Below are 70,878 nucleotides of genomic sequence, written 5' to 3' on the forward strand. Positions count from 1 at the left end.
AGATTCCGAGACAGACTCCAAGACGGCAAGAGGAGATACAGACACACACACACACACACACACACACACACACTTGAGTGTGGTCTTTGGAAATACTTGTGTTCGTAGTTGCTGGGTTGAGCCCAACTTTAATACAACCCATGGACTGCGGCCCATCAGGCTCCTCTGTCCGTGGCATTTCCCAGGCGAGGATACTGGGAGTGGGTTGCCATTTCCTTCTCCGGCGGGATCTTCCCGACCCAGGGATCAAACCCCAGTCTCCTGCGCGCGGATGCCTTGCCATCTGAACCAGGACATTGCTAATTCCCTAGGCAAAATACAAAGAATAGAGCTCGTGTTCTACTAAATGGAAAGATGATTTCAAAAACAGAAGCTGTCCTTTGTTGGTATCTTTGAATCTTTATGTAGTTTTCGTTGATTTTTACTGTTAAGGCTAACTGAACAAGGCAAGAGAGAAACCCCAGAATTGAAAAGCAATGGACGTTTTTGAAAGAAACATGTGCAGGTGAAGCTCTCTTCCTTTTTGAGAGATGGTTAAATGCAAAATCTTGATTCAACACATATGACTTTTGTGCACTTTCTTTCAAATCTCCATGACGAAGCCCTAAGGTGTCCAGGAAGAAAGGAGTAGAGGGGCAGACAAAAAGAGCAACCTTTCCCCTTGGTGCCATCTCAACCAGCTGCTTAGTTCCTTCATCTCAAGGACTATCATCTGGGCTTCTCTGGTTTGTCTGATTCTTGTTTCGGGGACCGTTTCTAGTCACAAGGCTGTCAACAGTGGGGGTGGGGGTGTGTGTGTGGGGGGGGAAGCCCTTCTTTCCATTCCACATGAGACCCAGTGGACAATCCAGGCCCTGCCCACTGCATTGAGTGTGCAGCAACAATATCAACGGTAATGCGGGTGAACAACACGTATTCCTGGAATCCACTCCGTTGGCTACTGACTGTGTGTGGTGGTGGTCTGGAACCTAGACCTGGAAGCTTTCTGGATGATTGCAAATGACACCAAAGTCTGAGGACGATGGAAGATCTTCACATTTCTGCAAGAGCCACACACCTCCAGAAGGAACCACAAGACTTGCCTGAAATGGTCAAGGTATAAGTAATGGACTCAACGTTGGAAGGTCTCCACCTTTGCTATGGAAGTCAAACGATCGTTCTTTGAAATGAAAATGGAGCATAATGAACGTTCTCATGCTTCTAGAGCCTTTGAAAAGCCCTAACTTGTAGAAATCTGCTGTACGAGTTCCTTGAAAGCAAGAACCTCTATGTATGGATATGTCTTCATGCCTTAGATTGTGCCTCGAATATAGTGTACACATCAACCCAGGAAAGGAAAGAATTGAATCGCCAAACATACAAAGAGATCAAAAGTGCCGAGCCAAGTGACCCCTTGAGGCTTCCAAGAGCTTTTCTGTCTTTCACACACTAAGTAAATACTGAGCACCTACGATGAGCTAGGAGGCATATAATAAGTTTCAGGGAATAGAAGGCGGAGAGAAGAAGACACAGAGTTCCTGCTTTCACTGAGACGACTCTAATGATACATCACAGGCAGATCCTTTGAGAACCTACAGAGGGGCCTCTTCCCTCACCACAAAACCTGGGTGTCAGGGAAGGCTTTCCAGAGGCACCATTTCGTTGAGGTCCATAGGTTGAACCTAGGTAAACCAGGGTTGAGATGCAGGAAGAATTTCAGGCCGGGAAAATAGCATCTTGGAAGGCTATGTGACCAGGGAAACTTAGGACATTCAAGAAACGAAAAATGCCCTATGGGATGGAAGCCAAAGAGTGCAGAGGGCATTCCAGGCAAAAGACATCAGAGAAGAACGTGAGGAGCAAGCCTGAAGGGAAGTGGTCGTATCTTCAATATGCTGGGAAAATACGAGAGCCGTTGGAGCAGGGAGGTGACAGCATTGCATCTGCATTTCCAAAAGGTCATCTTGCTCCACATCACTAATGATTGGAGAGGCTCAACTCCAAACTCCAAGGAGGGACCACTTCACATGAGTCCGATTGGGCCTCACTGCAATGTCTGTCAATAACCAGTGCTGGAGAAGATGTGGAGCAAAGGGAACTCTCCTCCACGGGGAGTAGGAATGGGCGTGGGTAGAGCCGGTATGGAAAAGAATATGGAGGTTCCCGAAGGAACTAAAAGTGGAAGTAGCGTATGGTTCAGCAGTCCGACTCCCAGGCATGGACACACCCACGGTATAAGTGAACAAGATAGATGCCCCGTTTGGGCACATCTATCTGTGCGTGCGTGCGCACATGCGCATGCGCGATGGCCTGCGAGGCAGGGGGTGGGGCGGGGGCTGGGGCTCTGGCGGGAGTCCGTGCAAGCCCCGGGATTGCCTGAGGCAAGCCAAAGGAGCCCCAGATGGAGACGGGACTGCCGGTCGTCGGGTGTCCTGGAAGCCGAATGCGAATGCGGAGGGGCTCGCGGGCCGCGCGGAGGCAACCCAGGTCTGCAGCGGGAGTCGGGGCCCCGGCCAGCCGCTCCCCGCGGCCCGGGAGGGGCTGGGGCTGCGGGGGGGGATCCAAGAATCGGGATGCGCGGCGGGGGCTAAAGGACCTCTTCTGGTAGGCAAAAAGCCTCGAGCACCCGGGATTCCCAGGTGGTCTCCCATCCAAGATCCTAACCGGGCCCGACCCTGCTTAGCTTCCGAGATCAGACGAGATCGGGCGCCTTCAGGCTGATACGGCCTGAGACAGTGGCGCTTGGCTCGGGGCGCCCTAAGAGCCTTGCGCTTCGCCTCCCTTTCGCTCTGCCCTGCAGGTCGGGCCAACGGGCCGCACCTCTCGTCGCGGGGCGTGCTGTACTTGAGCCGCACGACCCGCGACCGGACTCCAGCCTGCTGACGCCGGCCCGCCCCCCGGAACACCGCCAACACCAGAGCAGCAAGCGCCTGGCCGGGCCCGGGGGCCCGAGGGGCTTCCAGGACCCCCCATTGACCGGGAGGGCGTGCGTGCATGCGTGCGCGCGGGGCCTGGGGGCTGGGCTGAGGGGTGCGGAGGTCTCGGCGCCCTCCCACCCGCGGCAACTCCAGACCCGGCCGCGCTGGCTGAGCGGGGCCTCCCCCGGATCCCATTCGCTGCTCAGGCCCGCGCGGCCCCAGATGTGTCGGTCTTCGGCGCCCGCCGCCTCCCAACCCCAGCGGCCCAGGGGCCTCTGAACCTCCTGCGGGCCTAGGCGCAGCGAAACTTGAGCGCCCAACTTGCCCGGCACCTGTCCGGTGCCCAAACCCAGCAGAAGCCAGGGAGGCGCGGTCGAGCGGAGCGCCTCAGCCCCTCCCCTTCGCACTACCGAGGCCCCCCCTTTGCCCCCACGCCAAGCCTTCGACCTTCCTGAGAGAGCAGACGAGCCACAGGCAGGCACACAGACAGACACACAGACACTCGCACGCACCCACGCCAAGGGAGACAGCTGGCCTGCGCAAGCTCCTCAGCCAGAGCCAGAGCGCCTGGGAGAGGCGGGGGCAAGACGAACGGGCCGGCGGCTGGCTGTCAGGAGATACAGAGGCAGAAATACATGAAGATTCCGAGACAGACTCCAAGACGGCAAGAGGAGATACAGACACACACACACACACACACACACACACACACACACACACACTTGAGTGTGGTCTTTGGAAATACTTGTGTTCGTAGTTGCTGGGTTGAGCCCAACTTTAATACAACCCATGGACTGCGGCCCATCAGGCTCCTCTGTCCGTGGCATTTCCCAGGCGAGGATACTGGGAGTGGGTTGCCATTTCCTTCTCCGGCGGGATCTTCCCGACCCAGGGATCAAACCCCAGTCTCCTGCGCGCGGATGCCTTGCCATCTGAACCAGGACATTGCTAATTCCCTAGGCAAAATACAAAGAATAGAGCTCGTGTTCTACTAAATGGAAAGATGATTTCAAAAACAGAAGCTGTCCTTTGTTGGTATCTTTGAATCTTTATGTAGTTTTCGTTGATTTTTACTGTTAAGGCTAACTGAACAAGGCAAGAGAGAAACCCCAGAATTGAAAAGCAATGGACGTTTTTGAAAGAAACATGTGCAGGTGAAGCTCTCTTCCTTTTTGAGAGATGGTTAAATGCAAAATCTTGATTCAACACATATGACTTTTGTGCACTTTCTTTCAAATCTCCATGACGAAGCCCTAAGGTGTCCAGGAAGAAAGGAGTAGAGGGGCAGACAAAAAGAGCAACCTTTCCCCTTGGTGCCATCTCAACCAGCTGCTTAGTTCCTTCATCTCAAGGACTATCATCTGGGCTTCTCTGGTTTGTCTGATTCTTGTTTCGGGGACCGTTTCTAGTCACAAGGCTGTCAACAGTGGGGGTGGGGGTGTGTGTGTGTGGGGGGAAGCCCTTCTTTCCATTCCACATGAGACCCAGTGGACAATCCAGGCCCTGCCCACTGCATTGAGTGTGCAGCAACAATATCAACGGTAATGCGGGTGAACAACAGGTATTCCTGGAATCCACTCCGTTGGCTACTGACTGTGTGTGGTGGTGGTCTGGAACCTAGACCTGGAAGCTTTCTGGATGATTGCAAATGACACCAAAGTCTGAGGACGATGGAAGATCTTCACATTTCTGCAAGAGCCACACACGTCCAGAAGGAACCACAAGACTTGCCTGAAATGGTCAAGGTATAAGTAATGGACTCAACGTTGGAAGGTCTCCACCTTTGCTATGGAAGTCAAACGATCGTTCTTTGAAATGAAAATGGAGCATACTGAACGTTCACATGCTTCTAGAGCATTTGAAAAGCCCTAACTTGTAGAAATCTGCTGTACGAGTTCCTTGAAAGCAAGAACCTCTATGTATGGATATGTCTTCATGCCTTAGATTGTGCCTCGAATATAGTGTACACATCAACCCAGGAAAGGAAAGAATTGACTCGCCAAATATACAAAGAGATCAAAAGTGCCGAGCCAAGTGACCCCTTGAGGCTTCCAAGAGCTTTTCTGTCTTTCACACACTAAGTAAATACTGAGCACCTACGATGAGCTAGGAGGCATGTAATAAGTTTCAGGGAATAGAAGGTGGAGAGAAGAAGACACAGAGTTCCTGCTTTCACTGAGACGACTCTAATGATACATCACAGGCAGATCCTTTGAGAACCTATAGAGGGGCCTCTTCCCTCACCACAAAACCTGGGTGTCAGGGAAGGCTTTCCAGAGGCACCATTTCGTTGAGGTCCATAGGTTGAACCTAGGTAAACCAGGGTTGAGTTGCAGGAAGAATTTCAGGCAGGGAAAATAGCATCTTGGAAGGCTATGTGACCAGGGAAACTTAGGACATTCAAGAAACGAAAAATGCCCTATGGGATGGAAGCCAAAGAGTGCAGAGGGCATTCCAGGCAAAAGACATCAGAGAAGAACGTGAGGAGCAAGCCTGAAGGGAAGTGGTCGTATCTTCAATATGCTGGGAAAATACGAGAGCCGTTGGAGCAGGGAGGTGACAGCATTGCATCTGCATTTCCAAAAGGTCATCTTGCTCCACATCACTAATGATTGGAGAGGCTCAACTCCAAACTCCAAGGAGGGACCACTTCACATGAGTCCGATTGGGCCTCACTGCAATGTCTGTCAATAACCAGTGCTGGAGAAGATGTGGAGCAAAGGGAACTCTCCTCCACGGGGAGTAGGAATGGGCGTGGGTAGAGCCGGTATGGAAAAGAATATGGAGGTTCCCGAAGGAACTAAAAGTGGAAGTAGCGTATGGTTCAGCAGTCCGACTCCCAGGCATGGACACACCCACGGTATAAGTGAACAAGATAGATGCCCCGTTTGGGCACATCTATCTGTGCGTGCGTGCGCACATGCGCATGCGCGATGGCCTGCGAGGCAGGGGGTGGGGCGGGGGCTGGGGCTCTGGCGGGAGTCCGTGCAAGCCCCGGGATTGCCTGAGGCAAGCCAAAGGAGCCCCAGATGGAGACGGGACTGCCGGTCGTCGGGTGTCCTGGAAGCCGAATGCGAATGCGGAGGGGCTCGCGGGCCGCGCGGAGGCAACCCAGGTCTGCAGCGGGAGTCGGGGCCCCGGCCAGCCGCTCCCCGCGGCCCGGGAGGGGCTGGGGCTGCGGGGGGGGATCCAAGAATCGGGACGCGCGGCGGGGGCTAAAGGACCTCTTCTGGTAGGCAAAAAGCCTCGAGCACCCGGGATTCCCAGGTGGTCTCCCATCCAAGATCCTAACCGGGCCCGACCCTGCTTAGCTTCCGAGATCAGACGAGATCGGGCGCCTTCAGGCTGATACGGCCTGAGACAGTGGCGCTTGGCTCGGGGCGCCCTAAGAGCCTTGCGCTTCGCCTCCCTTTCGCTCTGCCCTGCAGGTCGGGCCAACGGGCCGCACCTCTCGTCGCGGGGCGTGCTGTACTTGAGCCGCACGACCCGCGACCGGACTCCAGCCTGCTGACGCCGGCCCGCCCCCCGGAACACCGCCAACACCAGAGCAGCAAGCGCCTGGCCGGGCCCGGGGGCCCGAGGGGCTTCCAGGACCCCCCATTGACCGGGAGGGCGTGCGTGCATGCGTGCGCGCGGGGCCTGGGGGCTGGGCTGAGGGGTGCGGAGGTCTCGGCGCCCTCCCACCCGCGGCAACTCCAGACCCGGCCGCGCTGGCTGAGCGGGGCCTCCCCCGGATCCCATTCGCTGCTCAGGCCCGCGCGGCCCCAGATGTGTCGGTCTTCGGCGCCCGCCGCCTCCCAACCCCAGCGGCCCAGGGGCCTCTGAACCTCCTGCGGGCCTAGGCGCAGCGAAACTTGAGCGCCCAACTTGCCCGGCACCTGTCCGGTGCCCAAACCCAGCAGAAGCCAGGGAGGCGCGGTCGAGCGGAGCGCCTCAGCCCCTCCCCTTCGCACTACCGAGGCCCCCCCTTTGCCCCCACGCCAAGCCTTCGACCTTCCTGAGAGAGCAGACGAGCCACAGGCAGGCACACAGACAGACACACAGACACTCGCACGCACCCACGCCAAGGGAGACAGCTGGCCTGCGCAAGCTCCTCAGCCAGAGCCAGAGCGCCTGGGAGAGGCGGGGGCAAGACGAACGGGCCGGCGGCTGGCTGTCAGGAGATACAGAGGCAGAAATACATGAAGATTCCGAGACAGACTCCAAGACGGCAAGAGGAGATACAGACACACACACACACACACACACACACACACACACACACACACACACTTGAGTGTGGTCTTTGGAAATACTTGTGTTCGTAGTTGCTGGGTTGAGCCCAACTTTAATACAACCCATGGACTGCGGCCCATCAGGCTCCTCTGTCCGTGGCATTTCCCAGGCGAGGATACTGGGAGTGGGTTGCCATTTCCTTCTCCGGCGGGATCTTCCCGACCCAGGGATCAAACCCCAGTCTCCTGCGCGCGGATGCCTTGCCATCTGAACCAGGACATTGCTAATTCCCTAGGCAAAATACAAAGAATAGAGCTCGTGTTCTACTAAATGGAAAGATGATTTCAAAAACAGAAGCTGTCCTTTGTTGGTATCTTTGAATCTTTATGTAGTTTTCGTTGATTTTTACTGTTAAGGCTAACTGAACAAGGCAAGAGAGAAACCCCAGAATTGAAAAGCAATTGACGGTTTTGAAAGAAACATGTGCAGGTGAAGCTCTCTTCCTTTTTGAGAGATGGTTAAATGCAAAATCTTGATTCAACACATATGACTTTTGTGCACTTTCTTTCAAATCTCCATGACAAAACCCTAAGGCGTCCAGGAAGAAAGGAGTAGAGGGGCAGACAAAAAGAGCAACCTTTCCCCTTGGTGCCATGGCAACCAGCTGCTTAGTTCCTTCATCTCAAGGACTATCATCTGGGCTTCTCTGGTTTGTCTGATTCTTGTTTCGGGGACCGTTTCTCGTCACAAGGCTGTCAACAGTGGGGGTGGGTGTGTGTGTGTGTGGGGGGGAGCCCTTCTTTCCATTCCACATGAGACCCAGTGGACAATCCAGGCCCTGCCCACTGCATTGAGTGTGCAGCAACAATATCAACGGTAATGCCGGTGAACAACGCGTATTCCTGGAATCCACTCCGTTGGCTACTGACTGTGTGTGGTGGTGGTCTGGAACCTAGACCTGGAAGCTTTCTGGATGATTGCAAATGACACCAAAGTCTGAGGACGATGGAAGATCTTCACATTTCTGCAAGAGCCACACACGTCCAGAAGCAACCACAAGACTTGCCTGAAATGGTCAAGGTATAAGTCTTGGACTCAACGTTGGAAGGTCTCCACCTTTGCTGTGGAAGTCAAACGATCTTTCTTTGAAATGAAAATGGAGCATACTGAACGTTCACATGCTTCTAGAGCATTTGAAAAGCCCTAACTTGTAGAAATCTGCTGTACGAGTTCCTTGAAAGCAAGAACCTCTATGTATGGATATGTCTTCATGCCTTAGATTGTGCCTCGAATATAGTGTACACATCAACCCAGGAAAGGAAAGAATTGACTCGCCAAATATACAAAGAGATCAAAAGTGCCGAGCCAAGTGACCCCTTGAGGCTTCCAAGAGCTTTTCTGTCTTTCACACACTAAGTAAATACTGAGCACCTACGATGAGCTAGGAGGCATGTAATAAGTTTCAGGGAATAGAAGGCGGAGAGAAGAAGACACAGAGTTCCTGCTTTCACTGAGACGACTCTAATGATACATCACAGGCAGATCCTTTGAGAACCTATAGAGGGGCCTCTTCCCTCACCACAAAACCTGGGTGTCAGGGAAGGCTTTCCAGAGGCACCATTTCGTTGAGGTCCATAGGTTGAACCTAGGTAAACCAGGGTTGAGTTGCAGGAAGAATTTCAGGCAGGGAAAATAGCATCTTGGAAGGCTATGTGACCAGGGAAACTTAGGACATTCAAGAAACGAAAAATGCCCTATGGGATGGAAGCCAAAGAGTGCAGAGGGCATTCCAGGCAAAAGACATCAGAGAAGAACGTGAGGAGCAAGCCTGAAGGGAAGTGGTCGTATCTTCAATATGCTGGGAAAATACGAGAGCCGTTGGAGCAGGGAGGTGACAGCATTGCATCTGCATTTCCAAAAGGTCATCTTGCTCCACATCACTAATGATTGGAGAGGCTCAACTCCAAACTCCAAGGAGGGACCACTTCACATGAGTCCGATTGGGCCTCACTGCAATGTCTGTCAATAACCAGTGCTGGAGAAGATGTGGAGCAAAGGGAACTCTCCTCCACGGTGAGTAGGAATGGGCGTGGGTAGAGCCGGTATGGAAAAGAATATGGAGGTTCCCGAAGGAACTAAAAGTGGAAGTAGCGTATGGTTCAGCAGTCCGACTCCCAGGCATGGACACACCCACGGTATAAGTGAACAAGATAGATGCCCCGTTTGGGCACATCTATCTGTGCGTGCGTGCGCACATGCGCATGCGCGATGGCCTGCGAGGCAGGGGGTGGGGCGGGGGCTGGGGCTCTGGCTGGAGTCCGAGCAAGCCCCGGGATTGCCTGAGGCAAGCCAAAGGAGCCCCAGATGGAGACGGGACTGCCGGTCGTCGGGTGTCCTGGAAGCCGAATGCGAATGCGGAGGGGCTCGCGGGCCGCGCGGAGGCAACCCAGGTCTGCAGCGGGAGTCGGGGCCCCGGCCAGCCGCTCCCCGCGGCCCGGGAGGGGCTCGGCTGCGGGGGGGTATCCAAGAATCGGGACGCGCGGCGGGGGCTAAAGGACCTCTTCTGGTAGGCAAAAAGCCTCGAGCACCCGGGATTCCCAGGTGGTCTCCCATCCAAGATCCTAACCAGGCCCGACCCTGCTTAGCTTCCGAGATCAGACGAGATCGGGCGCCTTCAGGCTGATAGGGCCGGAGCCGGAGGCGGTTGGCGCCGTGCGCTCTAAGAGCCTTGCGCTTCGCCTCCCTTTCGCTCTGCCCTGCAGGTCGGGCCAACGGGCCGCACCTCTCGTCGGGGGGCGTGCTGTACTTGAGCCGCAAGACCCGCGACCGGACTCCAGCCTGCTGACGCCGGCCCGCCCCCCGAACACCGCCAACACCAGAGCAGCAAGCGCCTGGCCGGACCCGGGGGCCCGAGGGGCTTCCAGGACCCCCCATTGACCGGGAGGGCGTGGGTGCGTGCGTGCGCGCGGGGCCTGGGGGCTGGGCTGAGGGGTGCGGAGGTCTTGGCGCCCTCCCACCCCCGGCCACTCCAGACCCGGCCGCGCTGGCTGAGCGGGGCCTCCCCCGGATCCCATTCGCTGATCAGGCCCGCGCGGCCCCGGAGGTGTCGGTCTTCGGCGCCCGCCGCCTCCCAACCCCCGCGGCCCAGGGGCCTCTGAACCTCCTGCGGGCCTAGGCGCAGCGAAACTTGAGCGCCCAACTGCCCGGCACCTGTCCGGTGCCCAAACCCAGCAGGAGCCAGGGAGGCGCGGTCGACCGGAGCGCCTCAGCCCCTCCCCTTCGCACTACCGAGGCCCCCCCTTTGCCCCCACGCCAAGCCCTCGACCTTCCTGAGAGAGCAGACGAGCCACAGGCAGGCACACAGACAGACACACAGACACTCGCACGCACCCACGCCAAGGGAGACAGCTGGCCTGCGCAAGCTCCTCAGCCAGAGCCAGAGCACCTGGGGGAGGTGGGGGGCAAGACGAACGGGCCGGCGGCTGGCTGTCAGGAGATACAGAGGCAGAAATACATGAAGATTCCGAGACAGACTCCAAGACGGCAAGAGGAGATACAGACACACACACACACACACACACACACACACACACACACACTTGAGTGTGGTCTTTGGAAATACTTGTGTTCGTAGTTGCTGGGTTGAGCCCAACTTTAATACAACCCATGGACTGCGGCCCATCAGGCTCCTCTGTCCGTGGCATTTCCCAGGCGAGGATACTGGGAGTGGGTTGCCATTTCCTTCTCCGGCGGGATCTTCCCGACCCAGGGATCAAACCCCAGTCTCCTGCGCGCGGATGCCTTGCCATCTGAACCAGGACATTGCTAATTCCCTAGGCAAAATACAAAGAATAGAGCTCGTGTTCTACTAAATGGAAAGATGATTTCAAAAACAGAAGCTGTCCTTTGTTGGTATCTGTGAATCTTTATGTTGTTTTCGTTGATTTTTACTGTTAAGGCTAACTGAACAAGGCAAGAGAGAAACCCCAGAATTGAAAAGCAATTGACGGTTTTGAAAGAAACATGTGCAGGTGAAGCTCTCTTCCTTTTTGAGAGATGGTTAAATGCAAAATCTTGATTCAACACATATGACTTTTGTGCACTTTCTTTCAAATCTCCATGACAAAACCCTAAGGCGTCCAGGAAGAAAGGAGTAGAGGGGCAGACAAAAAGAGCAACCTTTCCCCTTGGTGCCATCGCAACCAGCTGCTTAGTTCCTTCATCTCAAGGACTATCATCTGGGCTTCTCTGGTTTGTCTGATTCTTGTTTCGGGGACCGTTTCTCGTCACAAGGCTGTCAACAGTGGGGGTGGGGGTGTGTGTGTGTGTGGGGGGGGGAGCCCTTCTTTCCATTCCACATGAGACCCAGTGGACAATCCAGGCCCTGCCCACTGCATTGAGTGTGCAGCAACAATATCAACGGTAATGCCGGTGAACAATGCGTATTCCTGGACTCCACTCCGTTGGCTACTGACTGTGTGTGGTGGTGGTCTGGAACCTAGACCTGGAAGCTTTCTGGATGATTGCAAATGACACCAAAGTCTGAGGACGATGGAAGATTGCCGGGGTCCTGCCCCCGGCTGATCCAGGGTATTCGAAGCGGGGACGGCGTCGGCGACCTATTTATTTATTTAAATATTTTATCAAAGATATAAAGAGTAATAGGATGAGGATAGCTCAGTAGGAAAATTCAGTGGAGAAAAGAGGCTGAGTGGCTTGGTTTACGCGGGAGACCAATAAAACTTCAAGACAAGAAGTTTGCACCACTTACGTAGGCCGCAGGCATCCTTCCGTTCTCCCGAAGGAGAGGAGACACTGAGGCCTCCCCGGTCGGATCTTAGAAGCCCAGGCATAATTAGTAAGCATGGTGGGTTCCGCGCTCCAGATGGAGACTCAACCAGAGTGAGAGAGAGAGCGACATGGGGAGACCAGTATTTTGAGAAACTGATCCCAATTCTTTATTTTCCATGGTCTACTTTTATACACTGAGATGTTATGCAAAAGTCACATGGAGACAGCAGTCCTGACTTTTATTAAAGTCAGGTGCTTCACACAAATGTATACAGAGGTCTTAGGGGTGTTACATCATCTTCTGGCCAGGGGGCCCTGCTGACAATTTACGACCCTCTCCTTGTGACAGCGGTCAGTCAGTCAGGACACTTATTTCTCCAGGGCTGATTATTCTCAAAACAGACGCCACCCAAATAAAGTTACATTCCTACAGGGTGAGGGTGTAGTGGGTTTTAGTTAAGGAAAGAATTTACTTAGCCTAAGGTCTAACGTGATTAATATCAAAGGTTAATTCTGTATATTCATTAATGTGTGTAAGGGCAGGGGATATGGAGACTTAGCAACAAACATTGGCTCAACAAATGAAAAACCCTTCACCAACACAATTTCTAATTAGCCCATTATACTTATACTAATAGTTTTCTAACTTTTCTAAGGAACCTGTTTTTAGAAGGTTTAAAGCATCTTGTGCCTCTCACGGTTGGGAGGCTGTGAGCGATCACATGTGGCCGGACAAGCCTGTCAGGCAGGCCAGAGAACCTTCAGAGGAGTTTGTAGGTTAAAACACTCTTATCACGCCCAGGAATTATTATAAACTGGAGCTCTAAGTTAACTCCTTCTCCAAAAGAGGTGGTGGGGAACAGCCCCCTGTAAAGTCAGAGGTGTAGGTGAGCACAAAGTAGTAAAGTAGGCAGGCTCTGGTTATGGGGGTAGATGCTCAAGGATTTCCAGGGGGACTCCTGAGGCTCGATCCCGCCTTTGCGTATGTCGAGCCTCCTTCCTCATGACCTTTGCCATGGGCGGAGTACCTCACTCTGGCCCCCAACAGAAGATCTTCACATTTCTGCAAGAGCCACACACCTCCAGAAGGAACCACAAGACTTGCCTGAAATGGTCAAGGTATAAGTCTTGGACTCAACGTTGGAAGGTCTCCACCTTTGCTATGGAAGTCAAACGATCTTTCTTTGAAATGAAAATGGAGCATACTGAACGTTCACATACTGCTAGAGCATTTGAAAAGCCCTAACTTGTAGAAATCTGCTGTACGAGTTCCTTGAAAGCAAGAACCTCTATGTATGGATATGTCTTCATGCCTTAGACTGTGCCTCGAATATAGTGTACACATCAACCCAGGAAAGGAAAGAATTGACTCGCCAAATATACAAAGAGATCAAAAGTGCCGAGCCAAGTGACCCCTTGAGGCTTCCAAGAGCTTTTCTGTCTTTCACACACTAAGTAAATACTGAGCACCTACGATGAGCTAGGAGGCATGTAATAAGTTTCAGGGAATAGAAGGCGGAGAGAAGAAGACACAGAGTTCCTGCTTTCACTGAGACGACTCTAATGATACATCACAGGCAGATCCTTTGAGAACCTATAGAGGGGCCTCTTCCCTCACCACAAAACCTGGGTGTCAGGGAAGGCTTTCCAGAGGCACCATTTCGTTGAGGTCCATAGGTTGAACCTAGGTAAACCAGGGTTGAGATGCAGGAAGAATTTCAGGCCGGGAAAATAGCATCTTGGAAGGCTATGTGACCAGGGAAACTTAGGACATTCAAGAAACGAAAAATGCCCTATGGGATGGAAGCCAAAGAGTGCAGAGGGCATTCCAGGCAAAAGACATCAGAGAAGAACGTGAGGAGCAAGCCTGAAGGGAAGTGGTCGTATCTTCAATATGCTGGGAAAATACGAGAGCCGTTGGAGCAGGGAGGTGACAGCATTGCATCTGCATTTCCAAAAGGTCATCTTGCTCCACATCACTAATGATTGGAGAGGCTCAACTCCAAACTCCAAGGAGGGACCACTTCACATGAGTCCGATTGGGCCTCACTGCAATGTCTGTCAATAACCAGTGCTGGAGAAGATGTGGAGCAAAGGGAACTCTCCTCCACGGGGAGTAGGAATGGGCGTGGGTAGAGCCGGTATGGAAAAGAATATGGAGGTTCCCGAAGGAACTAAAAGTGGAAGTAGCGTATGGTTCAGCAGTCCGACTCCCAGGCATGGACACACCCACGGTATAAGTGAACAAGATAGATGCCCCGTTTGGGCACATCTATCTGTGCGTGCGTGCGCACATGCGCATGCGCGATGGTCTGCGAGGCAGGGGGTGGGGCGGGGGCTGGGGCTCTGGCGGGAGTCCGTGCAAGCCCCGGGATTGCCTGAGGCAAGCCAAAGGAGCCCCAGATGGAGACGGGACTGCCGGTCGTCGGGTGTCCTGGAAGCCGAATGCGAATGCGGAGGGGCTCGCGGGCCGCGCGGAGGCAACCCAGGTCTGCAGCGGGAGTCGGGGCCCCGGCCAGCCGCTCCCCGCGGCCCGGGAGGGGCTGGGGCTGCGGGGGGGGATCCAAGAATCGGGACGCGCGGCGGGGGCTAAAGGACCTCTTCTGGTAGGCAAAAAGCCTCGAGCACCCGGGATTCCCAGGTGGTCTCCCATCCAAGATCCTAACCAGGCCCGACCCTGCTTAGCTTCCGAGATCAGACGAGATCGGGCGCCTTCAGGCTGATAGGGCCGGAGCCGGAGGCTGTTGGCGCGGAGCGCCCTAAGAGCCTTGCGCTTCGCCTCCCTTTCGCTCTGCCCTGCAGGTCGGGCCCACGGGCCGCACCTCTCGTCGGGGGGCGTGCTGTACTTGAGCCGCAAGACCCGCGACCGGACTCCAGCCTGCTGACGCCGGCCCGCCCCCCGAACACCGCCAATACCAGAGCAGCAAGCGCCTGGCCGGGCCCGGGGGCCCGAGGGGCTTCCAGGACCCCCCATTGACCGGGAGGGCGTGCGTGCGTGCGTGCGTGCGCGCGGGGCCTGGGGGCTGGGCTGAGGGGTGCGGAGGTCTCGGCGCCCTCCCATTCCCGCCCACTCCAGACCCGCCGCGCTCGCTGAGTGGGGCCTCCCACCCACCCCGCTCCCATTCGCTGCTCAGGCCCACGCGGCCCCGGAGGTGTCGGTCTTCGGGGCCGCCGCCTCCCAACCCCCGCGGCCCAGCGGCCTCTGAACCTCCTGCCGGCCTAGGAGCAGTGAAATTTAGCACCCAACTTGCCTGGCACCTGTCTGGTGCCCAAACCTACCGGAAGCCAGGGAGGCGTGGTCGACCGGAGCGCCTCAGCCCCGCCCCCTTCGCACTACCGAGGCCCCCCTTTGCCCCCACGCCCAGGCCTCGACCTTCCTGAGAGAGCAGACCAGCCACAGGCAGGCACACAGACAGACACACAGACACTGGCACGAACCCACGCAAAGGGAGACAAGCTGGCCTCTGCAAGCTCCTCAGCTAGAGCCAGAGCACCTGGGAGAGGCTGGGGCCAGATGAACGGGCCGGCGTCCGGCTGTCAGGAGATACAGAGGCAGAAATACATGAAGATTCCGAGACAGACTCCAAGACGGCAAGAGGAGATACACACACACACACACACACGCACACACACACTTGAGTGTGGTCTTTGGAAATACTTGTGTTCGTAGTTGCTGGGTTGAGCCCAACTTTGATACGACCCATGGACTGCGGCCCATCAGGCTCCTCTGTCCGTGGCATTTCCCAGGCGAGGATACTGGAGTGGGTTGCCATTTCCTTCTCCGGCGGGATCTTCCCGACCCAGGGATCAAACCCCAGTCTCCTGCGGGCGGTTACCTTGCCATCTGAACCAGGACATTGCTAATTCCCTAGGCAAAATACAAAGAATAGATCTCGTGTTCTACTAAATGGAAAAATGATTTCAGAAACAGAAGCTGTCCTTTGTTGGTATCTGTGAATCTTTATGTAGTTTTCGTTGATTTTTACTATTAAGGCTACTTGAACAAGGCAAGAGAGAAACCCCGGAATTGAAAAGCAGTTGACGTTTTTGAAAGAAACATGTGCAGGTGAAGCTCTCTTCCTTTTTGAGAGATGGTTAAATGCAAAATCTTGATTCAACACATATGACTTTTGTGCAGTTTATTTCACATCTCCATGACGAACCCCTAAGGCGTCCAGGAAAAAAGGAGTAGAGTGGCAGACAAAAAGAGCAACCTTTCCCCTTGGTACCATCTCAACCAGCTGCTTAGTTCCTTCATCTCAAGGCCTACCATCTGGGCTTCTCTGGTTTGTCTGATTCTTGTTTTGGGGACCGTTTATATTCACAAGGCTGTGAACAGCGGGTGGTGTTGGGGGGCTGTATGGGGGTGGGGGAATCCCTTCTTTCCTTTCCATATGAGACCCAGTGGACAATCCAGGCCCTGCCCACTGCATTGAGTGTACAGCAACAGTATCAACGGTGATGCTGGTTAACAACTCATATTCCTGGAATCCACTCCGTTCGCTACTGACTGTGTGTGCTGGGAGACCTGGAAGATTTCTTGATGATTTAAAATGACAGCAAAGCTGAGCACATTGGAAAATCTTCACATTTCTGCAAGTGCCACACACCTCCAGAAGGAACCACAAGTCTTGCCTGAAATGGTCAAGGTATAAGTAATGGACTCAACGTTGGAAGGTCTCCACCTTTGCTATGGAAGTCAAACGATTTTTCTTTGTAGTGAAAATGAATCATACTGAACGTTCACATACTTCTAGAGCATTTGAAAAGCCCTAACTTGTAGAAATCTGCTGTACGAGTTCCTTGAAAGCAAGAACCTGTATTTATGGATACGTATTAATGCCTTATATTTTGCCTTGATTATAGTGTACACATCAACCCAGGAAAGAAAGAATTCAATCGCCAAATATACAAAGAGATCAAAAGTGCCGAGCCAAGTGACACCTTCAGGCCTCCAAGAGCTTTTCTGTCTTTCACACACTAAGTAAATACTGAGCACCTACGATGAGCTAAGAGGCGTGTAATAAATTTCTGGAAATAGAATGCGGAGAGAAGAAGACACAGAGTTCCTGCTTTCACTGAGAGGAATTTAATGATACATCACAGCCAGATCCTTTGAAAACTTATTGTGGGACCTGTTCCCTCACCAAAACCTGGGTGTCAGCAAAGGCTTTTCAGAGTAACAATTCATTTGTGATCCATAGGTTGAACCTACGTAAACCAGGGTTAAGATGCAGGAAGAATTTCACGCAGGGAAAATAGCATCTTGGAAGGCTATGTGACCAGGGAAACTTAGGGCATTCTAGAAATGAAAAATGCCCTATGGGATGGAAGCCAAAGCGTGCAGAGGGCATTCCAGTGAAAATACATCAGAGACAAACCTCGGGAAGAAGCAATGAAGGGATGTGATCATATATTCAATATGATGGGAAAATCCAAAAGCAGTTGTGGCAGGGAGGTAATAGAATTACATCTGCATTTCCAAAAGTTCATCTTGCTCCATAACACTAATGATTGGAGCGACTCAACTGCAAATTACAAGGAGGGACCACTTCCTCGAATCCGAATGGTCCTCATTGCAAAGTCTATCAATAACAAATGCTAGAGAAGATGTGGACCAAAGGGAACTCTACTCCACATGCAGACTGTGTGGGTGAATTCTCTAAGAAATTACGGGAAGAAGTGCTCCATCTTGTTTATTGCATTGTGTTTAGGGGAACTAATTTGGAATTAGTGGAGCCCATTTCTCAGTATATTATTTCCAAACTAGGCAACTATAATTACAGTCTGATAAGATGGAACTCAAATAACTTCTGAATGTTAATTTATTTTGAAAGAGGAAATAATCTTGCAAGAGAAATATAGACAAACAGGAAAAGCATAGTTGTCAATATATTAACCTAGAGATGCTTCAAATATTGTTTAAGAAATATGAAAGTTTCATGGAGTATTTCACATGAAGGAATTATTTCCTCTTAAAAGTCAAAAGGGCTTCCCTGGTGGTCAGAGGCTAAAGCATCTGCCTGCAATGCAGAAGACCTGGGTTTGATCCCTGAGTCAGAAAGATCCCCTGGAGAAGGAAATGGCAACCCACTCCAGTATTCTTGCCCGGAGAATCCCATGGATGGAGGAGCCTGGTGGTCTACAGTCCACGGGGTCGCAAAGAATCAGATACTACTGAGCAACTTAACTAACTTAAAAGTCAAAAAGGATTATGAGTCCACTCATAAAAATGATTTGTTCTTCAGTTTTATCATGAATTACCTGACTAAAGGATGATTATTTATTGTATTATTCCTTCAAAATTATAGCACATTGTTCACTTTCCAGATTTTTATTTAATTGATATTTATTTAACATTGACTCTGTGCCAGCACTGCAAAACCCACCCACACACCCTACACCAATTTTGTGATTTCATTAGAAACCACTTAATCAAGCAAATTCTATAGTTACCTCTATTTTACATCCTAAATTGGCACATTATATGTCACCCTACTTAACACCATTAAGATTATCTCTTTTTTTAAAATTCTTGATAAATATAATTCCTTGCTTCCTCACAAAATAATTTAAATTATATAAAAACTGGAACTTTGTCTAATTTATCACTGTATTCTTAGCTCATAGAAGAATATTAGTACTAGATAGTCAAAGACTCGTATTAAATGAAAATGATTTCAGTGGGTCTCAAAATAACTTGTCTTTAAAAGGCATTGGTGCCATTTAAAGTAGATATTAGGTTTCCATTTTCTCATCAATGATTCGTTTCATTGGTTTTGTCATTTCAGATCACTTTCTTGAACATCAGATCATGGAAGATAGAAATAATGTTACTGAATTTATCCTCTTAGAACTTTCTATGGACAAGAAAGTCCAGATCCTCTGCTTTTTATTTTTCTTATTCTGTTACCTGGCTATTTGGTTGGGGAATTTGATCATTGTGATTTCTATTACATGCAGTCAGCTAATCACCCAGCCCATGTACTTCTTCCTTAACTGCCTTGCACTCTCAGACCTCTTCTACACCTCCACTGTGACACCCAAACTCCTGACTGACTTACTGATGGAGAAAAAGGCCATTTCCTATAAAAACTGCATGACACAGCTTTTCACCACCCACTTCTTTGAGGGGGGATTGAGGTCTTCACCCTCACAGGGATGGCCTGTGACTGCTATGTGGCCGTCAGCAAACCTCTCCACGACGCCATCACCATGAACAGGCAAAAACGTCACTCAATTCTCATAGCGTCGTGTGCAGGGGGACTTCTTCATTCTCTTGGTCTCTTTCTTCTTGCGATTGTTTGACCTTTCTGTGGCCCCAGTGAAATAGATCACTATTTCCGTGATGCATATCTTTTTTTGAAACTAGCCTGCACTGATACACACAAAATTGGCTTTTTTGTCATTGCCAGTTCTGGCTTGATGGGACTGGTGCTCTTTGTGGTTTTGATGGCCTCCTACACTTTGATTCTGTGTAATGTGTGCACATATTCTGCAGAAAGCCACCATAAAGCACTTTCCACCTGTAGTTCCCACATCACAGTCCGTGATCCTCTTTTTCACACCTGTCATCTTTGTTTACATTAGACCTGCCACAACATTACCAGAAGATAAAGTGTTTACACTCTTCTACACAATTATTGTCCCCATGCTCAACCCGCTTATCTACACACTTAGAAACATGGAGATGAAAAATTCCATAAGAAGAGTTTGGTGCAATAAAAGGATCTGGGAAGGGAGCTTAATGATCTGAAGGTCATTCGTCTGACTCCAGTGACTGTCTTCTCATCACTCCCTCTGTTGCTGATTCTCTCCTGCTAATGGGAAAATCAGTCAGAATGTGTAAAAGCCAAGCCTCCAACAACAGCTTGCCTTCAGTGGTTCCTTCTTTATTTTCCTCTCAATGTGTTTTCCTTGATTTCACTTTTCACTAATAATCCCCTTTGTTTAAAAAAAAAAAGAAAAGAAAAGAAAAGAAAACTTTTTACAGAGTAAAAACACAGTGAAAAGTCTGGAGGGAGAGTGATCCTGCCTGTATTGAAGGCTAAACCTGGGGGAGACTTCGCTCTCAAAATACTTGGCCTCAAGGTATAAAAGGTAATAATATGTTAAAAGGTAAAAGACAGTTGAAGAATCCACCTGCTAATGCAGGAGACACAGGTTCAATCCTTGGGCCAGGAAGATCCTCTGGAGAAGGAAATGGCTACCCACTCCAGTGTTTTTGCCTGGGAAATCCCATGGAGAGAGGAATCTGGTGGGCTACAGCCCATGGGGATGCAAAACAGCTGGACATGATTCAGCGACTAAACAAAAACAAAAAGGCAGTTATAGGAAAATAAGAACAATCACATACTGCAAACTCCTTTCTGAGCTATATACCTAGCCTCGTATCCTACAACTCTAGATTTCTTTTAATCAAGTACCTAGAGATCTTTTTGTGTGTATTTGTGAACTGCGATTATTTTACTTAAGTGAAATGAATATGTAGATCTAAATACAACATAGTGTAAAGTCCAGCCTTATAGTCTACATGGCAAGTCTTACAGTCTGAAAAGCAAGTCACTGTGTGATCTGTTTGTGAAGTAACATTGTAAGTATTGGGGAAAATATATACAAACTCTTGCTATTTTAACTGGGTTTGACATTAAGTATACATGATCAAGGAATAAATAAACTACAACTGACTTTGCTACAAAAAAGAAGAAAATATAAATCCTTTAGTTCCTCAAAATAGATGATTTATCTCAAAGTAAAAGACTTTCACTTCGTATCTAATTTCAAGTGTAGAATAATCCTAAAATAATATTTGACAAAATATAGATCAGACTCAGTGATGGGAATATATATATTCTGCTGCTGTGCTCAGGTGTTTCTGACTCTGTGGCCACATGGACTGTAGCCCACCAGGCTTCTCTGTCCATGGGGATTCTCCAGGCACAAATATCAGAGTGGGTTGCCATGTTCTCCTCCAGGGGATCTTCCCAAGCCAGGGACTGAACCCAGGTCTCCCATACTGCAGGCAGACTCTTTACCAACTGAGCCATCAGGGAAGCCCAAGTATACTGGAGTGGGTAGCCTATCTCTTCTCCAGGGGATTTTCCTGACCCAGGAATCAACCAGAGGTCTCCTGCATTGCAGATGGATTCTTTACCAGGTGAGCTACCAGGGAAGTCTAATGTGTATACATCCATACCTATAGGATTTTCATGATTTTCTAGTGCAAAGTATACATTTTGTTTGAAATACATTTTTAAGATTGCTGCATTTTCTTAGGAAAATGTGCATAGTTTTGGATATAAAATGTAACTATTGATAGTATAGATTTGTATTCTATATAATGAGTTAAACTATATTTAATACTATAGATTTATTTTAGGTAATAGGATATTTTCTAATGTTTCTCTCTCAAATAATGTAATATTTTTTAGAATTAATAGGAAAGATTATGAATTTTAAAGAATCATATTATTAATATGTCATAAAAATGTTGTTAACTGTTCTCCACACAAAGATAGGCCATATTAATATTTGGCTATATTATGTGTGTGTCTCCTTCAGAATTTTCCACAGTTTATTGTGATCCACACAGTCAAAGGCTATGGCATAGTCAAGAAAGCAGAAATAGAAGTTTTTCTGGAACTCTCTTGCTTTTTCGATGATCCAGCAGATGTTGGCAATTTGATTTCTGGTTCCTCTGCCTTTTCTAAAACCAGCTTGAACATCTGGAAGTTCATGGTGCACGTATTGCTGAAGCCTGGCTTGGAGAATTTTGAGCATTACTTTACTAGCAACAAAGATCTGTCTAGTCAAAGCTATAGTTTTTCCAGCAGTCATGTTTGGATGTGAGAGTTGGACTCTAAAGAAAGCTGAGGGCCGAAGAATTGATGCATTTGAACTGTGGTGTTGGAGAAGACTCTTGAATGTCCCTTGGACTACAAGGAGATCCAACCAGTCCATCCCAAAGGAGATCAGTCCTGGGTGTTCATTGGAAGGACTGATGTTGAAGCTAAAACTCCAACACTTTGGCCACCTGATGAGAAGAGCTGACGCATTTGAAAAGACCCTGATGCTTGGAAAGGTTGAGGGGAGGAGGAGAAGGGGACAACAGAGGATGAGATGGCTGGATGGCATCACTGACTCAATGGACATGGGTTTGGGTGGACTCCGGGAGTTGGTGATGGACAGGGAGGCCTGGTTTGCTGCAGTACATGGGGTCTCAAAGAGTCAGACACGACTGAGGGACTGAACTGAACTGAATATGTATGTGTCTTATTTTTGTACTTGCAAGATACTTTGCAAATATTATTTTCATATTTTGCTTCATATTTACATGTCAAAAAAGAATGGTGTTTCAGAATTGTAAATAATAATCTTAAGGAGGCAAAAGTTATCAAAGTAACTGAATGAATATGTAGTAAATAATGTAAATTAACCAAATCTTACTTATTTTCCCAATTGAATTATCTCCTCAAGTGGATCAGTTGTTTGGAGTTACATTTTCATAAAGATCATCCATTTATCTCCCCAGATAGTTGCGAATATCTGGTAATAACTGATATTTTTCAATATCCCCATCTCTGTGTTTGCTTATAGTGTTTAATAGCCTTCCATAGAGACCTCAGTTCTGCCTTCATGTGTAAATTAAGCATAAACCATAATCCATGACCTTCAGCCACGAACTACAGAGTTTAATACCAGATATTTTGGGTGAGGAATTTTTTAAAAAGATGCTTACAATATATGCCATTCTTATCTCTCTTGTTAATAAGTACAAGTACTAGGAAACAAAGAGGCCAGAATATATTGCTTCATTTCACAGAGACATCATTCATACAAATCTCTCTCTCTCGGAATGAGGCTTAAAATAAGACATTATTCTGCCTGCCTCATTCAGTCTGGATTCATGAACAGTTCAGGTTGTGGGGTGGTGGTTGCTTTTCGCTAGTAAATCATACTGTATGAGAAAACTCATATACTGATTTTAATTCCTATTGCGTGGGGATTTCTTATGTTATGTCGGTTCAGTTCAGTTCAGTCGCTCAGTCCTGTCCGACTCTTCGTGACCCCATGAATCGCAGCACGCCAGGCCTCCCTGTCCATCACCAACTCCTGGACTTCACTTAGACTCATGTCCATCGAGTCAGTCATGCCATCCAGCCATCTCATCCTCTGTCGTCCCCTTCTCCTCTTGCCCCCAGTCCCTCCCAGCATTGGAGTCTTTTCCAAAGAGTCAACTCTTTGCATGAGGTGGCCAAAGTACTGGAGTTTCAGCTTTAGCATCATTCCTTCCAAAGAAATCCCAGGGCTGATCTCCTTCAGAATGGACTGGTTGGATCTCCTTGCAGTCCAAGGGACTCTCAGGAGTCTTCTCCAACACCACAGTTCAAAAGCATCAATTCTTCAGTGCTCAGCCTTCTTCATGGTCCAACTCTCACATCCAAACATGACTACAGGAAAAGCCATAGCCTTGACTAGATGGACCTTTGTTGGCAAAGTAATGTCTCTGCTTTTGAATATGCTATCTAGGTTGTTCATAATTTTTCTTCCAAGGAGTAAGCGTCTTTTAATTTCATGGCTGCAGTCACCATCTGCAGTGATTTTGGAGCCCCCAAAAATAAAGTCTGATACTGTTTCCACTATTTCCCCATCTATTTCCCATGAAGTGATGGGAGCAGATGCCGTGATCTTCGTTTTCTGCGTGTCGAGCTTTAAGCCAACTTTTTCACTCTCCACTTTCACTTTCATCAAGAGGCTTTTGAGTTCCTCTTCACTTTCTGCCATAAGGGTGGTGTCATCTGCATATCTGAGGTTACTGATATTATCCCGCAATCTTGATTCCAGCTTGTGTTTCTTCCAGTCCAGCATTTCTCATGATGTACTCTGCATAGAAATTAAATAAGCAGGGTGACAATATACAGCCTTGATGTACTCCTTTTCCTATTAGGAACCAGTCTGTTTTTCCATGTCCAGTTCTTACTGTTGCTTCCTGACCTGCATACAGATTTCTCAAGAGGCAGGTCAGGGGTTCTGGTATTCCCATCTCTTTCAGAATTTTATACAGTTTATTGTGATCCATGCAGTCAAAGGCTTTGGCATAGTCAATAAAGCAGAAATAGATGTTTTTCTGGAACTCTCTTGCTTTTTCCATGATCCAGCAGATGTTGGCAATTTGATCTCTGGTTCCTCTGCCTTTTCTAAAACCAGCTTGAACATCTGGAAGTTCACGGTTCGTGTATTGCTGAAGCCTGGCTTGGAGAATTTTGAGCATTACTTTACTAGCATGTGAGATGAGTGCAATTGTGCGGTAGTTTGAGCATTCTTTAGCATTGCTTTCTTTGGGATTGGAATGAAAACTGACCTTTTCCAGTCCTGTGGCCACTGATGAGTTTTCCAAATTTGCTGGCATATTCAGTGCAGCACTTTCACAGCATCATCTTTCAGGATTTGAAATAGGTCCTCTGGAATTCCATCACCTCCACTAGCTTTGTTCATTGTGATGCTTTCTAAGGCCCACTTGACTTCACATTCCAGGATGTCTGGCTCGAGGTCAGTGATCACACCGTCGTGATTATCTGGGTCGTGAAGATCTTTTCTGTACAGTTCTTCTATGTATTCTTGCCACCTCTTCTTAATATCTGCTGCTTCTGTTAGGTCCATACCATTTCTGTCCTTTATCGAGCCCATCTTTGCATGAAATGTCCCCTTGGTATCTCTAATTTTCTTGAAGAGATCTCTAGTCTTTCCCATTCTGTTGTTTTCCTCTATTTCTTTGCATTGATCGCTGAGGAAGGCTTGCTTATCTCTCCTTGCTGTTCTTTGGAACTCTGCATTCAGATGCTTATATCTTTCCTTATCTCCTTTGCTTTTCACTTCTCTTCTTTTTACAGCTAAGTCATACAGTGACTCACTTAGTGGCTCAGTCACACACTTGAGAATGTAAAGAACAACACTTCTTGAAACAGGCAATATCGAAAACAATAGCAGTAATAGTAGAATCATAAGAAGTTAAGTCAAGAACTTCTATTAGGTGTAGCCCAGTGACATCTCCATGTCATCTGACTTAGTTTGCTAAATGACTATAGCTTGCTGTTGATATCCTGCTTGTAGATCCTGAGCATCTGATCTTTATTCAAAGACTGGTTATTGAGATAAGCTTTAGAAACAAACTCAGAATGTCCTTTTTAACAACTTAATTCAACCTCTTAGCAATGTAACATAACCACAAGGAACTATCTAAGGAGTGAGTCTTAGTAAATACAGACCTTAATTAAAAAAACTGGAACTTAATATTCAGTGAAACATAATAGATGCCATAGGCCTGACATCAGTTAGGTGGATTTTTCTTTTAGAGCTCCCCAGTATACGTTGAGATTTCTGTATATGTCGGGAGACAGTCTTTTTATTTACCTGATAAGGCTGTTCAGAACCCAAGTGTCTCCAGTTTCTGGAGGGATGAGGCAGAGAGAAAAAAGGTATAATTTTACCCATAGGAGTAAATCACTAGATTGTTTTAAACGATCAGTAACTCGAGGAGAAGTGCTTCTTTATATCTGAAAACACAGAGTAAAAGTCAACAATATGTCAGACAAAAAGTCGTGAAAATTGTGGTCATATTTAGCGGTCTACTCCATCCCATGCAATTGATCCCTTTGTTCTGCTGTCCTTGCCCAATGACCAAGGACATCAGTGAAAGCAATAGTCTCGAAGAGACTCATGAAGTTTTTGTGAACGTCTGTATGACCTGTCCAGCAAAGTGGGTGCCCTGATCACTGGAGATTGTGGAAAGCACCTTTTAACCATTTTTTTCTATTCTGAGATATTAATCCTGAAGCCAGGAAAGGCATTATCAAATAAAAATGAGGTTTGTCAGGGAGCCAGGAAAAGCCAAGTGGACATCTTGGACCTCTCATAGCCCCAACTCTTTGGTTTATGGCCATTTTTAATCCATTTTAAATTCCCTGAAGACATGTTAACTTTTGTAGAAGCAGAATGAGCTTTGTTCATATGTGCTGTAGTCTGTTCTCAAAAGCCACATTCCAAGAAAACTTTGTTCTTTTAATCAGTGAGAGAAAACCAAATTCCAGTTTGGTAACAGCTTATATTCACTGTGAAACAATAGTTATTCACTTAGTCATAGTAACAATAAGACTTCAAAGGCAGTTTAATGTCTTAACAAACTTGTAGCATGCACAAAACTCTTCTTTCACTTGCAACACACCTGGTTACACTTTCTGTATTCATCACTTCATTTGCCCATTTAGAGGACAGCCACCTGCACGTTTAGACTTACTTTGCTTTCCCTTAATAGAATGGAATTCCATTCCTTATTACTTTTTATTGAAAACACACATCTTACTTTTCTTCAGAAACCATGACTTGTACTTTACATCATCATTCTGTAGATTGGTAAGGATAAATCACCCAAAGTTATATCATTTATAAAAGTATCTTCACAATGCCTCTGTTAATTAGATCAATAAACAAACATCAATATCATGTATCAATTCAGTAATGATTATTTCCCAGATCACACAAGCCTCAAATTCATTTACTTTAATTTTCTTGAATTTAGAATTGTTTGATTTGTAAGCACTGACTTCTCTTTAGGCCAATTAATTAGAGCTCATTGAACCACTTAGCCTTTAGCAATTTTTTCCAAGGATGGAGACATACACCGAGACACACACAAATCTGGACAGACAGAAACCTCACAGTTTTCCACCTGAAATTTAAAATGTCTCTTTGTCCCTTTTAATTTCTTGGCTTGAGTTCCAGCTCATGGCTGGAGTCCCAGATAGAGTGGGCTGTGTATCTCAAGGACATGATAAGAGTTAACTCAGGTTTTTCCCCAGGCATGTTTCTGTTTCTCAGGCAGGATCAGAGCTCCCCAAAAGAGTATTTTCACAAGTCAAACTTTTAGTAATTACATGTGCAAAAAGAACCAGTTTTGCAATTTCAAAAAGATTCCATTTTACCTAGTTTTCTCTGGAGTCTATAGAATACACATGGCCATTCAGGGTTCAAAATGTCATTTCTCCTTCATGTAGTCATAGCTTCATACCTAAGCTTTAAACCAGAGAGTGCTCAGATGGGCTCTGATGACAGGGGTAGACTGATCGATAAGATGTCCCAGCAGGGATTCTCTCTCTGGGCAGGTGAGGTCTTCTCTTAAAGCAAAGAAACCCCATATATAAGGGATTTTTAGGCCTTGAGGATCAAAATTATCCCAGTTTTTCAAGATATTATTCAAGGGGGGTGGTTCTGGACTGTTAGGCCCCATCTGTAAGAGAGAAAAAAGCAGTGCCCAGTGCCATGGCTTTTTTCTACCAGAGGTGTCTGCCCCTGCTCTAGACGGGGTTGGAGACTGATTTTCCACCTAAGCTTCCTTCCCTGGCCAGAGCTAACCTGTCTCTTACAGGTGAAGGTGTCCTACTCCCAACCCCCCTCGTTCTACCACCCAGGCATGGTGGAGATGCACCAGGGTTAGACCTGATGGCATCCCAGATTGATGTCCAGGTCCTCACCATTAAAACCTTGGTTTGATTTCCCTTTTATTCCGGCACCACCTGGGGTGGAACAGAGTAGTTTTCCAGATGCTTGCCGAGCCAAGACCACTAGGGGAAGCACCCAACTTCTGTGTACCTGCGCACATTCCTCATAACAGTATAAGTGGCAAGTCATAAAGGGATGAACAGAAAACCCAAGACATCCTCCTGAGAGTGGCCACACGAGTCTATTTAAAAACAAAGGAGGCGATAGAGGGCCCGCCTGCGAGGAAAAACTAATCCTTCATATTCATGGAGTGCCAACATCGTCCTTTTTATTCCTGTCCATCAGACTGTACAAAAAGAATACCTAAGGAGTTGAGACAAGAGCCACTGGAGGGCTTCGTCTGCTCTGCTAAGAGCTAGCGTTACTAAGGGAAGAAGCCCAATGCACTTTCAATCTGCCCAAATCTGGGGTGTGCCAATCTGTGTCCTCAGGAATCTCATGCTCACCAGCAATGCCTCAATCCATATAGTCCAGAGGCATAGCCATGACAAGAACTTGCCTGTGTGTCTGTGGGATCAGGATGGTGATTTCTAGTCTGAGAGATGTCCCTGGAGCTAGAGCTCCAGCTAGCTCCCTAAAGTGCTCCTGTCTGCAGTGTCCTGTAAAACTTGGAGTGGGGGCCTTGCTAGAAAAGCACAATAACAGCATGGATTGCAAGTCCCTTGAAAGTCTACAATCTGGCACACAAGGTTAATAACTTTAATTCCCCAAGCAGATATGAAATGGTCAGAGGGACCAGGAAAAGCTGACTGGGGAAAAGAAATTCAGTCCACATGCTTCTGATTTAGTAAAGTAGCTGCTGCTGCTGCTGCTGCTGCTGCTGCTAAGTTGCTTCAGTCGTGTCTGACTCTGTGAGACCCCAGAGTTGGCAGCCCACCAGGCTCCAACGCCCGTGGGGTTCTCCAAGCAAGAGTACTGTAGTGGATTGCCCTTTCCTTCTCCAATGCAGGAAAGTGAAAAGGGAAAGTGAAGTCACTCAGTCGTGTCCAACTCTTAGCGACCCCATGCACTGCAGCCTACCAGGCTCCTCCGCCCATGGGATTTTCCAGGCAAGAGTACTGGAGTGGGGTGCTATTGCCTTCTCCGTAGTAAAGTAGAGACCACAGTAAAAGAGCAAAAAAATCTCAACTCTGAGTGTTCTTACCTTGTCTTGAAGATCTTGGTCAAGCCCCCAAGATGATAACCTAGCAGTCAACAGTGACCGATACCACTGGATTCATGGTGTCTAAGAAGAAGATATTACTCTGGGGCCAAAGACAGTCTCAGTCACTCAGAGCTTTGTGTATATTTTATTTAAAGTGAAGGTGACAGAAAAAGCTTCTGACACAGACATCAGAAGGGGCTCACTAATTTAAGTGGGGCCATATATACTTCTCAACTAGCCTCTGAGAATAGACAAAAAACATCTCAAGGATGTGAGCGTTTTGCCCACACCCTTTCCTATAACATACATCCAAAGCTCAAAAAGAGGAATGTCCTTGAACCTGAGATACTGCTCCCTACAATGCCTACTTGTCTTAGGCAAAAGAATGTGAAAAAGAAAGCAAGCTTGCCTCCTCCTTAAAGGGGCTTTAGGCTTGGACTCTTTATCAACCTGCTGGGACAGGTAAGTATACAGTTAAACTCAGAAAACTCTAATGTTGTAATGGTGGTGAGTAAAGCATTTGTATAACATACCACTGATAACTCATGTAAGTATATCACTTATAAATTCAGTATGAAGGTCAAAAGATAAAATATCAAAATAATGATAACTACAAAATGAAATAATGGAACCATGTTTGAAGAATTAGATGACAGTATGATACGAAGTCAACAAACAGAGAGACTCAATGAAGAGCTACAAATTATTTTTTTTTTTTTAAGGAAACTAACAAATTCTGGATTTGAAAACTAAAATAATTGAAATGAAAAATTGATAGGTTCAACAGCACATTTGAGATGCTAGCAGAAATAATCCATAAACTTGAAGATGAATTCATAGAAATCAATGTAAAAATAAAGAGAAAAAATGTTGAGGGAAAATGATGTAAGGCATCCATTCATTACACCATCAAGTATGGAAGGAGAGAGACTCTCAGAAAGCAGGGAGAGAAAGGGGAAGGAGTAAAATTACTTGTAGACGGAATGGCTGACCGGCAGTTCAGAGCGAAACGGAGGTGCAGCGCAGGGCTCTTAGGGCGCCGGGCGGCAGCAGCCTCGGTCTAAGGCCATAGCACCCTGAACGCGCCCTATCTCATCTGATCTCGGAAGCTAAGCAGGGTCGGGCCTGGTTAGTACTTGGGTGGGAGACCGCCTGGGCATACCGGGTGCTGTAGGCTCTTTGCCTTCCCTCTCCTTTAGCCCCCGCCCCACGTCCCAACTCTTGGGCTCCCGCAGCCCCAGCCCCTCCTGGGGCTGGGTGGCCAGGGCACTGACTCCCGCTGCAGACCTGGGTTGCCTCCACGCGGCCCGCGAGCCCCTCCGCATTTGGCTTCCAGGAAACCAGACGACCGTCCCGCGGGTCTCCGTCTGGGGCTCCCATGGCGTGCCTCAGGCAATCCCGGGGGGCTGCACCAGCCCCAGCCCCAGCCCCAGCCCCACCCCACCCCACCCCCATCCTCGCCGGCGAACGCCCGAGCTCACGCGCACCCGCACGCACACACAGATATATGTGCACAGACGGTGCATGTATCTTATTCAGTTATACTTTTGGTGGATATATGCCTGGGAGTGGGACTGCTGAATCATATGGTACTTCTAGTTTTAGTTCCTTCAGGAACCTCCATACTCTTTTCCATAGTGGCTCTACCAACTCACATTCCTACTAACGGTGGAGGCGAGCTCCCTTTTCTCCACATCCTCTCCAGCATTTGTTATCTACAGACTTTTCCATGAGGACCATTCTGACTAATGTGAAGTGGAACCTCATTGTAGTTTGGAGTTGAGTCTGTCCAATCATGAGTTATGTGGAGCAAGATGACCTTTTTAAAATGCAGATGCAATTCTATCACCTCCCTGCTCCAACTGCTCTTGTATTTTCCCATCATAGTGAAGATATGACCAAATCCCTTCATTGCTTGGTCCCCACTTTCTTCTCTGATTTCTTTTCACTGGAATGCCCTCTGCACTCTTTTGGTTCCATCCCATAGGGCATTTTTCATTTCTTGAATGTACTAAGGTTCCCTTGTCACGTAGCCTTCCAAGATGCTATTTTACCTGCCTGAAATTCTTCCTGCATCTCAATCCTGGTTTACGTTGGTTCAACCTATGGATCTCAACTCAATTATTAGTCTGAAAAGCCTTCTCTGACACCCAGTTTTTGGTGAGGGAAGAGGCCCCTATAGAAGTTCTCAAAGTATCTGCCTGTTATTTATCATTAGATTAGTCTCAGTGAAAGAAGGAACTGTGTTTCTTCTTCTCTCAGCATTCTATTTCCAGAAACATATTGCATGCCTACTAGCTCATAGTAGGTGCTCAATATTTATTCAGTGTGTGAAAGACAGAAAAGTTCTGGGAAGCCTCAACTTTTCACTTGGCTCAGCACTTTTGATCTCTTTGTATCTTTGTCGATTCAGTTCTTTTCTTTCTTCTGTTGATGTGCACACTATATTCAAGGCACGATCTAAGGCATGAAGACATATCAATAAATATAGGTTCTTGCTTTCCAGGAACTCATACATCAGATTTCTATAATTCAGGGTTTTTTTTTATTTAATGCTCTAGAACAATGTGAATTTTTAGTATTATCCATTTTCATTTCAAAGAAAGATCATTTTACTTACATAGCAAAGGTGGAGACCTTCCAACTTTCAGTACAATACTTATACCTTTACCATTTCAGGCAAGTCTTGTGGTTCCTTCTGGAGGTGTGTGGCTCTTCCAGAAATGTGAAGATCTTCCATAGTCCTCAGACTTTGGTGTGATTTGGAATCATCAAGAAAGTTTCCAGGTATAGGTTCCAGACCACCACCTCAAAGAGTCAGTAGCGAATGGAGTGGATTCCAGCAATATGCATTGTTAACCAGCATCACTGGTGATTCTGTTGCTACAGACTCAATGCAGTGGGCAGGGCCTGGACTGCCCACTGGGTCTGATGTGGAATGGAAAGAAGGGCTTACCCCCTCCACTGTTTCTAGCCCTGTGACTAGAAACGGTCCCCAAACAAAAATCAGACAAACAAGATTATCCCAGATCGTAGTCCATGAGATAAAGGAACTAAGCAGCTGGTTGAGATGGAGCCAAGGGGAAAGGTTGCTCTTTTTTTCTCCACCTCTACTCCTTTCTTCCTTGATGCCTTAGTGATTCATCGTGGAGATTTGAAATAAAGTTTACAAGAGTCATATTTATTGAATAAAGATTTTGCATTGAACCAACTCTAAAAAATGATGAAAGTTTCACCTGTCACATGATTCTTTTAAAAAGTCAATTGCTTTTCAACTCTGGGGTTTCTCCATTGCCTTGTTCAAGTAGCCTTAATCGTAAAAATAAAATAAAACTAAATAAAGATTCAAATATACCAACAAAGGAAAGCTTCCGTTTCTTAAATCATCTTTCCACTTAGTAGAACACTAGCTCTTTTCTTTGTATTTTGACTAGGCAATTCGTTGTATTGTGGCTCAGATGGGAAGGCATCCACTTGCAGGAGACTCAGGTTTGATCCCTGGGTCGGGAAGATCCCCTGGAGAAAGAAATGGCAAACCACTCCAGTATTCTTGACTGGGAAATGCCACGGACAGAGGAGCCTGACTGGCCACAGTCCATGGGTAGCATACAAGTTGGGCACAACTGAGCAACTAAGAACAGAAGTATTTCCAAGGACCACATTCAAGAGATTTGGAACTCTTGCTTGACTCCCTCATGTTGACCATGTTGACTAGGCAGCAGATAGCAGCTGATTCATCTGTACAATTAACAAAGAATGTGTCATTCTGTTCTATACTTTTCTGTACTGTAGGAAGAGACTGTACAGAGCAGATGTCTGGACTTGTACAGGACTTTTGGTCCTTTAGAGGATTACAGTTGCACCATCAATGCTTGCCAGAGGTGGCAGGAAGGCGGCCCTGAAAGTTTGAGTCCAGACATGTCCAGTGTTTTAGGATATATCAGATGAGTAAGAATGCATTTACCCTTCACTATGTCTCCATAGAAAGTTGCTTTGGGTTTGGAGGTACACACACACACACACACACACCCTGCTGCCGAGACAGGTCAAGAGCTAGAAACCACAGGTAAGGGAGACGGAGAAAGAGGGAGAGAGAGACAGCAAGAGGACACTCAAGCTTCCCAACCCCCGGCCTCCACACCCTCCCCCCTCCACTCTGGGTATCCACCCGGCCCCAAGTCGACCCGACCCCACCCTCACCCACCGACACACTCACACACACTCTCACACACTCACCCTCTGGCCTGGGGGTGGGGGCTGGGTCTCGCCTTAGGTAGCCAGGCCAAAGGGGACCTTTGAGACCTTGGCTTCAAGGAAGTCTTGGGGTCCCCACGGGTGACCGCCAGCCCCAGGGCACCGCGTCCAGCCGGGCCCGGCCCAAAGCTGACGCCCCCTCCCTTGGGGAAGCTGCTTCTTCCGCGTGGCCTTCCTCTGAGGTGCGTCACGGGCTGTGCCAGTGTGTCTGTCTCAGATCCGATGCCATCCTCTCTCCCCTGTCTCCTGTTTGCTGTCTCTCTGTCGCTCGCTCTGTGTCTCCCTCTGTCTCTGCCTCCGTGTGTGTGTGTGTGTGTGCGCGCACGCGCACGCGTCTGTCTGTCTGTCTATCTGTATCTCCCTCTCACAGTCCTGGAGTCTATCTCTGAACTTTCATCTCTTTCTGCCTCTGTCTCTCCTGACACCCGGCGGCCCGTCCGTTCCTCTGGCCCCGGCCTCTCACAGGTGCTATGGCTCTGGCTGATGAGGTTGCGACGGCGGGCTGTCGACTGTCTGTGTGTCTGTCCGTGTGCCTGCCTGTCGCTCGTCTGCTCTCGCAGGAAGGTTGTGTGCTTGTCCGGCGGCGTGGGGGAAAGGTGGGGGCCTCGGTAGGGCGAAGGGGCGGGGCTGAGGCGCTCGGGTGGACCGCGCCTCCGTGGCTCCCGGTGGGTTTGGGCACCGGGCAGGTGTCGGGCAGGATGGGCGCTCAGGGCCCTGGCTGGGCGGCGCCTAGGCCCACAGGAGGCTCAGAGGCCCAAGGGCCGCGGGGGTCGGGCGGCGGCGGGGCCGAAAGCCAGACACCTCCGGGCCGCATGGCCCTGGGCAGCGAACGGGATCGAGGGAGGCCCGGCTCGCCGAGCGCGGCCGGGCCTGGAGAGGCCCGGGGTGGAGGGCGCCAAGACCTCCGCGCCCCTCAGCCCACCCCCCAGGCCCCGTGCGCACGCACGCCTGGCATGCCGCTGGGGGTCCCGGAAGCCCTCCGGGCTGCCGAACCTGGCCAGGCGTTTGCTGGCCGCGGGGTGGCAGTGTTCGGGGGCATGGCGGCATTGGCTGGCGGAGTCTGGTCGCGGGTCGTTCGGCTCAAGTACAGCGCACACCCCCATGGTGAGGTGCGGCCTGCTGGCCCGACCGGCAGGTCAGAGCGAAAGGGAGGCACAGCGCAGGGCTTTTAGGGCGCCCGGCGGCAGCCGCCTCCTTCTACGGCCATATCACCCTGAACGCGCCTGATCTCCTCTGATCTCGAGGGCTCACATTTGATGGTGGTCTTGTCATCTCCTACCTCTTTCTCGTAAAGCTGGCAGCTGAGGGAATGAGGTAAGTGTAAAATTGAATAACAATAGACTGTGTGGAATCTGTGAATGTGGAGCTCTGTGAATCCGTAGGTCTAAGGAGAGACTGGCAGCTGCCGACGTGGAGTATCTGTCCCCATGACCACGTTTACGTCATCAAATGTGCCATTGACCGCCCTCCCCCCACCCCGGGTGGCAGGGACCCCCACGTGGCAGCCCCCAGGCTCGCTCTCTCTGGCTCATCCACCCTCTAGAAGTTTCCCCAGACCCTCAGTAGGAGTGGGCACTGCTGCGGGTGTGCGTTGTGTGTCCTCGTGCCCCATGTGACGTTGCACAACTAACCGCACTCTGTGTTTGCACCCTTCCTCCCGTGCTCATGGGACCAGGCAGCGTGGCGGGAATGCAGGGGCTGGATTCTGCTACAGTCAGGACTTGCTCCTGATGTGCTTCCGGGTGAGTACAGGCCGGCCTGGTCCTGCGGGGGCATGGAGCCCACGCCCCAGGGAGTGGAGGGACAGTGGGTCTCTGGAGGTTAGCCTGGGAGAACCCTCACACCAGAGAACGTGACCTTGGCGCCCCACTGCCGCTGGAGTGGTCAGAGCATGGCCAAGGCCCCTCGCATAGGGACGCATGGGTATCCCTCCCACAGCGCCAGTGCTGCCGGCCATGCCCTGCGTGCACGTTCTCGGAGGGAACAGGGCCCAGAGCGTCAGGGTTCACGAGGCTGCCCTGCCCTGGGCCTCTCCGTACGGAGGCCAGTGTTTCACATGGAGGTGCACCGGCATCTGGGGCTCGGCTGCTGCTAAGGGGCCACCCTCCCTTGCAGGCGCTGCTCTGGGTAGGCCTCTGGTGGGTCTGGCCCTGGGGCCCAGCCCTGCTCGAGCAACTCTGAGGGCAGGAGGCTGTCTGCTCTGTCCTGTTCACATCTCAGCTAGAAAGCTGGATTGGGCTTTTGAGGTTTTTTTACCAGCAGCTTTTAGCTATATGTCAGAATAAAGTCAGCCACAGAGTTCTCTCCTTGATCTGCTTGGCCCTCCATGTTTCTCTGAATTCTCAAAGCAGCTGAAGCCCCAAATGGGGTGGGGGTGGGGGTGTCAGGAGGGGCAGGGGCTGGGGCACCAGCTGCCAACCCAGGACTGACTTTTCTGTGTGTGTGTGTCCAGTTTACCTGCACGAATTCTCCAGATGTTTATACAGCATCCAGTATACAACAAAGACTACATTTTGAACTCGATGGAATCTTTACTCTGTTAATACTTGTTACATGGACCCGAAGATATTACAGGGTTTTTAATTAGTGAAAAATTCATGAATACCATAGAGAAAATATTTTAGAATTTAATGTTTCTGATATTTATGTAAACTTATGACTTCATTTATATAATTCCTTCCTTTTTCTTGTATATTCAGGCTATGAATATCCTTTCAGATCAATTTCATGTTCTGATACCTGATTTCAGTCTTTCAAATGAATGTACTGTAGTGCTTGTCTGTATAAATCCTATGAACAAACACAGGGCTTTTGTAAATGATGCATTTATTGTAATTATTCTTGTTTAATTTTTCAATGTTAAACCATGAGAGAAGGGGTTTTCCTGCGATTGTAAAATCATCATGACACGGTGTGCTTTATTATCCTTCCAGAATGTAACCAAGCTCTCCAACAATCACTCTGAAATAAGAAAACTTAATTTCAACCAATTGTTGTTGGATGTTAACGACTGGCCTAAACTGTACTTTTTCTAGCAAGAAATGCTTTTTGTCCACAGCGTGAAGTGATTTAAAAGTACTGGGTGTTAAATGTGAGCTTCTAATGAAATTTGGGCTGAAAGGATGCCTAGAAGAAGACTGAAAATCTCTCCTGTAACCCTGTCTCTGTGGACCTGGATCCCTCCTCTCCGGTGAGACTCTTTGGGGACCAATCTCGATGCCCTGCACCCACTGCAGAGCCATCGAGCTGGACAGTGAAGGTGCCACTTCCCAGACAGACAGGGTAGTGTAGCTCTGACAAAGGCCTTATTTTTATGTAAATCATCTTTTTACATGATTGTAAACATGTTTAAAGAATGGACCTAGGCGTACATTTTTAGATTGTGATGACATAGCCATTCTGGATTGTATAAGTAGCAAATGTAATTTTTACTTTTTCAGCGGCACATTAAAAAAGCCAGCAAGAGATGCGTTCAGGTCACAGTGTGATATTTATTATGCAGCTGGTATCTTGGTAGACAGAGACAGCATGTTTCTTTACATGTGGGTTCTGCCTTTAATTTACTTGTACAATTCATTGTTATCATTCTATTTTCCTATTAATCTTTTGTGAACTTCCTGAATATGTGACAAAGTATGTACAGTCTACTTTTGAACTATTTTTATCATAGTATTATTTATTGCTTTCTTTCAATAAAGTACTGAAGCAAAATTTCCCAGGGCCAATAAAGAGTGCCGAGGGTAAGCTGTACTCTCACTGAGAACAGACCAGAGCTGGTAATGGGAGCCCGTGTCATCACACGGACATTCTGTTAAGAGAAATGGACGGATGCAATGGAAAGGCCAGAAGGCGGAAGCATAGGTGTCCCTAGAGGACGACCGACAGTGTGTTCATGCCCTTGGCTCTGGAGACAAGAGGCTCCATCACTTCAGCATCTGCGGGGACAAGGCCCCTCTGCTGCTGAGGTGTGGGCAGCGGGCCGAGGGTGGGAACAAAGTGCAGGTGTCGAGGCTCGCCATCGGTCACAGCGTGGGGTGTCCGAGGGCAACCTTGACGGGGATCCAAATGATGCACCCTAGTCCAGCATCAGGTCCTCCCCCAGCATCAGACCCTAGTCCAGCGTCACGGCCCTAGGCCAGCATCAGGCCCTCCCCGACCCTCAAACCCTCCCCCCACCTCCAACCCTTCCCCAGTATCAGGCCCCCCACCTCCAGTATGAGGTGTGGCAGCCCTACTTGTCTGATACTCCTGAGCACACTCAGGCAGCCCCAGAGCAGCAGGACAATAGCTCTGGCAGGAGGTGCATCTTTAGGAATCACCTGCGGAGCAGCAGCAGCTGGGCTTTGTTTCAGGTCAAGGAGAGACAAAGAAAAGGCACTTGTGCAGGAGGCAGTGGAGGCTGTGGGCACGTTCCCCCAGCTCTGCTTCCTCCCCGTAGGGGCTTTGCTCTCATGCTCTCTCACAGGCCCCAGGGTGGTGTCCTTCCAGATTCACGGTCTCCTTGATATCTCAAGCCCAAGTCCTGAGTTGTGTCCCAGTCCGGTGTGGCAGAGGGCTGGGAACACCCAAGCTCAAGGGCTGAAAGGATTCCAGGGGGACAGCCGGGCCACAGCAAGTGGCAGGTTAGGGGATGAGGGTGGCCACCTACAGAGGGCCCCGGAGCAGCACTGGAAGGAGAGCAGTGATGCCTTAGCTCACTCGGGGATGCTGCCCGGCCTGGCACTCAGAGATGTTACTGCCAGCAGCTCTGGGGATACAGGAAGCCTGGTGAGTGACACCACGCCACCTAGGCCGTGTGGTGGGCACTGCTGACCATGTCCTCGGTTTTCATTCTGGTTCCAACTGTCCCTCCAAGGGCTGGAGGGCTCCTCTTCCGAATGGCACAGACACTTTCTTTCTGTGGGTGAACGCATCCCTTGTTTCTGTTGGCGCTGTTGTCGCTCATCGTGTGTTTTCCTCTTTACAACCTGTGCTTGCTGCTCTTCCAGTTTAACTTAGGAGCAGCCCTCATTTTCTGCATTTCTAGTTGTCAGCATTCACTGGGGCTTTCCAGGTGGCGCTAGGGGTAAAGATCCTGCCTGCCAATGCAAGAGATAATGAGAGATGTGGGTTCAATCCCTGGGTTGAGAAGATGCCCTGGAAGAGAGCATGGCAACCCACTCCAGTCTTCTTGCCTGGAGAATCCCATGGACAGAGGAGCTAGTGGGCTACAGTTCCTGGGGTCGCAGAGTCAGACACGACTGAAACAGGTTAGCACACACTCAGTTTTTAGTTCAGTCACTCAGTTGTGTCCGAGTCTTGTCACTCCTTGGATTGCAGCACTCCAGGCTTTCCTGTCCTTCACTATCTCCTGGAGTTTGCTCCAACTCATGTCCATTGAATCATCAGGCCATAGAGCCATCTCATTCCTGTTTCATCCACGAGAGAGGTGGCTGGGGCTCGGCAAAGTCTCTGGTCCCACTGGGTGGGTGTGAACCTGCCCTAACCGCTCCCTAACCACGTGACTGTCACTGTGTCCTCCTCTGTAAATCGGGAGGGGGCAGCACCTGCTTGGTAAGGGGCACACACAGCATCTGGTACATAATCAATACACCATCCATCTCAGCATTGTATTTACTACTAATAAGGATAGCATTTAATAATCTGCTCCTTTTTCTCTCTTGTCACTTAACTGTGCTCCAGACCACATCTGCTTTACTTACCCCTGTAAATCCCACACCCAGCACAAACGAGACTCAACACATTTGTGGCTGAAGAGGCAGGAACATACGCTGTCCTCAAGGAGAGGAAGCTGAGTGATATGGGGGCCTGATGATAACCCTGTCTGATGAGGGGACCCCAGGAGGACCTGTGTGGCTGTGGGGTGGGGTGGGGGGCATGAGCAGAACCCCTGATGAGCTCCTGGGGATGGGGAAGGTGGCAGGAAGGAGGGCGGGCTGTTCCTTGTGGGGTGTCCACAGATTGTACTTCACCCCTCACTGAGGAGCACTTAGGCCGTTTCCAAACACATATCACTGTTAGGATGAAACAATCATCGCCCAGCTCCTACTCAATTTCGTAGAATATGTTTCTAGCACTGGAGTACAATCATCTGCTTTATTCATTCCATGCTCCGTTCATCCACCCATCCAGAGAGCCATCTGTTCATCCATCCACCACTCACTAATCAATCCATCCATCCACTCTTAATTCATCCATCCATCCAACCATCCACTCATTAACTCAGCCGATCATCTCAGACCCATTGAGAAGACAGACGCCTCCTCCACTCCTGCTCCCAGGAGGACCCCCAGCATGATTGACAGGAGCCTCGTGGGGACGACAGGGGAGACACAGAAGGGAGATGCCTGCAGGCCCTCCTCCCTCTGAACGGTGAAGCACCCACCTGGTCCTAACGCCTCCTTGCTGGGGTGTTCAGGCCGGCCCTTTTCCTTCTTGCGAAACAAGCGGCTGATGGAGGACTTGATGCCCTTCTTCTTTGGGGCTTTGTGCAGCGAGCCCTGGCTGCTGGTGCTGCTGCTGGGGTTATTCCCGGGGCTGTCCTGAGAGCCTGTGGAGCTTCGGGGAGAGAAAACGACCTTTAACTGGCACCCTTGTGCAAACACACACCCCTCCACAAGAGCTACTGATAGAAACAGGCACCCAGCAACACCCGCGCCTCAACCTCGCAGCTGACAGTTGGACTCTCCTTCACCAACCACACTCCACACGAGCAATGCAGGCCCCCGGTGTCAGACAACCGCACCGGGAAGCTGAGATTCTCTGCCTCGAGCTCTCCCGAGAGGAGGGCTTGACTCCAGGCCAGCTGGTGCAGAGGGCGCTCTGACCCTCCCTTAGGGTCGCTGCTCGGCAGGTGACGACGCTCCAGGAGAAGACGAGCTCCCCTGCTCTGGGTAGTTCCCCCCACCTCCCACAGGGTAACTGTCCCCGGCCGTGGCAGGAGAGCGACGGTCACCGTGCAGGGCTGCTGGTCAGGTGACCACACGTGCCCCCCATCGAGTGCTGCCTGGCTCAGGACGGGAGCTCAGCAAGTGGTGGTCTGAATGAGGACAGTGTCAGTCACAGGAGGGGACAGGGTCTCCTGAGAGGAGACCCCTGCAGAAAAGAGAGGGACCCTCAAGAGTGAACCCGAGAGGCACGGGGCCGTCACCGTCAGGAACGTGCCCTCTACCCAGAGCAGGAAGAAAGCTCCCACAGGAGTCAATCTGTAGAGATGGACGTTTTCTAAAATCACTGAGGTCACTGAGCTCTTCTTCCCCAGCACCTGAAGTTCACCACTAAACACAGGCACCGAACTCAGTGGTATTCCTTTAAAATCATCCTTGCAACTCTTTCAAGACAAGAGGTGCAGGGCTCCTGAAACTGACGATGCACACACAGGTCACTTACTTGTGGGCGTCCCCGAGGTCCTCATGGGTGGCTGTGCGCAGCGCCCCCGTGCGCAGGCGGCCCAGCCGAAGGGACCGTGGCCAGGCGAGGGTCGAGGTTTCACATTTGATGGCGGTCTTGTCATCTCCTACCTCTTCCCGTATAGCTGGCAGCTGAGGGAGTGAGGTAAGTGTCAAATTGGCTAACAATAGACTGTTCTGAAAAAGGCAATCACACAGGCTTTACATTATAACCAGAAACTTATTTGAAGATCTATTAGCTATGCTTTCCCCCAAGTACAAAAAAACCCTTGTTATAGCTTAATGCCATCTTAAAGGACTGTCTTGTTCAAAAAAAGCGGGGCTACGGGGCAGCGAGAGCATCTGACTGAGTGCAGAGACCCCAGACGGGAGCCTCCCTGCAGCCGGCCTCGGCCCTCCCTGGAATCCAGCGACCAGATGGCCCTGCAGGGCAGGACAGCAGAGCGATGCTGGCACCGTGAATCCTGCACGGCATGAACTGCCCTGATGAAAGGACTGTGCTCATCGCCAGATGCTGCTCAGAAGCACCACAGCTAGAGTACAAAACCTCTCAGCAAAGCCGTCCAGACCTTTCTGTTTGAAGGAGAAAAAGACACAGCTTGTGCCACCATCCAAGATCATTTGTAGTGATGATGCAGGTTACTGGAACCCATGACAACAAGAGAAACACAGAAAAGGTACCTAACCCCTCCACGCGAACACCGTGTGCCTGGATCGTATGTCTCGGTAACATACAGACTGGGGACTACCCACTGAAGTACTTACACGCAGTTCGAGTGTCATTCGCTCACAGTGGTTTCCATAAGGCACCCCCAGGTCTTCACTAAGAGATGATCTTGTATCACCCTAGAGTGGTGGGAGGTTCAAAAGGGAGGAGATATATGGGTACCTATGGCTGATTCATGTTGAGGTTTGACAGAAAAGAAAATTCTGTAAAGCAATTATCTTTCAGTTAAAAAATAAACTAATTAAAAAAAAAAAGAAGAAGAAGAAGAAGAAGATGATGATCTCTCTTGCACTCCCAGCGTTTCCGCTGGTCCTGGGTGTGAGGAAAGGAAAGACAGTGTGGGAACAGATTAACCCTGCAGGGTCCAAACAGGTCTCACTGATACATTTCGGTGTGTGGTTAAACCAGGGGAGGTTTTAGGAAACATGCATGGCATGTATTGTTATAAACAATGAATGCGTTGTTTTGACCAACTAACCTGTGCTTTTTTGGTGGGATTCTGTAAAGAATACTGATCCCGTGCAGCCCCACAGGAGCTTGGTGACAACAAAGTAACTTAGTGCAAAATATAGCTGAACTCATTTAAGAGCAGCTGGATAAACTGGGCTCCCTCCCCTGAGCTCTAACAAGAACCCTCAGACAACAGAAGGCTACAAAGGCTAGAAATTATCCACATGGAACTGAACACGGATCAATCTCAAATTCAAGTTAAAATAAGCATTTATAAAAATCAGAAAACAGCAACGAACAGAGCAGGGAAGTGACACACCTGGGTTGACTATGGACTCAGTGGAGACAAACACCTGCCTCAGAGTCAGGGCCCAGGCCAGCACCTTTCGCCGGGCCTCCTCGTGAGGAAGGCCTCTGGGTCTGCGCCTGGTGCCCTCCCCCAGGATGGGAGCTGCCCCACTGGTGCAACATGTGGCTAGGAAGGGCAGTGCCGTGTCCTCGCTGAACAGGAGGGCAAAGCAGGCCACAGAGCAGGTGAGCAGCACACCCAGGTCACCAACCCCAGGGGGACGGCGCTGCTCTGCTGTGCTCAGCAGAAGGGCTCCCGTGCACTGAGCTGCCTGAACTGGAGCACAGCCACCCCAGTCCTGCGGGAAGGCCCAGGAGTGCTCGGTCAGCGGGCTGGGAGCAGGAGAGGGACAAGGAAGGCCAGCCCTTGGGGCACTGGACTCCAACAACAGGGGCTCATCCAAGTGACCCGAGGGGAGAGGCAGAGAGCTCCCTCCTGATGCTCCCTCCATCAGGGATGCCGTGATGCACACGAGAGCCTCTGGAGGAAAGGTGGCTGGACGGCACCACGTTTAAGTGTCCAGGCTCTGATCAGACCAGTCTGCACCATGCTGCTGGGTGTGAGAGCCTGGGCAGGGTGCCCGGCCTCGCTAAGCCTCAGTGTCTATGTCTGCTGAATGGGGATAGCAGCAATCTGGATCTCACCTGGGGCTGAGGTGACAGACTCGGAAAGCACGTGCCCGGCACACAGAGTCTCCTGCACACTGCTACCCACCATCATTAAATTGGCTTCCCGCAAATCTAACATCTATGGCTCTGATTCAGACATTTCTTATAAGAAAACACTAAGCGGAAATTCCATGGTGGTCCAGAGGTTAAGACTTGGCACTTTCACTGCTGGGACACTGGTCTGATCCCTGCTTGGGGAACTAAGATCCCATAAGCTGTGCAGCATGGCCAAAAACATAAGTACAGAAATTTTTAAAAGTAATAAATAATACTATGTCTATTATAAACAAGCATGAGATGATCAGAAGGCAAACAAGTGGGAGAAAGGCAAACTGTTACAACTGTCCCAACGAATGACCTATTTCCAACAGAACCATCAGCACATTTTAAGTGGTGGGTGAGTTTCATTACTTCCATTAAAACATCAATTATTCACCAGGACATAACCACACAGTGATCATTCACGTTACACGATAAGGACTCTTCAATACTTCACAGAGAAACAAAGGCCTGCTAAATTAGTAAACAGTTTACCTTTCGACGCTGCTTCCTTAAATCACTAGGCTGATAGATGCATGCAAAGAAATGAAGAGAAACCAGATTCATTGCGACTTTGAAGCTAAAATTTCAAGAATCCGTAGAGGCAAATACAGTAAAGCAAAAATGATGGCAAACATGTAAGTGACATGAAGATTTACAGAACATGTGACTGGAAGCAGAACATTTTTTTTGACCACAGAAGTTAAATAAGCTATTCAAGATTTACTAGAGAGACACTATAAATTATTACTCAAGAAGATACCATTCTATTACAACATCATGATTTATTAAAGCACAGCATTCTGTACAACAAAGGGCCTTAACAGGTGTCTATTCTCAGCCAAATTTCTCTATAAGTTCGTTTCTCTTAATCAAAAACATGTTATATTTTAAATTAGTAATTTAACTGATGAGGAAGTTACCATAATATCTATTTTAACACTGAACAAATCTAACCACCTATTGGACATTAATGTAAAATCCTGACACAGAATTTGATTTAAAACTTCTCACAATAAATTCATTAAACCAAGTTCCCTGTGAAAATATGTAAGAATGAAAGCTAGCATAATAGCAGGTGCAGTCTTTACATTTTATTAACCATAGAAGATACTTTTTTAACGAGGCTAATAGAGACATTAACTGTGCAAAAGCTGATGAGATTTACAGTCTTAAATACAAGCACCAACACAGAAAGGATATTGTGTCAGTTCAGTTCAGTTGCTCAGTCGTGTCTGACTCTTTGTGACCCCATGAATCGCAGCATGCCAGGACCCCCTGTCCATCACCAACTCTTGGAGTTCACCCAAACTCATGTCCATTGAGTTGGTGATGCCATCCAGCCATCTCATCCTCTGTCCTCCCCTTCTCCTCCTTCCCCCAATTCCTCCCAGAATGAGAGTCTTTTCCAATGCGTCAACTCTTCACTTGAGGTGGCCAAAGTGCTGGAGTTTCAGCTTTAGCATCAGTCCTTCCAATGAACACCCAGGACCGATCTCCTTTAGAATGGACTGGTTGGACCTCCTTGCAGTCCAAGGGACTCACTCTCAAGAGTCTTCTCCAACACCACAGCTCAAAAGCATCAATTCTTTGATGCTCAGCTGTCTTCACAGTCCAACTTTCATATCCATACATGACAACTGGAAAAACCACAGCCTTGACTAGATGGACGTTTGTTGGCAAAGTAATGTCTCTGCTTTTGAATACGCTATCTATGTTGGTCATAACTTTGCTTCCAAGGAGTAAGCGCCTTTTAATTTCATGGCTGCAGTCACCATCTGCAGTGATTTTGGAGCCCCCAAAAAATAAAGTCTGACACTGTTTCCCCATCTATTTCCTATGAAGTGATGGGACCAGATACCATGATCTTAGTTTTCTGAATGGTGAGCTTTAAGCCAACTTTTTCACTCTCCTCTTTCACTTTCATCAAGAGGCTTTCTAGTTCCTCTCACTTTCTGCCTTAAGGGTGATGTCATCTGCATATCTAAAAGTCCATTAATTCTACACTTAAGAGGATCATTTCTTCATGTAAGCACAATCTCATTTATGAATTACACATGATATGTAGTTTAGGATCCATCTACATATATTATGCTTATAACTGCGTGCTGCTGCTGCTAAGTCCCTTCAGTTGTGTCCGACTCTGTGCGACCCCATGGACTGCAGCCTACCAGGTTCCTCTGTCCATGGGATTTTCCAGGCAAGAGTACTGGAGTGGGTTGCCACTGCCTTCTCCTGTAACTGCACAGTGATACACCAATTCAACTTACTGCTATGGGGGAAAAACACCATTTAATGACACATGAAGACAAAGCACAAACCCGACTAAGGGGACACATGCTGTGGACCACAGAACGGCTATGACCAGAGCAAGTGAGGGGACGGGGGACGGGAGATGGATGGGTAAACTACAGCCTCGGGGGCTGGGGGGGATCTGGATTCATGATGACTAAGCAGACAACAGGATGAGAGAGGGAATCAAAACCAATGATGAAAGCAGACACACTGTCAGAGAACTCCAACAGCAAGGAAAACATACAGAACTGTTTTTGTCCAAATATTTGGAAAGAAATCAAGCATGAAACCACAGAGAAATCATCAAAGAATTTTAAATATCAACTAATTAGCCAATGATGCCAATTATAAAAACAGTGTCAAAAGACCACAAAATGGACTGGTTACCACTTCACAGGCCGCTAAAATGATTCACGGTTAATTTAATTATAAGCTGACTAACAATGCAGCTAACATGAAATGGGTGGTAACAGAAAAAAGAGACAATACAAGTCCAGTTACAAAGCAGAATGTTGTACACGTGATTTCATGGGGTAAACAGCAATACACTCACAACACCTAAGCTAAACACACAAGAAAGCTGGAACATGTGCTTTAGAGCCGCACACTCTGTCACCAAAAGCCCTAGGTCGTCATCCCAGTTTTAGACTCAGAAAACTGAGGCAGCCCGACGTCTGCCCTGGGGCCCTGGGGCCCTGGGCTTTTAACCTGGTTTCACACGCAGAGCTGGACTGAGCGCGTGGCCAGGTCCATCAGCAAGCAGACCAGTGTAGATTCTTGGTTTTGTTCCCACCGCATGCCCTGCACCCTGCAGCCAGGCATCCCCAATGGAGAATGTGCTGTACGGCTTTCCCATGCCATGAGAGCTGCCTATGGCTACTTTCAGGAAGCTGTCTGCTCCCTGAGAACAGAAACTTCCCTGCAGCTGCTGTGCCCAGCACAGGCCAGGCCCAACGTTACAGAGGCAGGCTCTGGCTGAGTTCATGATGACGTGCTAAGTTGGTGGTCCAAATATCAAGACTAATTTGTCACTGTGCCATTGTGCAATGATTAAAGACTAGGCGGTTTTAAAACTTTTAGACCTCTGAGCATAGCAAATGTACCTGATTTTCTTCTGGGTATAAAGAGAAAAAACAAAAAACAAACAAAAAACAGCATGCTGGGGGAGGGATGCGGCAGGGAGGAGGCAGACACATACCAGAGTCATGATGCCCAGCTGGTCTCCCTCCTGTGCCGGGCTGTGCCGCCTCGTTCTGGGCTTGGGCAGGGGTGGGCAGGAGCCAGCATGCGAGGAGGTGGGAAGCAGGTTGAGGGAGCTCACTGATTTAAAACGACGGAGGCTGCCTAAGCTCCCCCTGCCCTCCCTGCTCTCAGTCTCCTCGGCCCGCTGCTCCGTGTTCTCCTTCTCTTCTTCGATCAACCTAAAATAGAATAAAATACGTCACCTGCCTTTGTCAGCAGAGGAACCTATCTGGACAATAAATTTGGGCTGGCATTCTGTGTCATGATTAGCAAATTCCAGAAACAGTTGCTCAATGAACATCTCAGCCAAAAGGTTCTACGTTTCCTCTTTTGAATATTCTCAAACTTAGAATAACTTAGCGTTGAGTCTTACAAACTGGCCCTGATCATTCACGCTTGATTTCACTTATTTACTCTAACATTCTGAAGGGGCCCTGGTGGCCACTCTCTTTCCTGTGAAGAGATACCTCAAGTTGACAACCCTTACCTCCCCTGCTCTCAGGGCAGAGATGCACGTCAGTGCCTCAAGTCTTTTCCACTGGGAATCAGGAACTCTGTATAATCAAAACAGCAATTCACAAACAAGCTGCAGTTTCTAAACACAAGTCTCCAGACCAGATGAAGTGCTGAGTTGATCTTTTTTTTTTTTTTTTTTAAAGGTTGTATATATACAAACGCGTCACTTGATGAGGTTCTCCACCAGCTTTGTGTGAGTTCCTGGATTCATGTCAATGTGCTGCATTAACCTAGAATTCACAGTTTCTGCTCTTCTCCCCTAATGTGTGGTGGATGTTTTTATATAGCAGTTTAAATACAGGATTATGCAAATAAAATGACTTTCAAATTAAAATACAAGATTCTTACAGGAAGTAAACTCTCCAGCTTCACTTCTACTCATACATCTGGAAAGTTTTTCACTGTTGATAACAAGTTGATGGACAGAATTGACCATTTACATCAAGTCAACTTGTCGCATAAGGAAAAATCACTTTTACCCGACAACTTGCTGTAAAAATAAAAATATTAATATATAACCGTTCCATACTTCCTGCAGGGATGTGGAAAGACCATCTTTCTGAGCTCGTCTGTGCTCAAACACGGCCCACAAAGCTGTCTGTCTTGGCGTCAAATGGGCAGGCGACACCACCTGCGTTTGCTGGTTGTCCCGTTCACCCCCTGCCTTTCCCCTGGAGCATCCCGCTCGGCCGACAGGAACGGGCACCTCGGCCTGGGCTGACGTGATGAGAACAGTCTGAGCAGCAGCTCTGCCTGGTCCTGTGCAGGGTCACCGGCCTGCGGCCACTCTGAACATGGACTCGGGACACGGGCATAGCTGTGCGGGTGTGGCACCAGGCAGGCCTCGGGGCCCCCAGCCACCTGGCTGCACCCAGACCCAAGGCCCCCCGCTCACCACGAGGCAGGCCTTTGGATTCTATCCTGTTTTGAAAATTGTTATAACTGCCAAGACGGTGTCCAAAGAAAACATCTTAAATATACTGATGAGATGAGAAAAACTCAAACACACGTCCTTGGACCACTGTCTTACAACAAGCCAATCTTCACACTGCATTAAGTTAAAAAGGAAAATGCAGATCTGAGTGGGAATTTGCCAACCCCAAAACCCCAGCTTTCACCAGGTGGCTTTTCACCAGAACATGGGGGCCTCTGAGGGACACAGGAGGGTCCACGGGCTGCAGGGGACACTGCCTCGGTACCTCACTCACCTTGGGGCTCAGAGCTGAGGGGGGACACCCCACAACGCCCCCCCACCCCCACAGAGTGCTGACACCACACCACGGACAGAATGCCCTGGCTGACCGAGCTCTGTAATCAAGGGCCATCTCAAAACTGAAAATTCTTGAAGCAGACCTGAGGTCAGGTTTCTTACTATGGAACACTCAGACGTCCCTAGGAGAAGACAGCTCCTCAGAGAAACCGAGTTTCTGGGGAGCTGAGTTCAGGATCACCCACCGGATCTCTTCGTTGATGGCGTCCAGCTGCTCCTGCATCATCACGGTCAGAGTCTTGGCATCAGCCTGCCTGCCGGGCGACAGCTGAGTGGCCGAGCTGAAGAGGGTGACCCTGTTGCCCTTGTCGTCAGACACGCCCTCGTCACTCTCAAACGCCTGGGCCACGTCGGCCAGCATGCTGGCTTGCTGCGTGCGCTCCCAGTCCTGCTCCTTTGGGGTCTGCACCTGGGCACGACAGGACCACGTCTCATCAGCGACATTCAGGGCAGCTCAAGTCTATCAGGAACTGAACCCAATTTTACATGGAAGCCCTGACTCTGGATAAATGGGCCATGCTCATGAGACACTGCCATCTCTTAAGCGAACAGGACTCAAGAAACAGGCAGGGGGAGAATCCAGTTCCTAGATGGCCTGGTGACACTCAGGTCTCAGCGTGGACAGCAGGCAATCCTATGAGGTTATTCACAAGGGTGGGCTGATGGAGTCAGAGACAGAAACTGAAAATTACAAAAATACATCCATGCCTCCATCAGCCAGGCTGGAGGAAAATAAGAAAAAAGAACCCTTCAGCTCGGCAGCCGCTGGGTCCCTATCAGCGGTCATCACTGGTACCAGTTCACCAGAGTGTACCATCCTCGCAGGCTCCCAGTCTTCCGTTTCCCAGGCTGGTCTGAACACCCACAGAGAGGCGCAAGCAGGGGCAGCCAGGAGACGGGAGGGCCAGCCCCTCCGCGGCTCTCCTCTCGGGACACAGGCCCTCGGGCTGTTCTGGGGGATGGCTCCTCGCACCGCAAGGGTGGCTCTGTCATCAGAGACACATGGGATAGTGCCAGCGGGGCCCCGTGCCGCCCTCCCGCTCTCACACCTCACACCCTTCTCTCGGAAAACGTCCCCCCTGCCACACTGTCACCCAGGTCCTGCCTTCTTTCCCAGACAGGACCTCAAAGGAACTGAGGGGCAGCCTCGAGGTGCTGGCTTGCTGGCTCCCTGCCCCTGTGTCCAGTGCCCTAGCCTCCTGTCTTCATCACAACCCCGCCCCAGGGCTGGGCTACCCCATTCGCTGGCTCCGGGACCGCCTGCCATCATTCCTCCTCTGCTCCAGCGAACCAGCTGCCTATGGGTTCACCCCATCAGCCCGGTCGGCATGTCCTCTCCCTTCTCTTGCCTTCCAATCGCACAAGGGGAACCAGCAGATTCCTCCTCCAGGGCTCCCTGCAGCGCCCACTGCGGGTCTCTGAAAGCTCCTTGGGAGTGGCCTCTATGGTCCCCCTCCCTGCCAGGTCTCCACTTCTCTGCCAGCAGGCGGTGAGCCCCGCCCTGCAGGGCAATTCCCCAGGGGCTCGAGGAACCGGAGTTACCAAGCCCCTTCCTTTCCTTGCCCTCCCCCATGCCACCCCCAGCCCCCAGCATGTCTCTCCCTGGGCTCCAGGCCCTGCCCTCCCTGCAGTTATTCCTCAGTCCCTTGCACCCCTTCTCAACCTTGGAATGCAGGATGCCCCACAGCCCTACCCTTGCACCCCATCTCTCTCCACCGGCACCCGCCTGGTGACTTTACTGTGCTCGTGCCTTTAAATGCCATCTGTATGCCCACGACCCGAAGTCCACCCTGACCTGAATGAGGTCTCTCCCGGATGCAGGCCGGAACACTCAGCTGTTCTCCTGACACGTCCCCGGGACACCCAATGGGCTCGTCCACCTCAACAGGGCTGAGGCCTGGCTCTTAGCTCCCCGCCCCGGCAGCCCTCCTCACCTCAGGAAACAGGCTCTGGCCTCGAGCTGCTCAGGCCTGAGCCCAGGCTCCTCCCTGATGTGGCCTACTCTCTCCCTTGTCCCCGCTGGTTGACATGACCCTTTTTCTATCTCCGAGTGGCTACTTCTCTTCCTGCCTCTGGGTCTCTGGTTCAAGGTCACCCTCCTGGTGTCACCTCACTGGCCACCCTGTTTACACACGATCATCCCCTCCTCCTTGGACAACTCAGGCACTCTGGTCTCCTTTCCCTGCTCATTACTGTTCAACAGGCTGCGCAGGTTTAAAAAGGGGTCCACAAATTCTTCCATCCTCCTCCCTTCAAGAAGCAGAAGGGGCAACTCCTGCTCAGCCCCTGAGCGAGGCAGGACTTCGCAGCTCACTCTCGCAAACAGAAGTGAAGGTGTGCGGCCTTGAGACCAGGGCGTGAAAGGCCCCGGGCTAAACCCCGCACTCTCGCTCTCAGAGGGTGTTCTGAGGAGCGCCAGGCCATGGGAAAGCCACACGGCAGGGACCTCGGCCTGTCCCCAGCAGCCAGGTGAGTCTGAAAGCCTGCCATCCAGCCCTGGGGGGGCTTCCCTTGCCCTCAGGAGGCCCTGAACCAGGCCCGCCTGCTAGAATGCACAGGCACTGGGGACTGTGAGCTGCTCCCTGGGAAGTCACTAAGCTTTGCAATGATTCGTTACATAGCAGTGGATAAAGGACACACACGGTTTTTAATTCACTGCTGGAGTCCTACTTCTGACCATGTCTGGCCCAAACTAACTGCTCACTGAATGTGGAAGCTCAAAACACAGACATGTATGAACAAATACATGGCATGAATGAGGCGAAAAGATAAAGGCACTTAAACTCCCAATGAGAATTCTTCTCACTATAAGCTGATGGATATGTGTATCCATTTACTCGTAGGACGATTTCAAAACTGTGCTAATTAGTACCATGCTGGGCCTCACAGTAGGCCACAAATAATCAAAATTGGTTAAGGAAAAAAAGCATGCCTTCAAAGTAAACTCTTAGCCAGAAAAAGGAAAATGGGGAGACGTAAAGCAATCTATCAGCGCTTTGTTCCAAACCCACCTCAGGACCACAGTGTGAGGGGGCAGGTTCCTCACAAGGTGCCCACCAGGGATGGGAAGGGGGCGGTGGGGTCCTTGCCTCGGATGGCTCATCGTGCAGCGCTGCCAGCCGGCCTTTCTGGGGGCACCGCAGCACCGCCCCGTTGCCCAAGGAATCTGCCGGCCGGTCTGCCACAGGGAACCTGAGGTCCGGGGCGCTGCCCAAGTGGGGTCGGCTGAAACACACGGGGAAGAAGAGTGCTGTTAGAAGAAAAGAGAGCTCACTCTGTCAGACGAGCCAGAGCCTGTCCATTTGGAAGATCGGCAATTTCACAGCAAAAGGGCCCCCGGGAGGGCACTGCCCTCCTGGCTCCAATAGCAACAGGCCGCCCGCTGCTCTGCAGACACTCAGGGCTCATCCCCAGCAGCTGGAAAACTCCTGTATGTGGGGAAGGCAGTGCTGCCGCGAGGGTGTGGAGCTGACTAGGACAGGATCGGCTGTCTGGGGTTGGGGCGTCCAGGGTCCCCCTGGAGCCCGCTCTCAGGTCCCAGGGCAGGGTGTGCACCTGCTCTGCTTTCCCCTTGGCACCCCACCTCCCCTTTGGCCCACGCCTGCTCTGACCTCCCTCTCTCACGGGAAGTTTGTGGATCACAATCGCTGGTCTGCCTGGAACACTGTCTGCACCGCTCTCAGTGTTTTTAAAGGCGCCTCAGACAACCCGCAGCAGAAAAGCCTTGGACCCACAGCTCGGAGCTGAGCACCACTGGTGTCTCCCATTAAAGCAGAGGTGAGCGTGTCACCAGAGTCTGGGCTGAACAAGGCCCAGCACAGATGCTCAGGCCCTGAGCACTAAGGCCTGGGCCTGCAGGTGCCAGGAGCTCACTCAGCAGGGGCCTGCTGGGAGGCAGGGCAGCCCCGCCTTGACTGTGAGCAGCCTGCACTGCAGGACCGCCCGGGTTCTGCTCAGTCTTGTCTCTGGGACGAAGGTGGTGCCTCCATGTGCAGGATTCCCTAAACCCAGGAGACAGGGCCTTCCTCCGAGGACAGGACACCCCATACGTCTGCAGAGTGGCCAGGGCCAACCACCAGCTCAGCCTGCTCGGGGTCACACGCTGCTCTGCTCGACGGTTTTGTGAACACTGTGCTGCACAGGAGATGGAAGTCTGGAATCTCCAGGAGCCACACCTGTCTTCCCTCCCATCTCCCCTCCCTCCTGACAGAAGTGTTCCCTTCTCTGCTCCACTTCCACCCAAGGGCCTCGGGCTAGAGCACACTTGGGAACTGAGTGGGGGGTACGACACAGTCCTGCTGTGGACTGGGGACCCTCGAGGGTCCTCTGAGGGCCACAGAGGCCTCCGGGTTGGGTCGACCCCCAACCATCACCTCCCAGTCCCCTTGCGGGGTGCAGCCTCCATCTCTCTCCCCCTCCTCACCCGAAGCTCTTTCCTCCGGGAGAAGGTCTCAGAGACAGGTTGACCTGCGGGGAGCGAGCCCCACCCCTGGCAAAGGTCATGAGGTAGGAGGCTTGGCATACGCAAAGGCGGGATCCAGCCTCAGGAGTCTCCCTGGAAATTCTCGAGCAATCTACCCCCAAAACCAGAGTCTGCCTACTTTCTGCTTTGTGCTTTCACCTACACCTCTGACTTTACGGGGGGCTGTCCCCCACTACCTCTCTGAAAAAAGAGTTAGCTTACAGCTCCAGTTAATAATTCCTGGGTGTGACAGTGTTTCAACCTACAAACTCCTTTGGAAATCCTCTAGCCTGCCTGAATAGGTTTTTCCGGCCACATGTGATTGTTCAGAGCCTCCCAACTGTGAGAGGCAGGAGATGTTCTAAACTGTCTAAACACAGATTCTTTTGAGTAGTTAAAAGATTGATTAGAAATTGTATTGGTGAAGGGATTTTCACTTGTTGGGCCAATGTTTGCTGCTAAGTTTCCATATCCCTTACCTGCTGTGTCCCTGGCAGTGTATTGATTAATATAATTGGTGTAAGTAGTAGCTTTAATGTTTGTAACCTGGGACCCTTGAGTTAATTCTTTTTCTTGTTATAGCCCACCACACCTTTGCTCTGTAGGAATGCAACTTTATCTAATGCTTTTGGAGGGTGGCTCCTGACCAATCACCTTTAGAGAAAAATAAGTTTTCTGAAGAGAAGGTCTTAAAGTGTTAACAGGCCTCTGGGCCAGAAGATGATGCAAATCACCTAAGCTTTTGCATATGATAAGTTTGCAGGAAGAAAGCCTGGCTTGCTGCAAGACTCTACCCCTTCCCTCATTATCCTCTATGCATAACTTAAGGTATAAAAACTACTTTGAAAAATAAAGTGCGGGCCTTGTTCACCGAAACTTGGTCTCACCATGTCGTTCTTTCTCTTACCTTCTGGCTGAATTATTCAGCCTCTTTTCTCCACTGAATTTCCTCACTGAGCTATCCTTATTTCAGCCTCTTTTCTCCACTGAATTTCTTCACTGAGCTATCCTCATTCTATTACTCTTTATATCCTTAATTAACGTTTAATTAAGCAGTTGTTTCCTGATCCTCTCCCCGCTTCGAATACCCTGGATCAGCTGGGGCTGGTCCCCGGCAAGTGGTGCCCGAACAGGCTGATTCGAAGGTAGCTACCTCAGAAAAAGTGTTGAGAAAGTGTTGAATTGAAAAAGTGTTGAGAAAGTGTTCAATTTACGGGACGGATAGGCCCCCACCCAGGGTGCCGCGGACCCCCCTGTAGGACAGACAGGGCGAGTACTGGTGGGAAGTGTTAAAGGGTTTGAGAGAAAACCCGGTTTTTATTGAAAGTGTCAAAGGGGTTTGAGAGAAAACCCGGTTTCTAGAGTTAAAAGGCCAAAGAAAAGCCTGATCTTCTAAAAGCTAAAAGCTTTATCTTCTATTATACTTAATTTTCTGACATGGGTAACACTGAAACTAAGAATGGCAACTCTTTATACAAGTAATCTTGAAACTGTTAAAGAGGTTACTGTTCATTTAGATACTTGGGTGAAGGTAAAAAACAACTAAAAATTTATCCTATAAATATGATTAAAAATGTTCTGGACCCTCATCATGAGGCTGTGGGATAGCCTATGGGAGAGGCTATAGCGGTGGATGGTAGTGGGTCTCCACCTTCTGCGCAGATCATATTTTCTGCCATTGACGAAGAAAAGGAGGGAGACTGTGCTCTACCTCCGGAGGAAGGAGAGGGCTTACAGGACGCTGCGGCCGGGCGCCCTGGAGAGCCCCCTCCCCCTCTACACAAACCTTTAAAAATTTATCCAACAATTTCTGATTTAAGGCGACTACTCCACCTCCGCTTGCACCTCCCAGGGCCTAAAAATTCCCCAGTTTACATCCAAAGTCTCCCAGAGCATTGCATAAGGCTGAAAAAGATAAAAAAGATTTCTTTTAAACAAAGGAGCTTTAAAAAAAAAATACACAATATACAGAGCCTGCTCCTTGCAGAAAACCCCCTCAGGGGGGCCTCACCCAAGCAAAAAAAAAAAAAAAGAAAAAGAAAAAGAAAAAAGAAAAAAAAAAGTAAAAAAAAAAAGAAAATAGAGAAAGATCTAAAGATAGAGAAAAAGCTAAAGAGTGAAAAGGAGAGAGGAACAGAGAAGGAAGGAATCAGGGAATGCAGCAAGATTGAGAAAGGAAGAAAGGAAGTTAGAAAAAGAGATACAGAGAGAAAGAGAGGGAGGAGGGAAGAAAAAGAGAGAAAGAGGGTAAAGGGAAAGAAACGAAGGAAAGAGAAGGGTAGTGAAAAATGAAGGGGGAGAAAAAAGTGAGAAAAGCAGGAAGAGAGGAAGAGAGAGACTGTAAGAGACGCTGTGACCAGGTGCCCTGGCGAGCTCCCTCCCCCTCTGCGCAAACCTTTAAAAAACAAACAAACAAAAAAAACTTATCCACCACTTTCTGATTTAAGGCCATTGCTGCCGCCTCTGTTTGCGCCTTCCAGGGCCCAAGAGTTCCCCACTTTGCCCCCAAAGCCTCTCAAAGTGTTGCCTAAGACTGAGGAAGATAAAAAGTTTTTTGAACAGTGGAGATTTTAAAACAGACTGCGTGCACAATATGCAGTGCTCCTTGGAGAACAATATTAACCCCTGATATGCCGGTTGCTCTGATTCCAATGGGAGTGGCTGGCCCCCTGCCTGAGGGCATTGTAGGACTTGTGCTAGGGTGTAGCTCGCTTTCTTTTCAAGGAATTTGGGTGGTGTATGGTGTAGTAGATTCTGATTATATTGAGAAATTACAGTTTTGATCTCACTGCCTACCAAAACTGTGCAAATTAATAAATGTCTAAGAGTAAACACAGCTTTTGCTTTTACCTTACTATCAGACAAGAAAAACCTTGACTTCTCAAGCTAAGAGCCACAGAGCATTTAGATTTAGTTATCTAGCTTTTGGGGTGCAGGAAATTACAGCTCCAAGGCCTTTAAAAGATCTTTTAATTCAAGAAAATAAAATGTCAGGGCTATTAGACACAGGAACAGACGTCTCTTAACATTGCTGGGAAAGACTGACCCAACTCCTGGCCAACACATACTACTGAAAATGAGATTAGAAAAAGTGGTATGCGGGGTGGGAATGCTGTAGAGAAAAGGGTGAGGGAGAGTTTAAAACCTTGAAGAGTAGTGAGTTCCCCGTTGCTGGAAGTATTCAAGCAAAGATTAGATGGTTGCTTGTCATCTAAAAGGCTATAAACCAGATTTAGATTACAAAACGATAACTGGAGAAGCTTATAAACATGTTGTGCAACACCTCTTTACTTGCTTCTCATATTTAGGTCTGCCAAAAGTTTTAAAAACTGATAATGCCCCTTTGAAGCTGCGGAGAGATTGTTTACTAACTTTAAATGATTTCCAAAAATTATTAGGGGACATTAATTGGATACGCCCTCATTTAAAACTGACCACTGCAGATTTAAAGCCTTTGTTTAATTGCTTAAAAAGCGACCCTAATTCCAGTTCTAAGTTGACTAATGAGACAGAGTTGGCTCTTGTTAAAGTAGATGAGACTTTAAATGATCAGTTAATTAGGATTAATATTACCAAAAGATGAAATTAAATTATTCTTGCCATAAAACACACCTACAGGGTGATTGTGACAAAAAGGCCTATTGGTTCCATCTACCGGTGACCCCAAGAAATACAGTTTTATCTTATCCCCGCTTGGTGGCACAATTAATTATAAAAGGAGGAAAAAAAGAGTGTGGAACTTTTTAGAAAAGAAGTAGCAAATATAGTAATTTCACTCAATAAGGATCAACTGCAAGTCTTTTACAAAGTAGTGATGATTGGCAAGTTGCCCTGATAGATTTCAGGGGTCAAATTTTGTTTCATTTGCCCTCAAGCCCCCACAGTAGTTAAAAGTTCAAAAATGTTAGATTGGCAGTTTGAGGATACCTGTGGAACTTTCCAACCATATGTAGTTCCTAAGCTCCCCTTTACCCTATGGGGGAGGGACGTGCTGTCTCAAATAGGAGATACTCAGAGAAGGGTTTTCTCAATTTCTTAGTTATCAACAGGTGGTACAATTAACAATACTTTATATATTGTTATAAATACGTAATATAAATATATTTGCCTAACTACAGTTTGCCTAATTAGGTATGGGTATAAATAAAACATAATAAAGGTATGCCTAATTCTATTTAATAGATCTATACTTACTTAATTTGTATACAAATCAATATATGTATTATATATATACTGTGTAATTAAATGTATATTGCAGTAATATAATGTGTGTGGCTGATATTAATTGGTATGGATTGATGTGCTGTGATGATATATGTTCTGTATACTGTATAATTATATATGTGTGACATGTATTATTACAGTACATTGGTTTGTGTTGGTTGCTATTAGCTGTGTATGTGTTGTATTGCTGTAATATATATTAATTAACATTAATTATAAAGATTAATTCAAGTATATTATGTCAATAAGTCTATACTTGTTGCCATATATAAATACACTTTGCATTTAGGTATATCTGTATATCAAAATGAGATAAGGAGGTTATACATGTATTATTTAAATTTATAGAGACCTAAACTAAACATTAGACCTAAATTAACATATCTCTAAATTTCTATTGTTAAAATGTACATTTTAAAAATTAAATTGACAACTGCTTGATAATTCCTTTGCCATAAAACCCCCATAGGTGTAATTGGGGTGGCCAGACAAAAAATTGGTTTTATAGCAAAACGGCCCCCTAGAGTGGGTCCATCTTTCCGCTCAAACTAAAAAAGTAGTGGCTTCTTATCCAGGATTGATAGCTACTTTGATATGAAAGGAAAAAAGTGGAGCATTGAATTATTTGGTAAAGAGCCATCAGAAATTGTAATTCCATATAATAAGGAACAACTTGATGCTCTTCTAATGTTTGAAAATTGGCAGATTGCTATAGGAAACTATTTTGGTCAAAATTTTTGCATCATTTACCTTCACATGTTTTGCTAAATTTTATATCCAGACATCCAGTTATTTTTCCTGTCAGATGTAAACAATCTCCTATTCCAAATGCTCAGATAGTTTTTACTGATGGGTCAGCAAACGGTAAAGCCTCCATAGTTACTAAAAATCACCAAAAGGTTTTAGAAACACAGGAAACTTCAGCTCAAAGCGCTGAAATAACAACAGTCATAGAGGCTTTTCCTATGTTTGCAGATGAGGAATTTAACCTTTATTCTGATTCTCAGTATATTGTCAGGTTGTTTCCACATATTAAAACTGAGGTTTTGTCTGAAAATAAAACTACCATATTTCATTTGTTAACTAAATTACAAAAACAAATTAAAAAAAAAATAAAATATTTTTCATTGGACACATTTGGGCTCATTCCAGATTGCCCGGCCCTTAAAATGCCTTTAATGATTTGGCTAACTTGTTAACCAGAAATACAGTGGCTACTGTGATTGAGGAGGCCAGAGCCTCTCACTCACTTCATCATCAATATGCTACTGCTTTAAGATATCAATTCCAAATTCCCAGAGAGACTGCTCGAGAGATTGTGCATTCTTGCCTACACTGCCCCACTGTTTATAACAGTCTACCTATGGGAGTTAATCCTCGCAGTCTCAAACCTAATGTACTCTGGCAAATGGATGTAACTCATGTCTCTTCATTTGGAAAACTGTCCTTTGTTCATGTAACTGTAGATACCTTTTCTCATTTTATTATTGCAACTGCTCGTACCGGAGAGGCAGTTAAAGATGTAATACAACATCTCTTTACTTGTTTTTCATATTTGGGCCTACCAAAAGCCTTGAAAACTGACAATGCTCCTGCTTATACTTCTAAGTCTTTTCAGGAATTTTGTATAAAGTTTCAAATTAAACATAATACAGGCATCCCTTATAATCCCCAGGGACAAGCCATTGTGGAAAGAGCACATCAAACATTAAAAATCCAAATTCAAAAACTAAAAGAAGGGGAGTTTAAGTATAGCTGTCCCCATCAAATCTTGCAACATGCTCTTTTCGTAATAAATATTTGCTCTTTTTGTAATAAATATTCTAAATACTGATCTGGCTGGAACTACTGCAATGCTTCGTCATTGATGCCTGGAGCAATTAAATGGAAAACCATTAGTCAAATGGAAGGACCTCCTCTCAGGACAATGGAAGGGTCCTGACCCATTATTAACTAGCGGTCGAGGATGTGCTTGTATTTTTCCACAGGATGCAGATTCTCCAATTTAGATCCAGGACAGGTTGATTCGCCATGTTGCAGACCCCCAGACATCCAGTTCCCCCATAGCTTCGATCACAAAAGAGGAGCCCGCCGGAAGGGGAGGCAAGATAAACATCGAGATCCCGGCGGGACCAACGGGGCTGCTGCAGTGCGAACTCCAACCAGAAAATAATTCTACTTATTCTGTTTTGGCTTGTCTACCCTCTCCTTATGTTTTTCTCTTTACCAACGATTCTGGAAAACTTAATGTACATGTGACTTTCACTGGTGGACCCAATGTAGTGACTTGTGAACAATGCGTGCTCTCATCTTGTTTAAACCCTCAGTATAATGTTTGCTCCTTTGTAGTGTTACAACGTCCACCTTATCTTATGATGTAACCACTTATTCATATAACTATAGTCTTGCTGTGTTAAAACAACTACAAGATTTAATGTGATCATGACGATTTGTGGGTACTTATTTTAGGAATAGCAGCTTTAATAGCAGCAATTACTTCTGTTACTGTGGCAGCAATATCATTGACTCAACAAGTGCATACTGCCCAATATGTTGATGCTATGTCTAAAAATGTCTCTTTAAGTCTAGCAACACAGGAAGTTATAGATAGAAAATTGGAGATGAGAGTAGATGCCTTAGAAGAGGCAATAATGCATACTGGGACTGAGTTACAGGCTTTAAAAGTGAAAATGGCTCTGTCTTGCCACGCTGATTACTGGTGGATATGCGTGACATCTTTAAAGGTAAACGAGACAGATTATGAATGGGAAAAAATCAAAAAACATATCTCAGGTGTTTGCAACAGCTCTGACACTGGCCTGGACTTAGGGAAATTTCATAATCAAATACAGACCCTGGAACACTGTCGACTGGATTTTACCACCACTGGAGCAGCTAATGACTTATTTCACACCTTCTCTAACTTTACTGGAAAAAACATTCTGTCTAATATCTTTAGTTCTAATTTTGCTTCTCATAATCATTCTTCCTTGTATTGTCAGGATTCTTCGGCAGAACATTCAAAAGCTTGCGACTGAGCTGCCTCTGGCTGTTTTAAGAAATAAAAAAGGGGGAGATGCGGGGAGCGAGCTCCGCCCCTGGCAAAGGTCATGAGGAAGGAGGCTTGGCATACGCAAAGGCGGGGATCAAGCCTCAGGAGTCTCCCTGGAAATTCTCGAGCAATCTACCCCCAAAACCAGAGTCTGCCTACTTTCTGCTTTGTGCTTTCACCTACACCTCTGACTTTACGGGGGGCTGTCCCCCACTACCTCTCTGAAAAAAGAGTTAGCTTACAGCTCCAGTTAATAATTCCTGGGTGTGACAGTGTTTCAACCTACAAACTCCTTTGGAAATCCTCTAGCCTGCCTGAATAGGTTTTTCCGGCCACATGTGATTGTTCAGAGCCTCCCAACTGTGAGAGGCAGGAGATGTTCTAAACTGTCTAAACACAGATTCTTTTGAGTAGTTAAAAGATTGATTAGAAATTGTATTGGTGAAGGGATTTTCACTTGTTGGGCCAATGTTTGCTGCTAAGTTTCCATATCCCTTACCTGCTGTGTCCCTGGCAGTGTATTGATTAATATAATTGGTGTAAGTAGTAGCTTTAATGTTTGTAACCTGGGACCCTTGAGTTAATTCTTTTTCTTGTTATAGCCCACCACACCTTTGCTCTGTAGGAATGCAACTTTATCTAATGCTTTTGGAGGGTGGCTCCTGACCAATCACCTTTAGAGAAAAATAAGTTTTCTGAAGAGAAGGTCTTAAAGTGTTAACAGGCCTCTGGGCCAGAAGATGATGCAAATCACCTAAGCTTTTGCATATGATAAGTTTGCAGGAAGAAAGCCTGGCTTGCTGCAAGACTCTACCCCTTCCCTCATTATCCTCTATGCATAACTTAAGGTATAAAAACTACTTTGAAAAATAAAGTGCGGGCCTTGTTCACCGAAACTTGGTCTCACCATGTCGTTCTTTCTCTTACCTTCTGGCTGAATTATTCAGCCTCTTTTCTCCACTGAATTTCCTCACTGAGCTATCCTTATTTCAGCCTTTTTTCTCCACTGAATTTCTTCACTGAGCTATCCTCATTCTATTACTCTTTATATCCTTAATTAACATTTAATTAAGCAGTTGTTTCCTGATCCTCGCCGACGCCGTCCCCGCTTCGAATACCCTGGATCAGCTGGGGCTGGTCCCCGGCAGTGACCAATTCCTCTGGGAGGTCCCACCAAATACGCCGTGCCTGCCCTGCCTGTGAGCCAGTTTTCAGTCCCCACTCCCTCCCTCCTGAGGCAGCACAGTGCCCCCCACCCAGCCCACACTGCCCACAAGCCCCACTCTGAGGCCCCACCTGTGCTGCTAAGTCACTGCTGTGACCCCCTCCAGAGCTGCCTCCTGGAGACACCCCTCCCTCGCACCGGCCGCTGTGGCCCACTGTCTTCAGAGCACAGCGGCTCCTCCTGCCCCGCGGCTGCTTCCTCTTCTCGTCTCTCACTCTCACTGACACACACGGGACTGGTGACCAGGCCCCAGGCTTCTCCATCTGAAGCCCCCAATTGTGTCAGGCCTCGGTTCCTGGCACCAGGTCCCTCCTCGTTACCCAAAAACCCCCAAGAGGAGGAGGCCATGTCCACCTCCTCTTCCTCCACTGTCTACGCAGTCCTCCTCACACTCACCTCGTCCACCCTGGGAGCAGGGGTTCCCCACCTCTGACAGCCCCAGCCCCTCACCCTGGAGGAGCTCTGCCACCAAGTCCGGCCACGTCCCCTCCTGTTCTGTAGGGCACGTGCTCTCCTTGAACTCCACCCACCATGGTTTCAGACACAGGACCAGTTTCTGGCTCTGCCTTTGTCTCAAATGACATCTCCTTTTCTCTAGAAGAAGGCTGGGTGGGGGCTCTGGACTGCGAGGATCCCCTAAGCACACAAACACAGAAATATGCGTATGGGCTCCAAACTGTCTCCTAAGTCAGGATTCAAGCAGTAGTCCATTTCCTACAGGTGAATGAATGTCACCAGTAAGCACTTAATAACCTTTGCTAAAGTTTCTCTCTCACTTGTGACCATTTTCCGTGAAGAAGCCAAAGAAACATTTAAATACTTAATAAGAATTACCGCCCCTATAACAACGAGGAAGAAAAAATCAGGATGCTCAGTAATCTGCTCGCCTCATTCACAAGCCAGGTGATTCCTCCCACCGCAGTCAAAAGACTACAGGTCATTAACCTTCTGTGACTCTTCAGAAACGTCAGTGTCACAGTCTGTCAGGCCCCTCAAATGAATACGCCCAAATACCAACTGGTCGGCCCCCTACTTCCAAACCTCTGCCTGTGGTTTTGAGTGTTGTCAATCCTGTGACGACCACTCCGTGGTACCAAGTTTGACCCTAAGGAACGATGCTTGTCTCTTCCCTCTCGCTGGCCATGAAGCTACAGGCTCCTTGAGGTGCGACCATGAGCAACACCCAGTCATACTGTCCACACACCAGACAGGCCCTTGTCACACTCGACAGCGCTGAGGGGAGCTGCCCGGGGGAGCAGCCTACCTGTGGTGGAAGGGAGCCCCTCGCAGTCTCGTCTGGTCCACTTCGGCTCTCAGGGTTTCCAGGTTTAGAATCAGCTGGTCCTACGAAACAGCAAATGACACAGCCTGCACCGCTTGCTTTTTGGATGTAAAGTGACTTGCACCAAAATGTGCAGAACAGGTTACATCAGTAGGTATCAACTCCCAACATTGTAATTCTGAGAAAATGTTCTCTAAGAGTCCCTAGCAAATAGAAACACTCAGAACAATATTAACCCTTATAAACCATAATGAGGAGGAAGTTCCATCTCAGGTGTAGAAAAGGTTTCTCTGGAGGAAACATGGCAAGCCATTAACAACGATGAAGTCTGTAGAGAGAAGCTAGACTTCAGGCGGGGGTTTCGGGTCAGGGGGACATGACTCACTCTATTGCCCTCCCTCCTCTCACTGCTTTAAACTGTCTCCATGGAGCTCACCTGCATTCCTCACATTCATTCCTCTACAGCCCACTTCACTTGCTCATGGGGTAAAACAAGTCAAACGGGCCAAGTTTGTGAGTCACTCAACTCAACCTGGAAGCTCTGTGCTGTCGGCCATGGCAGTCACTCGCCTCGTGCAGCCCCTGAGCACGTGAGACAGGCTGGTGCAAAGCCCGATGTGGAAATCACACTGAGGATTTCAAGACTCGTGGTGAAAGAAGGACGTCGAGTAGCCCGTTGGTTTTTAGGAAATTTTAGATTGTGTAGGTGGCTCGTATTATCTTTCTGACGCACAGCACAGTCCACGTGAATGGCTCACGCTTTGTCTGAGCTTTTGGGTGATCCCTGAAAGGACTACTCAGAATTCTGAACCACACACAACAGCCACACACTCTAAATCCATCTATAATGCAAACACATTCAGTGTTCAAAACCAGAAGTGCTATACGTGATATAGCAGTGGATTAGCCATAAGGAAAATGGAACTCGACTTCTGCTAAGCATCTGCTCAAACTCATGTCCACTGAGTTGGTGATGCCATCCAACCATCTCATCCTCTGTCATCCACTCTCTTCCTGACTTCAATCTTTCCCAGCATCAGGGTCTTTTCCAATATGAAAATTCATATTAAAAAACTGGAAATAATTACCTCAAGCAATTTTTAAATGCAATAACAAAGTTGCCAAGTCTGTGTTTTATAAGATGAGCATCAATTTCAAGGTTTAAAAAGCTGTTTTAGGACCTACTGTATTAAAAAAAATGGAGAGAAGACAAAAGAATGATCTATTTGAGATTGGCTCTGTATGAGAAATTGCTGAGAATAATTGACGGGACGGGTCATGGGTATTTATTATACTACTCCATCCACTTTTGTGCATGTTTGCAATTCTCTATCGTAATACATTTAAAAAGTTTATTTTCTGTTAAAGCAGAGTCTTCTCCAGCAACACAATTCGAAAGCATCAATTCTTCAGTGCTCAGCCTTCTTTATGGTCCAACTCTCACACCCATATGTTACTACCGGAAAAACCATAGTTTTTGAGTATATGGTTTGTCATATATGGTTTGAGTATATGGTTTGTCGGCAAAGTGATGTCTCTTACTTTTCAATATGCTGTCTATGTTTGTCGTAGCTTTCCAAGGAGCAAGCATTTTTTAATCTCATGGCTGCAGTCACCGTCTGCAGTGATTTTTGAGCCCAAGGAAACAAAACCTGTCACAGCTTCCACAATAAGGCGTCGGCATTCAAAGATTTTTAAAGCAAAACAAAAGTTGACTTTGAATTGGCTTAGTCTAGTCATAAACAGCATCCCGATCTCAACAGCCTCTGAGCAGCAGTTATGAAAGTAAGAAGTGCACCCCTGATTGGCAGATATTGAGCTCTCTGCCTAAGCGGGGAGGGCGCCTCACCGCGGGTCTCACGATGGGAGTCAGAACCACTGCTCCCTGGAAGTTCGCCTGTGAGGCTCTGCAGTCCAGGCCCAAGACAGTACTGACACGTGAGGCTGGACCCAGGATCCCCACTCCATTTCCTGGATGGCCTGTATTGCCGTGTGGCCAACCTTTCCAGGAAACCTCTCTCAGGACTCGGTGATGTGAGCCTCCACCATCACCCTTTCCTGATGCGCCTTCTGTTGCAGGGCAACTGCGGTTCTCCTGTCTAGAGGCAGCCATCCTACACATACACCGTGTCTGGACCAGCGGTTTGGCATGTGGGACTCCAGCGCCACGTCCGAGGCAAGCAGGCTCCACACCTGGGTGCCATGCCTTCAGTTTCATGGGCCCCAGGCTGGCACCCCTAGGTTTGTCTGAGGGGCAGTTGGGAGGTCCACCTGTATCCCAAGCAGCTCCCCGGACTGGCTGGTCAGAGCAACAAGCAGCCTCTTTGAATGTGGGGAAGCCCTGGCTCCTACCCACTGCCTATGGGCGACCACCTCTGGCCCTGCTCCCAAGGAGGTGGGTGCCCGGATCAGCAGATGGGGCCACACAGGCACACACTCGATGCCAGAGACGGGACTGGTGGAGAAAGGCAGTGCTGGCCCCCGCCCAAGCCACGTCTACTGCCCAGACGCCGCCTCCCTGTCAGCACAGGCACCCGCTGCAGCTCCTTGTTCTTTGCCTCCAGTTGGGCCTCCATCTGGCGCAGCCTATCCTCGATGCTGCTGTGTCTCTCTCTCCTGCCTGTCGGCCAAGAACAGCGTCAGCTCCGCTCACAACAACCCTGTCCTGACAGCACGCGGGCTGTGATCGCAGGGGCGGCAAGCGGGCCATGCTCTGTGCGAACCACGGGCCCTGGGTTCGCCGGGGGCATGCCCGCATGCCTGCTCACACAGCCTGCGCGGCTTCGTGTGTGACACATGGCTCACGGAGGATGCTGGTGACCAGCTCGTGAGAGGAGACGTGCTCCCCGTGCCCCAGGCCCCACACCCACGGCCGCTGCGCTCCCTCCTCGGACTGCCTGTGGCGAGCCTGCGTGGGCAGCAGACAGCGGCAAACCCGAGGCACACGTTCTACCTTCCTAAGCTGGGAAGGAAGTTCGAACCGTTTAGCCTCCTGAGTGGTAGAGCTTCCGGAAGACAAAAGGTCGGACTACAAGGCCGACTGGGGATGGACAGCAGAGATGCCAGGGGAGAGGAGAAACCAAGCCTGGAGAGGAAGATCACAGGCAGAAGGGTGCCCCCTGGCGGCTGTTAGTGACCCTGCTCTGGGAGGGTCTGTGAGCACCGGACACCGGCGGCCTCCCGCGACGTGATGGCCCCTCGGGCACTCACTGAGCTCCTGGCAAGGCTTCCGACAGCCCTGTCAGCACAGACCCGGCCCGACTCTCTATGTTCAGCCAGTGCACACCGGCAGCGCAGGGCAACACCTTTCCCATCAGAAGGACAGGGTGGGCTGGCTGGCTGGCAATGGGGTCGGTGCCCCCAGCAGCGCCACATCCCAAGGACATGGCCTCTCACCCGCGGGCTCCTGGGGACGGCGAGTGGGGAGTGGGGCCTCGGGTCTGCACGTGCCCTGCTGGGACTTCTTTAACAAGTGTATGGATAAAACTTAAAACTGTGTTCATTACAGAGCTATTTTGGCCATCTCTTAAACGAGAATGGGATTTTTCTAGGTCTCTATCCTGCTAGGCTTTGAGTGGCTGACTGAACTCTGAGCAGCAGTGACTCGGAGCTGAAGCGTCCTAGGGACACACAGAACTCGGGACAAAACTGGAGGGAAATTAACGTAGGGATGACGCAGAAGTGGGGCGTGCCTGACACTCAGGGAGCGCTCCCATCTCAGACTGGCAGCACGACCCCCATGTCTGCGCTCCTGTGTGGACTGAGCAGCATGGGCAGGGGCGCGGTGGGAGAGCAGGGGAACAGGCCCTCCCTGTGCCCGCCCCCCAGGGACCCAAAGCAGCACCTTGGAGAGCGAGGCCACCCTCTGCGCCTGCTCCGCCTCCACCTCGGGCAGCGTCTCTGCCCTCCGCAGTCTCTGCTGCAGCTTCTCTACCAGCTCCAGGCGCTCCTGCAACTGGCGGTTCTTATCCTCTGTCTACAAAGGGAGAGCACAGGATCAACACAGGCCGAGAGATGTAGCCACTGTCGCTTTAAGTAAGCTGAGACAAAACCTAAATGCACGTGTCTAGTGGATTCATTCTGTTTCGGAAGCTCCCTCAGGGTATATTTTCTCTCAGTGTTCCTGGGCTTGGTCTCAGTGAGCAGAACACCTCCTGCCAGAGTATTTGCTTTTCCTAAACATTCCCCAAGGACATCTTAAAAAAAAAAAAAAAAAAGTTCTTCTATATTAAAGAAGATCTGTAGAATCTTATTCATTCTTATTGACAAGTTAAGGGAAGAAGGGTTCACTACAGACCCTTCTTAAAACGTCACCAGAATCATCATTTAGAGGGAACCCTACCGACCGCAGATGGCTACGGGCATGTAAGCCAAAATATGGCTTTCATCTCCTCTGAAATACACACCTGATAAGAGCATGCCTGGTGAAATGCCAGTCAACTAGTATTTGTAAATGCACGATTATTCTTTTAACAGATCTTCTTACTCTGAAAAACTTTCAATGTAGAACATTTAGACAGATTCTTTTTTAAAAAAGAAAAAAATTAAACTATCTATAAGCTCAGGTTCCTGAGAGGTTAGCGTTTGCTTCTAAGCAGCTTTCTTACTTTTTCTGTGTGCGTATTCCTCTATGTACGTACACAAACAATATGCTATGCTTTAAAACCCGCAGAAAACAATAGCATATGGTACATAGTATTTTCTGATCTGCCTTTTACAGCCATTATTTTGTATATCGTGATGCTTTTAATTAGCATTCCCCATCATACTTTTCAATGGCTTTCTAGTATTTTATTTTGGGGGTGGGGACAATGATACACTTTGGCACGCACCAGACTGACTCACTTTGTTTTGGAGAAGCCAGATTTGGTTTTCCTGGTTAAGTCCTGATTATCTGAGACCACTCGGGAACAGGAGCGAGTAAGGCTCACCACACCACAGGAAGTACAAACCCTAATCAGACCGGAGCTCTAACCCTGCCTTTTGTCACAGTGACCCCAGTTCCCAACAGGCAGCCAGCTGCCGTGAAGTTCCCTGCTGCTCTCTACTCTTTCGGTAACAACTCTAACAAGCCAACAGATTCACCTTCAAGTAAAACAAAAGAGTCAGGAATGGAATTCCACAAAATGGTTAAACCAAGTCCCAAATAATTCAAACCTGTAAGTTGCAGTCACCTGCAATTTTTTAAAAATGTATTTCCTTCCAGTACAGCTGATTTACCATGATGTACATCCACACTTTTGAACACAGTATTTTAGGGTCATAAGAACTTTACACTGGGACTTGATTTCCAATGTGGGAGTCACATGAAAAGATCTTTACCTTCCTTCCTCAGTAATTCACTACTATAAAAGTCAGACACGGTTCATAAAAGCCATTACCTGTCGATGTCTAGAATCCTTATTTGCAATTTCATTTTCAAGTTTATTACTGATGTCGTCCTAAGTTTCAAATCAAACATAAAGTTAACGTCCTCAGAATAAAAGTCCTAGACACGGCAGTTTTCTCGGACGTGAGCAAAAATGCGCCTATCCCAAAGGTCACGATTGGCACCCATCTGTCTTAACGTTCTGTCCAGCCACTTGGTTTACCAAGCTTCGTTTCTACATCATAAACCCAAACAGCAAACGAAAAGTATACTAAACTACCCTGTTATTCCAAGAATTCCAGGAGGGAAGGTATCTGGCATGAAGTCAGGACCTCTGTCGGCTACATCATACAGGCGGGCTTGACCCAGAACAAGGAGGGACCTTCAACAGATCCAATGGGGAGCTCTGAGGCTCGTTTCCTCGAGTGAAAGTTGGAAAAGTCTCATGCAATTTCCTCAGAATTAAAGTAGAATATTAACGAGTGGAAACAGAAGTGAAATTGTACACAACTGGGAGCAGCCTTCTCAAGCCTAGTTCTTCAAAAGCAGAGTTACACCACATGGATGAAACGCTCAAACCAGGACCAGAACTTGCTGCTGGTGCAACTCCTGTCCGCCACTTCAAAATCCACTTCAGGTCCCTCCCTGGTCACTAAGTAACCAATGTGGGCAAAGTCCTAACTTTAAAAGTGAAAGGTCTTGAAAATGCGTTTTCTAGAATTCTATACGTATTAAACTCTGCCACCTAATCTCCTGTTGCCAAAGAGTAGTGTGAATAGCTTATGCAAACCTGTGCAAATATTTCTGTTTTGAGTTCTCACACAGAATTACTCACACCAAGCTACTAAACAAGTACACCTGCTGTACCACATGTTGGAGGGGTTCTCTCTGAGACGGTCTCACGGGGGAGGGGTGGGCCGGGTGGGTGCTGTCTGTCTGTGCACAGAGGAGAGGCGAGGCTCACAGGAAGAGGCCTGAGTCCCCAGCACTCTCTGTTTTCACAGTGACCGCTAGGGAGTTTCTCATAAATCAGGACACCCGCAGACATGACCGCCAGAGACATCACGATTCCACATGGTTACACAGCTCGGGCCTGAGGATCTGAGGGTGAGCAAACACCACTCGACTTGTCTGACCGCCGGTATCACTGTCACACATCCCTTCAAGGAGCGGAACCTCAGAAAACTCGAGAAGATGGCCAGGCAAGCTGCCTCAGCAGAGCCCACACAGCATGCTCCCATCTCTCCGAGAGAACAGGCTCCACAGGTGTCACCAGACTCGCCTGAGTGAATCAGAAGCAAATTTCAGCATCATCAGGAACACATTCGACAGGCAGTTGCGGGGGGCGGGGGGCGGGGATGAACCGGGAGACTCGGGTTGACATATATACAGCACTGATACTACACATAAAGTCAACGAGTGAGGACCTAGTGTACAGCACAGGGAAGTCTGCTCAGTGCTCTGTGGTGAAGCAAATGGGCAGGAAATCTAAAAGAGAGACAGACATGTAAATAGATAGATAGATAGATAGTTGACTGATTCACTTTGCTGTACAGCAGAAATTGACACAGCAGTGTAAAGCAACTATACGCCAATAAATGAATGAATGGATGAATGAATTTTTAAAAAAGGAACACAGTGGGCCCCCTAGAACTTGTGGAAATGAGGAGTCCACACCCAGGGTGCGGCACAGCGTCAGGGCTGCCCTCACGTTGGTCCACTGCCAACGGACCGCCTGGACCAGGCCTCTTCTACCCCAGAGACCTCGACGCGGAGGCAGGGAGGCAGCCAGTTGTGGTCTGTCCAGTGCTCTGCTCTTACTCACGCAGCCATCCCAAGGCTGAGATCCCCGGGAGAACAAGAAACCCACATTCCACCTCAGGACAACAGACACAGCTGCAGTCACTCACTTCGCGGACGTCCTGCTCAAGTTTTCTGTTCATGTTCTTGGACTTGAGGAGGTCCTTCCTGGCCGTGTCCAGGTCCTCCTCCAGATGTTTCATGTGGGCAGAGAGGGCTGCCAGGCGCTCCTCCATCTGGCTCTGCTCCCGCAACTGCCTGTCTATGATTTCCTGGAGCTCCATCTTCTTAACCATGTCTTCCTTGTGGCTTAGAGAGCCGTCGGAGGGTCTCTAAGGGGGAAAGGAAGCCTTACACAGCCTGGTTTTGGGAGGGAGGGAACACAGTACTTCCAGGCAATCTGTGAGGTCAAAACTGCCTTCTGCGCTCTGGGAGCTCACAGGACCCTCGTGGCCACTCAGACCTACATGGTGCATCGGTGAGAGGTCCCAACAGCCCCGCACAGACTGGATGGTAAGACGAGAACCAGACAGAGAGCGAGACCAAGGACTTGCCTTTCCATTGGCGCTTGGCATGTTTTCTTGCTCATGATGTACATCAAGCACCCTGTCCGTTAGTATCTTTTCCTGGTTATTCTCCTCTGAAAGAATCATCTGCTAAAACCAAAAAAATTGAATCAGAGTTAAGAAATAAGTAAAGACAGCAAAACTCCACCTGGAAAACTCAACTCTAAACTGAAAACACAACATAAAAAGAAAATACATGGTGATGCTATCCATCCCGAATACCACCAGGTGATTAGAGTCAGAATTTGTCTTCTACTGGACAAAGGGGTACTTAAGAGATCCTGCAACTCTGAGCCACAAGTCTAGTTTACTAGTCATTAAAATAACCCTGGTGGGCGGGTCCTCAATCAGAAAGATAAATAACATCTGATGCCCACCACTACAGCCTTCATTCTTTTTTAAAATGAAAGGATTCAAATGACAAACCCTTCACGGAAATTACACAAAGACTGATCAAACTTACCTCTTTATGTGTGGCACCTAATTCTTCTTCTAACAAACTACACCTTTCGAGTGCTACTCGTAATCACGCTCTCAACTCAAATAAAAGGGGCTGAGTCACTGTGTGTTGATGTGTGTATATACGTTAGTACACTTCTTAGTGTATACTCACCCTAATACATGGATACTGTCACAGAATACCTTGAATGTCTCTCATTGATCTTAACGTCAAGAGAATCTGCTTGTTAACAGCTTTAAATTCTAAGTTTGAGAGAACAAAATGTTCTCCTAAATTAATTATTACCCAGTTTTTAACTGCAAATTGATATACAGAATATAATAAATCTTGAGACATTCATGCCAACTAATACTTTTTAACTGGGGGCTTCCCAGGTGGCTCAGTGGTAAAGAATCCGCCTGCCAATGCACGAGGGCAGGTTCGATCCCTGGGTCAGGAAGATTCCCTGGAGTAGAAGATGGCCACCCACTCCAGTATTCATGACTGGGAAGCCCCATGAAGAGAGGAGCATGGTGGGCTACAGTCCACAGGGTTGCAAAGATTCGGACACGACTGAGCATGTATGCAGGCAACGCTTTTTAACCATATAAAACTCTGAATTCTTACAGAAAAAAAAAG

General features: G+C 48.6%; 1 protein-coding gene, 1 long non-coding RNA gene and 7 pseudogenes across 4 annotated transcripts in view; 3 read left to right on the top strand and 6 right to left on the bottom strand.

Moving 5' to 3' along the window:
* Positions 1-2,593: 2,593 nt before the first annotated feature.
* LOC147350693 (5S ribosomal RNA) lies at positions 2,594-2,713 on the bottom strand (annotated as a pseudogene).
* A 3,426-nt stretch (positions 2,714-6,139) lies between these two features.
* On the bottom strand, positions 6,140-6,259 carry LOC147350694 (5S ribosomal RNA; annotated as a pseudogene).
* A 3,429-nt stretch (positions 6,260-9,688) lies between these two features.
* On the bottom strand, positions 9,689-9,808 carry LOC147350695 (5S ribosomal RNA; annotated as a pseudogene).
* A 4,711-nt stretch (positions 9,809-14,519) lies between these two features.
* Positions 14,520-14,639, bottom strand: LOC147350696 (5S ribosomal RNA; annotated as a pseudogene).
* A 3,791-nt stretch (positions 14,640-18,430) lies between these two features.
* LOC147350697 (olfactory receptor 4P4-like) lies at positions 18,431-19,884 on the top strand (annotated as a pseudogene). The gene has a single exon (XR_015149025.1). The product of XR_015149025.1 is annotated as an olfactory receptor 4P4-like (transcript).
* A 9,776-nt stretch (positions 19,885-29,660) lies between these two features.
* On the top strand, positions 29,661-29,779 carry LOC147350698 (5S ribosomal RNA; annotated as a pseudogene).
* Positions 29,780-33,229: 3,450 nt separating this feature from the next.
* On the top strand, positions 33,230-34,045 carry LOC147350699 (uncharacterized; annotated as a pseudogene).
* A 4,957-nt stretch (positions 34,046-39,002) lies between these two features.
* Positions 39,003-48,638, bottom strand: LOC147350700 (liprin-alpha-1-like). The gene is made up of 5 exons (XM_086362324.1): positions 48,569-48,638; positions 48,007-48,274; positions 45,992-46,214; positions 40,246-40,397; positions 39,003-39,414 (listed from the first exon to the last, which is right to left on the bottom strand). Exons 1-5 carry the CDS (start codon positions 48,636-48,638, stop codon positions 39,087-39,089), a joined length of 1,041 nt encoding a protein of 346 aa, XP_086218450.1. The 3' UTR covers positions 39,003-39,086.
* A 20,895-nt stretch (positions 48,639-69,533) lies between these two features.
* LOC147350701 (uncharacterized) overlaps positions 69,534-70,878 on the bottom strand; it is a 2,187-nt gene continuing 842 nt past the window's right edge. The window contains exon 2 of one of the 2 annotated variants that reach the window (XR_015149039.1): positions 69,534-69,890. This is a non-coding gene — a long non-coding RNA (uncharacterized LOC147350701). The remainder of the gene's footprint in view (positions 69,891-70,878) is intronic. The other variant, XR_015149038.1, reaches the window with a different exon arrangement.

Source organism: Bos grunniens, chromosome 20 (assembly GCF_055505025.1).
Source record: "Bos grunniens cultivar Pamir isolate PY7600 chromosome 20, Bosgru_T2T1.0, whole genome shotgun sequence".
NCBI classification, from domain to species: Eukaryota; Metazoa; Chordata; class Mammalia; order Artiodactyla; family Bovidae; genus Bos; species Bos grunniens.

Coding starts and splice junctions, on each gene's coding strand:
- LOC147350700 (XM_086362324.1), bottom strand. CDS start 48,638: ATGGTACACTCTGGTGAACTGGTACCAGTGATGACCGCTGATAGGGAC. Junction 40,398..45,991: donor AGCTGGGCATCATGACTCTG/GTATGTGTCTGC, acceptor TCACTCCCTCAG/CTGCCAGCTATACGGGAAGA. Junction 39,415..40,245: donor GACCTCGGGGACGCCCACAA/GTAAGTGACCTG, acceptor CTCTCCCCGAAG/CTCCACAGGCTCTCAGGACA.